Genomic DNA, 71,868 nt, shown 5'->3' with positions numbered 1-71,868 from the left:
AACTGCTGCCTTATAGGCTAAAGGCCATCCCCCAAGAAAACAAAAAAAAAGGTAGGAGACCAAGGCCACAGGAGTGCAGAAAGTCCCTCACCCCTTTAGAAAGAGACCAGTGCAGCTGGTGTAGAAAATAAGAATAAGAATTTCGTCTTAAAGCAAAAGTAACAGTTCCAGAAGTGTAAAAGGGAAAGAAATTAGTTATCTTTTCCCTTTCAAAAGTTTTATCTGTCTGACTAAAGTTTAATGGTTTAATTTATGAGATTTTGAAGAGCTTTAATGTTAACTAGCATATAAAACAAAGAATTAGGTTTCTCGCTGTTCAAATCACAAAACTTTCATTGATTACTGAGTTAAAGAGTTAATCTCTTCTTTGTGTAATTTGCTTCAAAGACAAACGTTCTGTCTGTCACTGGAATAAGATTCCTGCATCTTGGCTCTGGAAGTTGTGCACCTTTTTTTCTTCCAACCGTTAGATGGTAACAGAGGAATTTGCCATTTCAAGGGAGGCAGGAAGAAAGTAAATACCCCGAGAAACAGCCTCAGGCCGGAATGACAGCTGAGACTAGAAGACAAAATCTGAATTTGTGTCCACCATCTTTTAGCTTTAAAAAATCAGTTGCATAAGCGGAAACGGAGCAGGCCCACTCTGACCGCTATTTATCCAAAAATCAACCGGGGTCTTTTTGACCGCTAATTCCCCATGAGCCAACAGTGAGTACAGAATTTGGCTGTATTAATAGAGATAGGAATTCAGATCTAGGGAGGCGATGCTGGGGCAGTTGGTGGCAGTGCTCTGGCCCCAGCTGGAACCCCAAACTCAGAACTGGGAACCACATACTGAGGAATGTTGACTTAGTGGGGTGTATACAGTGGGGGCTGAAGAAGATACGAGAAGAAGAGGCCAGAACTGGGAGGAAGAAGAGGCCAGAACTGGGAGGAAGAAGAGGCCAGAACTGGGAGGTGGGTAGGGGTAGCCAGGGTAGGAAAGGGTGGGGGAGAATAGCATGGCTGTCTACAACATACGAGGGGCTCCATGCGTCAAGGAAAGCGAATGCTCTGAGGGTCCCTGGTGGCCGTGAGGGGAGTTAACCAGGGTAAGGAAAGGAAAAAGCTTCCTCTCCGTCTGGGGGTCTTCTGGCCTGGCTTGCTGGGAGGGCATTTCGGGTCCCTCTCCCACTCTGGGAGGACCCCCAGCTCTGAGGATGTATGATTCCAGTCTGTAGATTGGCCCCCCGAGGAGGAAAGTGAGAGCTGCAGCGCTGACTTCGGATCGAGTGAGCGCCTGGGAAGCTGGCTGAAGAACCCTTTTGCAGATCTGTGATATGAATGCCCCAGCTTAGGCATTAAGCTGCCAAGGTAGTTTCTAAAACAACTTTACTACCTGTGAGATGTTTTCTTTAAAAATAGTGATAATAATAATAAAAACGTTAGGAGCAGGAAGATGTGTTTCATGGACCTGGATCAACGGGAACTTAATTCGGGGGCGAGGTGTTTGATTATTTAGTTCACCCCAAAGTTGCAAAGTGTTTTGATTTGAAGAGAAGAACGTAGAGAAAGAGGAGGCCATTCCCTTCTGAAAAACTATTTGAAGGTTTTTCCCAGTAAAATAATTATTTTAATTGATTTAAAGAAAGCCCAGTCAAGGGAACTTCAGGTTTATCCACGACTGGGCTTTAAGATGTCTACCTTCCTAAATCACATTGATTCAGGGTAGGGCTACACACTCGATTACTGTAATTGCCGTCAGTAAGTTGTACACCTGTAAAAAGTTGAACTGGCAGAAGTTGTGTTATGGATGTATTTACAACAATGACAAAAACAAGAAGAAGAAGAAAGAGGAGCTGCTGAGGCTGCTTATGTACAGCCAAAAACCTCAGGGAATTTGGTTTCTTGGTTTGGAGGTTTAGGGTCATGTTTTCATGGGACATCCTAGTTAATTGGCCTAATAGCATATTTAGTGCTCTGTTGTTCCTCCTAGTTCACTGCATACTGCCCGGGGCCTTAAAAGCTTGCAAGCAGCCATCCAAGGCACAACAATTGGTCTCCACTCACCTGGAGCAACAGAGGAAGAAGGAGAGTCAGGAATAGGAGGAGGATATGGAATGTGTGGCTAATTGCCTCCATTTTCTGCCTCCTTTGCTGGGACACCAGAAGGACTGGATGATGCCTGGCTACCATTACTGAAGAGTTTGATCAAAGATTCTGCAGAAGAATCCTGATCCAAAGGGGGAAGATGCAGAACAGCATTTCAAATTCTCAGGGACTCTAGACTTTCTGGAGCCATGGAGGCTGGATGAACCCTGAAACTATTGCCCTGAGATAATCTTTAAATGTTGAACAAAAAATGTCCCCTGAGTCTCCTAAAAGCGAAGAGTAGTTCAGCATAAATAGTAAAAAAGGGCCTGCCTTGACCATTATGCTTGTATAAGAACTATCTATATGGAATCAAGTTGACAACAGCAAGTTGAAAGATTAGATAGGAACCTTAGGGTGCAGTGAGGTAAAGTTAATAAGGGAGGAACAACTCAGAAAAGGAGGGTGAGAATGGTTGCACAACTTGAAGAATATAATCAGTGTCACTAAATGGTACATGTAGAAAGTGTTGGATTAGTTTATCCTTTGCAGTGTGTACTCTCAACAACAAATTTGGAAGGAAAAAAGTCTAGCTTCCTGTTAAATATAAGAGGAAGGGATTCAACGCCGGTGCTAAAGATTTCAGAAGCCTGAATAAAACAAAAGATCCCCCCTTATGAGACCAATCTTGAAGTTGGTTCAATTTTAAAACCATGACTATGTGCCAAGCCATATGCTAGGCACTGGGAATAACACCATAAAGCCTCCCTGTCTCGGAGTTTACATGCTAGGGGTCGTGCTAGCAAATAAATAAGAAAATAAAAGATTATACGGAGGGCTATAAAGGAAACAAATGGGTGTTGGTTACAGTATTTCAAGAGAAGCCTTTAACATGCTGACTTTAACATCCTTCTCCTCCCTTGTAGGCAAAGGTGGACCTCTGAAAAGTGGGGTTGTTACTTTTTCTGTATTAATGGCCTTGTTGAGTCAAAGTGGGTTGGGCAAGTTTTTCCATGTCAATGTAAAGTGCTGTGCACTCGGATTCAGTCCCTCACTCTCAGACCAAACTGCCCACTCCCTAAGGCCTTCCTACAGGAAGTTTGGCATCCTCACTGGCTAGTGGTAGCCCCTACCTGATAGAGTGGTGAGTTAATAACCAAATATGGAACAAAGAGAATACGGAGGGTTGAGGAAACAGCAGCCTTTTAGAGTAAAATAGCTTTAATGTGTGTTCCCTCCCTTCCTGGCCGCACTAAATAGCGTTCATTTTGCAGGTCAGGTGCTTTTCTTGAAAGCAGTTCCGCCACAGAGTGGAAGAATGTCTCGATTTCAGTTTGGAGGAAGAAGAGGTCTGGCTGCCAGAAACTGACTAGCACTTTTGACAGTGCAGAGAGGCTGGTGAAGCTCTCTGTCCCTGAGGCTGGAGGCTGAGGGCAGGGAGGGGGGACAGAAAGAGCCCTAACCCTCCCCTGCTTTGAGGGGAAGGGTGAGGGAGGGGACGTGAAATCCTGCCAGCTCTGCAGGAGAAGGGAAGCCTGGGCCACGGTGATTCTAGGAAAAGGGCTCGCCATAGTGGCTTGGGCCTGGTCTCTGACGCACCTCAGTAAAGGTGGTGCGTAAACAAAGGTGTCATCATAAATAAAGGGTGGGGCGCGCGGTGGGTAACCGTGCGCGTGCGTCTCAGTCGGTCATAACGGTTCGGCTCCGGCTAAGAGCGCGGCGCCCCGTACCCTCCGCGTGTCATGTCCCGGTTGCGCTTCTGGGACCCACGGGTCCTCCTCATGCTGCAACTACTGTGGCTGCTGGTCCAGGCGCCACCTGTTCCAAGGTGGGCCCGGAACCTGGTCCGGCTGAATTCTGACCCCCCAGGGCTGACCGAACCCCGGTCTTTGCCCTCCCCTGATTTCCCACCCGAATCGCCAGTCCAGCAAGGGGCCCCAACACGGCTTCCAGAGGCCCCTAAGGTAGAAGAGCGTTTTCCTAGACCGCAGGAGATCCCAGTTCAGACCCCAGAGGCACCTGACGAGAATGAACCTTCTCTAGCCCAGCAGGAGGCCCAGACTCAGCCTCTAACGCCACCTAATGCGGTTATACCTCAGACTTCAGGGCCTCATGAGGTGAGTCTTCGACCTCCAGGTCAGAATCAAACTCATAATTCAACCTTGTCCAATATCACAATTCAACCAGTGGATATGGAGCTTACCTTAACCCCAGAGCGTATGAAGAAGGTTCAATCATGTCCACCTCAGCAGGAGGCCCCAGCACAGCCTCCAAAGCCTCCCCAGGAGGTTAAACCTTCTTCAAGCCAGCAGGAGGCCCCAGCTCAGCCTCCAACGCCTCCCCAGGAGGTCGAAGCTTCTCCAGCACAGCAGGAGGCTCCAGCTCCACCTCCAGAGCTACCTGAGGAGGTTGAAATTGAGCCTTCTCCAGTCCAGCAGGAGGCTCCAGCTCAGCTTCCAAAGCCCTCTGAGGAGGTTGAAGCTTCTCCGGGCCTGCAGGAAGGCCCAGCTCACCCTCCAAAGCCTCTAGAGGAAGTTAAACCTTCTCCAGTCCAGGGAGAAGCCCCAGTTCAGCCTCCAAAGCCCTCTGAGGAGGTCGAACCTTCTCTAGGTCAGCAGGATGCCCCAGTGCAGCCTTCGAATGCTACCGAAGAAGTTGAAGCTTCTCCCACCCAGGAGGAGGCCCCAGCTCTGCCTCCACAGAGCCCAGAGGAGGTTGCCTCTTCTTCAGTCCAGCAGGAAGTCCCAGCGCAGCTTCCAATGCTTCCACAGGAGGTTAAACCTTCTCCAACCCAGCAGCAGACCCCAGCTCAGACTCCAGAGACCCCCGAGGAAGTTGAACCTTCCCCAGTCCAGCAGGAAGCCCCAGCACTACCTCCAAAGCCTCTAGAGGAAGGTGGAACTTCTCCAGTCCAGCAGGAGTCCCCAGCTCTGCCTCCAGAGCCATCTGACGAGGTTGAGCCTTCTCCAATGCAGCAGGAAGCCATAGCCCAGTCTCTGAAGCCTCCCCAGGAGGTTAAACCTTCAATACATGAGGAGACCCCAGGTCTGCCACCAGAGCAACCTGAGGAGTTTGAGGCTTCTCCAGTGCAGCAGGAAGCTCCAGCTCAGCCTCCAAAGCCCTCTGAGGGAGTCCAACCTCCTCCAGCCCAGCAGGAAATCCCAGCACAGCCTCCAAAGCCCTCTGAGGAGGTTGAAGCTCCTCCAGTCCAGCAGGAGGCTCCAGCTCACACTGCAAAGCCTTCCCATGAGGTTGAACCTTCTCCAGGCCCTCAGGAGGCTCCTGCTCAGCCTCCAAAGCCCTCCGAAGGAGTCAAACCTCCTCCAAACCAGCAGGAAGTCGCAGCTCAGCCTCCAAAGCCCTCTGAGGAGTTTGAAGCTCCTCCAGTCCAGCAGGAGGCTCCAGCTCAGCTTCCCAAGCCCTCTGAGGAGGTTGAAGCTCCTCCAGTCCAGCAGGAGGCTCCAGCTCAGCTTCCCAAGCCCTCTGAGGAGGTTGAAGCTCCTCCAGTCCAGCAGGAAGCTCCAGCTCACCTTCCAAAGCCTCCCCAGGAGGCTGAACCTTATCCAGGCCATCAGGAGGCTGCAGCTCAGCCTCCAAAGCCCTCTGAGGAAGTTGAACTTTCTCCAGTCCAGGAGGAAGCCTCAGCACGGCCTCCAAGGCCCTCTGAGGAAGTTCAACCTCCTCCAGTCCAGCAGGAGGCTCCAGCTCAGCCTCCAAAGCCCTCTGAGGGAGTCAAACCTCCTCCAACGCAGCAGGAAGCCGCAGCTCAGCCTTCAAAGCCCCCTGAGGAGGTTGAACCTTACCCAGTTCAGCAGGAGGCCCCAGCTCAGCCTCCAAAGCCCCCTGAGGAGGTTGAACCTTACCCAGGTCAGCCGGCGGCCCCAGTTCAGTCTCCAAAGCCCTCTGAGGAGGTTGAACCTCCTCCAGTACAGCAGGAAGCTCCAGCTCACCTTCCAAAGCCTCCCCACGAGATTGAGCCTTCTCCAGGCCATCAGGAGGCTCCAGCTCAGCCTCCAAAGCCCTCTGAGGAAGTTGAACTTTCTCCAGTCCAGGAGGAAGCCTCAGCACGGCCTCCAAGGCCCTCTGAGGAAGTTGAACCCCCTCCACTCCAGCAGGAGTCTCCAGCTCACCCTGCAAAGCCTTCCCATGAGGTTGAACCTTCTCCAGGCTATCAGGAGGCTCCTGCTCAGCCTCCAAAGCCCTCTGAGGGAGTCGAACCTCCTCCAACCCAGCAGGAAGCTGCAGCTCAGCCTCCACAGCCCTCTGAGGAAGTTCAACCTCCTCCAGTCCAGCAGGAGGCTCCAGCTCAGCCTCCAAAGCCCTCTGAGGGAGTCAAACCTCCTCCAACCCAGCAGGAAGCCGCAGCTCAGCCTCCAAAGCCTCCCCATGAGGTTGAACCTTCTCCAGGCCATCAGGAGTCTCCAGCTCAGCCTCCAAAGCCCTCTGAGGGAGTTCAACCTCCTCCAACCCAGCAGGAAGCTGCAGCACAGCCTCCAAATCCCTCTGAGGAGGTTGAACCTTACCCAGTTCAGCAGGAGGCTCCAGCTCAGCCTCCAAATCCCTCTGAGGAGGATGAACCTTACCCAGTTCAGCAGGAAGCTCCAGCACACCTTCCAAAGCCTCCCCATGACATTGAACCTTCTCCAGGCCATCAGAACGCTGCCCCTCAGCCTCCAAAGCCCTCTGAGGGAGTCAAACCTCCTCCAACCCAGCAGGAAGCCGCAGCTCAGCCTCCAAAGCCTCCCCATGAGGTTAAACCTTCTCCAGGCCATCAGGAGGCTCCTGCTCAGCCTCCAAAGCCCTCTGAGGGAGTCGAACCTCCTCTAACCGAGCAGGAAGCCCCAGCTCAGCCTCCAAAGCCCTCTGAGGAAGTGGAACCTTGTCCAGTTCAGCCGGAGGCTCCAGCTCAGCCTCCAAAGCCCTCTGAGGAGATCGAACCTCCTCCAGTTCATCAGCAAGCTCCAGCTCACCTTCCAAAGCCTCCCCATGAGGTCGAACCTTCTCCAGGCCATCAGGAGTCTCCAGCTCAGCCTCCAAAGCCCTCTGAAGAAGTTGAACTTTCTCCAGTCCAGGAGGAAGCCCCAGTACAGCCTCTGAAGCCCTCTGAGGAAGCTGAACCCCCTCCAGTTCAGCAGGAGGCTCCAGCTCACCCTCCAAAGCTTTCCCATGAGGCTGAACCTTCTCCAGGCCATCAGGAGGCTCCTGCTCAGCCTCCAAAGCCCCCTGAGGGAGTCGAACCTCCTCCAGCCCAGCAGGAAGCTGCAGCACAGCCTCCAAAGCCCTCTGAGGAGGTTGAACCTTACCCAGTTCAGCAGGAAGCTCCAGCTCAGCCTCCAAAGCCCTCTGAGGAGGTTGAACCTCACCCAGTTCAGCCGGAGGCCCCAGCTCAGCCTCCAAAGCCCTCTGAGGAGGTTGGACCTCCTCCAGTTCAGCAGGAAGCTCCAGCTCACCTTCCAAAGCCTCCCCACGAGGTTGAGCCTTCTCCAGGCCATCAGGAGGCTCCAGCTCAGCCTCCAAAGCCCTCTGAGGAAGTTGAACTTTCTCCAGTCCAGGAGGAAGCCCCAGTACAGCCTCCGAAACACTCTGAGGAAGTTGAGCCTCCTCCACTCCAGCAGGAGGCTCCAGCTCAGCCTCCAAATCGTCCCCAAGAGGTCAAACCTCCAACTGAGCAAGAGGCCCCAGTTCCACCTCCAGAGCTCCCTGAGGAGGGTGAACCGTCTCCAGTGCAGCAGGAAGTCCTAGCACAGCCTCCAAAGCCCTCTGAGGGTATTGAGCCTTCTCCAAACCAGCAGGAATTTCCAGCTGAGCCTCCAAGGCCCCTTGAAGAAATTCAACCTCCAACAGAACAGGAGGCCCCAGCTCCACCTCCAGAGCTCCCTGAGGAGGGCGAACCTTCTCCAGTGCAGCAGGAAGCCCCAGCACAGCCCCCAAAACCTCACCAAGAGGTTAAACCTCCAACTGACCAGGAGGCTCCAGCTCCCCTTCCAGAGCTCCCTGAAGAGGTGGAACCTTCTCCACTCCAGCAGGAGGCCCCAGCTAAACCTCCAGAGCCTCCTACGGAGGTTATAACTCAAACTACCACAAATCATGAAGTTCCACCACCAGGTCAGAATCAACCTTACCTTTCAAACTTACCCAATGCTACAGTTAAACCTGCTGATCTGCAGCTTACCTTAACTCCGGAACCCACTAAGGAGGTTCAGTCATGCCCAACCCAGCAAGAGGTCCCAGCTCAGCCTCCGGAGACTCCTGAAAAGGTGCAACCTTCCTCAGTTCAACCTCCTGAGGAGGTCAAACCTTCTTCAAGCCAGCAGGAATACACAACTAAGCCTCCAAAACCCACTGAGGAGGTTAATCTTTCTCCAGTCCAACTAGAGGTCCCAGCTCAGCCTTCAGAGCCCCCAAATGAGGTTTTAACCCTACCCTCTTTGCATGATGGAGTGACAATTCAGCCTCTAGGTCATCCTCAAGCTCACCATTCAGTCTTGCCTAATGTATCAGCTAAACCTGTGGTTGAGCATTATCCAACACAACGGGATGCCCCAGTTCAGCCTCCAGAGTCCCCTGAGGAAGTTGGACCCTTTTCAACCAAGGAGCAAATCCTAGCTCTGCCTCCAGATCCACCTAAGGAGATTGAGCTTTCTTCCGTTCAGCAGGAGTACCCAGTTCAACTTCAAGATCCTCCTGACGGTTCTCAATCTTCACCAGTCGAGCAGGAGGACCTGCCACAGCCCCCAGAGCCCAATAAGAAGGGTGAAACTTCTGCAACACACCAGGAGGACCTAACTCAGCCTCCAGAGCTCCTTGAGGAGGTTGAACATTCACCCATTCGACTGGATGACCCAACACAGCTCCCAGACCTGGTTAAAGAGGCTGAGCCTTCTCCAACCCAGCAGGAAGACCCATCTCTACGTCCAGAGCCCTCTGAGGAGGTTGAACCTTCTCCGGTCCTGCAAGAGGGCCTAGCTCAACCTCCAGAGTTCCCTACAGAGGTTGTAACTCAACCAGCAGGGCATCATGAGATGACAGTTTCACCTCCAGGTCAAGGTGAAACTCAGCACCCACCTTTGGCCAAAGTCACAGTTAAATCTCTGTATCTGGAGCTTCCCATAATTACAGAAACCACTACAGAGGTTCAACCATCTCCAGACCAGCAGGAGGCCACAACTCAATCTCCAGAGGACCTTGTTGAGGTTGAACCTTCTCCAAGCCAACTGGTGGCCCCAACTCAAACTCCGGAGCCTCCTACAGAGGATGTACCTTCTCCAGACCAGCAAGAGGTCTCATCACAGTCTCCAGAGTCCACTGAGGAGGTTGAACCATCTCCGGCCCTGCAGGAGGCCCCACCTCAGCCTCCAGAATCTTCTACGGAGGTTGGACCTTCTCCAGTCCAGCAGAAAGACTCAACAGAGCCTGTAGATGTCACTGAAGAGGTCCAACTTCCTTCAGGCCAGCAGGAAGCCCCAACTCAATCTCCTGAGCAACTTGAGGAATTTGAACCTCCTTCAAACATACAGGAGAACCCAGCTGAGACTTCACAGCCCCCTACAGAGGTTGAAACTCAACATACAGGGCATCATGAGGTGACAGTTTCACCCACGGGTCAGAGTGAAGCTCAGCATCTAACGTTGCCCCATATCACAGGAAAACCTCTGAGTCTGGAGCTTACTATATCTTCACAACCCCCTACAGAGACTGGACCTTTTTCAACCCAAGTAGAGGCTTCATCCCAGCCTCCAAAGCCCCCTGAAAAGGCTGAACCATCTTCAGTCCAGCAGAAACCCCCAGTTCAGCTTCCAGAGCCCTTTGAGGGGAAAGAACCTTTTTCACCCCAGCAGGAGGCACCAGCTCAGTCCCCTGAGCCCCCTGAGGTAGTACAATCATCTCTGTTCCAGCAAGTGACCCCACCTCCACCTCCAGAGCCTCCTACACAGGTGGAAACTTCCCCAAACCAGCAGGGGGCCCCATTTCAGACTCCGGAGCCGCCCAAGGAGGTTGAACCTTCTCCATTCCAGCAGGAAGCCCCAGTTCAGTCTCCCGAGCCCCCTATGCCACCAGAACTTTCTCCATCCCAGCAGGAGGCCCCAGCTCTTAGTCCAGAGCCCCCGAAGGAAGTAGAATCCTCTCTGGTCCAGCAGGAGACTCCACCTCAGCCTCTGCAGTCTACTACACAGGTGGAAATGTCCCCAAACCAGCAAGGAGTCCCATTTCAGAGTCCAGAGCCCCCTGAGAAGGTTGAGCCTTCTCCAGCCCAGCAGGAGGCTCCAGCTCAGTCTCCTGAGCCTCCTATGCAAGTAGAACCTTCTCCAATCCCTCAAGAGGCCTCATCTCAGCCTCCAGAGCCCTCTGAGGAAGTTGAACCTTCTCCAGCCCATCAGGGGAACCCAACTCAGTCTCTTGAGCCCCCTGTGCAGGTAGAACCTTCTCCAATCCAGCACGAGGCCCCATCTCAGCCCCCAGAGCCCTCTGAGGAAGTCCAACCTTCTCCATCCCAGCAGGAGGCTCCTGCTCCACCTCAAGAACCTCCTACAAATGTACAACCATCTTCAGTGCAGCAGGACATCCCAGCTGCACCTTCAGAAGTACCGAAGGACATAGGGTCTTCTCCAGTCCAGGAGGAGGCCCCAGCTCTACCTCCAGAGCCCTTTGAGTCTACGCAACCATTTTCAGTCCAGCATACAGCCTCTTCCCGACCTCCGGAACCCCCTAAAGAGGTTGAACCTTCTCCAAGCCAACAGGAAGCCCCAGCCTCACCTCCAGAGCCTCCTAAGGAAGTGGAGCCTCCTCCATCCCTGCAGGAGGTTCCGCCTCAGACATCTGAGCCTTCTAAGGAGGCTGAACCTTCTCCAACTCAGCAGGAGGCCCCAGTTCATCCTTCGGAAGCCCCTAAGGAGGTAGAACATTCTCCAGTCCATCAGGGAGCTCCAGCACACTCTTCAGAACCTCCTAAGGTGGAGGACTCTTCGACAACCCAACAGGTGACCCCAGCTCAACCTCTGGAGCCTCCTAAGGAGGGTGCAGCTCAACTTCCAGTGCTTCATGAAGTGACAGTTTCCCCAACAGGTCAATATCAAGCTCAGCATTTAAACTTACCCAAGATTACAGCTCAGCCTTTGGACCTGGAGCTTACCATAACTCCAGAACACACTATGAAGGCTGAACATTCTACAACCCCACAGAGGACTACGACTTCTCCTCCAATTTGTCCTGAGGTGACCATTCCACATCCAGACCAGTTTCAGGCTCAGCATCCAAATCTGCCTGAAAGTACAGTTCAACCTTTGGACCTGGAGCTTATCGTAACACCAGGACCCACTATACAGGTTGAACATTCTACACCCCTGCAGAAGACTACAGCTTCTTCTCCAAAGTGCCCTGAGGTGACACTTCTACATCCGGACCGGGTACAGGCTCAGAAGGCACACCTGACTGAAGTCACAGTTCAAACACTGGACCTGGAAGTTACTATAACTCCAGAGCCTAATATGGAGGTTGAACCTTCTCCAATTAAACAGGAGACGCCAACTCAGCCCCCAGAGCCTCCTAAGGAGGTTGTGGCTCAACCTCTAGTGAATCATGAAGTGACAACTCTATCGTCAGGACAGGACCAAGCTCAGCATTCCAACTTGCCCAAGGTCACAGTTAAACCTGTAGACCTGGAGCTGACCGTATCTCCAGAACCCACTACGGAGGCTGAATATTCTACAACCCTGCAGAAGACCACAGTTCCTCCTACAAAGCAAGTCACCATTCAAACTTTGGACTTGGAGCTTTCCATATCACCAGAACCCAAAACTCTAACCAAGCAGGGGACTCCAACTCGGCCTCCAGAGCCTCCTAAGGGGGTTGTAGCTCAACATCCAGCACATCATGAGGCGACAGTTTCACCTCCTGGTCAGGATCAAGCTCAGCATTCAAACTTACCCAACGTCACATTTCAACCTGTGGACCTGGAGCTTACCATAACCCCAGAACCCACTATGGAGGCTGAATATTCTACCGTCCTGCAGAATAATACAACTTCTTCTCCAGAGCGTCCCGAGGTGACATTACCACCTCCAGACCAGGTTCAGGCTCAGCATCCAAACCTGACTGAAGTTACAGATCAAACTTTGGACCTGGAACTTACAGTAATGCCTGAATTCACTTCAAAGACTGAACATTCTACAGCCCTGCAGAAGGCCACACCTCTTCCAAAGCAAATCACGGTTCAGCCTTTGAATTTGGAGCCTACTGTATCTCCAGAACCCATTCCAGAAGTCCAACATACTACAGCCCTGCAGGAGACCACACCTCCTCCAAAGCGAGTTACAGTTAAACCTTTGGACCTAGAGCTTACTGTATCCCCAGAACCCACTGTGGAGGTCACACATTCTACAGCCCTGCAGAAGACGACACCTCCTCCAAAGCGAGTTACAGTTAAACCTTTGGACCTAGAGCTTACTGTATCCCCAGAACCCACTGTGGAGGTCACACATTCTACAGCCCTGCAGAAGACCACACCTCCTCCAAAGCGAGTTACAGTTAAACCTTTGGACCTAGAGCTTACTGTATCCCCAGAACCCCCTGTGGAGGTCACACATTCTACAGCCCTGCAGAAGACCACACCTCCTCCAAAGCGAGTTACAGTTAAACCTTTGGACCTAGAGCTTACTGTATCCCCAGAACCCCCTGTGGAGGTCACACATTCTACAGCCCTGCAGAAGGCCACATCTCCTCCAAAGGGAGTTACAGTTAAACCTTTGGATCTAGAACTTACTGTGTCCCCAGAACCCACTGTGGAGGTCACACATTCTACAGCCCTGCAGAAGACCACACCTCCTCCAAAGCGAGTTACAGTTAAACCTTTGGACCTAGAGCTTGCAGTAACTCAGCAGCCAGGGTCATCCGAGGCAGTTGTTTTTCCCCCAGCGACTCAGCAATTACTGGTGCCTTCTGTAATTTCTGTAAGTTACACCCCTGAAAGGGTTCAGAAAGCTCTAACAGAGCAACAGGAACAGAAGGCCATCACACATCACCCCCTAGAAAGGACAGAAATGGCTCTAAATGAGGTACAGGAACAGAATGCTGTTATACATTACACCCCAAAAAGGGCACCAATGCCTTTCACTGTGCAGTGGGAACAGAACGCCACCAACGGAATGAGCATATGCGAGCTCTGTGTCTGCCAAGACGAAACGCTGTCCTGTACCGGCCTCCGCCCAGAGAAGAGGCTCCACAGAGTGCCTGTGCCAGAGCCCAACGAGTACAATGGCACCTTCACGGTCTTGTAAGCATTGCCTTCCTCATTTGTCCTCTGCACTCCGCTTAACATGACAGCCTTTTCCTTCAGGCCTTCCTGGGCTCCCTCATCTTCCCAAGCCATGTTGAACGACTTTGGTTTTGACCTTTTCTTTGTCAACTTTTCCTTATCCTCGTTCTTCTCCTTACTATTGTGCCCGCTTCCCCAGGCTTTTGCTTGTGATTGCCCTTATTATTTTTCCTTACCAATTCTTCTTTAGTCCCATCATTTCATGCCTCAACCTCTGCTCTATTCCCAGTTTTGCTCTACCCTCTTTGTAGGATTGTGTTCCTTTTTCCATCCTGTTGGTAATGATACAACAAAGCGGTTAAAGAGAGAGCTTCTGGAGCCAAAATGCCTGGGTTTGAACCCAGCTCTGTGACTCAGTTTCCTCATCTGTAAAATTACTATCCCATAGGATTATTGTGAAATTTCAATAAGTTCATACATGTTAAGCATTTATATCAGCACCTAGCATATATAACTGTTACCTATTATTATTTTATCCTTCAGGTCCAGACTTGATCTTTGTCCCTGGCTTTTCCATATATAAAAACACGTGTTATATGCCCAATCCAGGGCTAGGCAGTGTAGGAGCCACAGAATCTAAGACATTAGCTTGGGAAGATAACAATGATAGATGGGAGAAAAAGAGTGTACGTGAAAAGGGAAGTGGTGCATAACTATGTACTACAAGAGATGCAGACCACAGGTGCCATAATTCACCAGAATCCGTAACCACCTGCCTGTGGAGGACAGAGAAAGCTGCATGGGCAAGATAAAACTTTAGCTGAAAGAGTGACCGAAACCAAAACCTGCTGCCGTTGAGTCAATTCTGACTCGTAGAGACCCTATAGGACAAAGTAGAACTGCCCTATAGGATTTCCAAGGAGTGGCTGGTGGATTCGAACTGCTGACCTTTTGGTTAGCATGCAAACTCTTAACGACTGCGCCACCAGGGCTCCAAAGAGTGACTAGGATTTGCTAAATAGAGAAAAATAGGGAATACAGCCTAGGCAAAGGCACGGATGCAGGAATGGTCAGGACTTAGTAGACCAGCCTGGCTACAAAGAATTGGGCTAGGAAGCAATGCAAGATGAGATTGTGAAAAACCTTGACTATCAGCTATTTTTTTTTTATCGGGTATAGAGGTTTGGAAGTTACACTGTGAGATATGGAGAGCCACTTTAAGTTTTCAAGCAAGCGGGATAAATGATTAAAACAGGAAAATTATTTTAGAATCCATATGTAGGGCCGCCTGGAGAAGAAAGCTTGATTCAGGGAGACCAAATAGAAAGGTCTATGGGCTGAATGAGAGCATTTGTGATAAGAATGGAAGGAGAATCCTGGGAGCACTTCAAAAAAAGGACAGGATCTGATGATGGACTAGAGAGTTGGGGAAGCAGCGTACAGGAAAGAGAAAAACTCAAATACGCCTCCAAAGTTTCTGCCCTGCATGATTAGCAAACTGATGGTGGTAGAACACACAGATGGAGATCCACCAGTCAGGAAGGAGAGCCAGTCTGGGGAAGACGAGTTCAGTTTCTGGCATCTTTTGTTGGTGAGCATAAAGCAATCAGGAAGTTTCTGGTGGAGTGGAAATGTCCACCAGGCAGATGGGTGGGCAACTTAACTGTTTTGACTTAATTTCAAATATCACCTATTTGACTTTATAAACTGAGTAGGTAAGCTGTTGCTGAGGGAAAAGGACAGAGTTAAAGGAAAGAGTCAAAGTTATTTACAGAGTTAGTGGTTGAAACCGCACCTCGGGAATTTAACAACTTATTTGAAATGCATGTCGTTCGTGGATACATTTCCACAGTATAATAATTTTTAAAAGTGTCACAGAAGAATATGGCATAAAATGTGAAAGTCCCCTCCCCTTCCCCTTCCCTCCCTCCTCCCTGAGTATATGTCCTTCCTTCCAGTCTCTTCCCTTTGCGTTTACATACATATACGTGTTTACATACATATTCCTGTTTTTTCTAACGAGGTAGGACTGTACTTCTTGCTCAGCAGTGATCCGCAGGTTTTCATTAAGCAGTATGCCTGAGAGATCTTTCCACTCCAGTCCATTGGTCCTTCTAGTTTCTAATGGCCTTTATCCTTCCACCACCTGGAGAGGTTTCAACAGCAGGCCCTCCGCCCAAGCTGTGGCATTGCCGGGCACGCATTATCTGTGTACATATTTGCTGATAAGGATAAAGGAGGAGAATTGGGCAGATAGGAAGTTCAGGTTCTGAGCAGTTGGCCTTATCATTTGTGCCACTGCCCCCCACGGTCTGTCTGTCTGAATTGAACCAGTTTGGCAGCTGACAGCCATGGAAGTTAGAAAGCTGAAGTTCTGCATCTGAATATTTCCCGTAAGGTTGCCATGATTCTTTAGAGTTATTCTGTTCATTCCTATTCCTATGTATTCAAAGATATGAACTGTGTTTCTTCACAGAAATTTCCAAGGAAACTCTATTTCTTATATTGAGGAAAATATTTGGAAGGCATACCGCTGGACTGAGAAACTGTGAGTATATCCTCTCCAAATACGAATACAGAAAGCTAAGTGCATTGTAAGATCCTTCTTGGTCCAGAATTTTGACGTCAATACCTCCGAGAAAAGATATTTTCCTCTCTCCATATCCGAAACTGACTTCTATTGATTACCTCTATGGTGATTTTTAAAATTAAATTGGGTGGATTCTCTTTAAAACAAGTAAGATGCAATTTAAATTTACCTTTCATGTGATAAATAATACACGATCCTATTCTCATCGCATAAAACTGAATTAACAGGTATCATGAAAACCCTCCTTGTTCCCTAACCCCCTACCCCTGAGTGACCACTTCTCTGAGTTCTGTGTACATCTTTCTGGATCATATGCCACGCATTTGCCTACAGCCATATTGACATAAAGCAGAATAGGTTTATTGTGTGTGTGTTTTCTTTGCATAGACTTTTTTTTTTTTTTAAGGGCTAGGAAGTTTATTGGAGCACTTTTGAGGGAGGGGTTGGTTTTGTTTTTTTGAGAGTACAAAGGAACTTTATCTTATACGTATAAAAATACAATCTGAGGACTTCACAGTCCTGTGGATGGAATCCCATGGATGAAGTCGGGAAGCCCTATAGCTTTTCCGGTCACTGAGATAAAAAAATTCCTCTGATCACTTTCAGTCCCAAGAACAGTGCTAGTTCCAGTCCAGTGTCTCAGTCACATAAGTCTATACTCTCAAAGAATTGAAAACTTCTCCCTTCCCCCAGCCTGAGCCTTTCTTTAACCTAGACGCGTACAATGTGAAGAGGGGTCCTGGCTGGCTTCTTCTCTGTTTCCTTGTCCTATATCTCTCATTCTCCATCCCTCCATTCAGCTGGCTGCCTTTGGCTTCTTAGAAGTTGGTGAGGAGACTGGTGGAGACGAAGGGGCTGATGTCCTCTGGTAGTGGTGCCCTCTGGGTGTTGCATCTCCCATGAGGGATTCCTCGCTTCCTGGGTTTCTCAAAAATAGCACAACTGGAGTTGTCCAGCTGTCACTCCCTTGCCCTGGTGGTGATTCTTCTCCAGCTGGCTTCTCATGAAGACCCCTCAGCTTCCACATACAATTGTATGATGCCAGCTTCTTTCTGCTGAGGCTGTCCTTACCTCCAGGAGGAACCAATAACAATGGCGCCCTTTTTAAAGGTCCAACAGTGGAGTCCATTTCTGGCCCATAGAACACGAGGAGATTTGTCAACATTTTTATAAAATTATTTTATCATAGCATAAGTATATGTTAATTGTATAACTCATTCAGCTTGTAGAAAATGGCATAGAATCTAATCGGCAAAGCTAGTCCTCAGTGTCAAACACATCAGCCAAATGAGATTTGCTTTCTTTTAGGAAAAAGTCCAATTTCATTTTTTTTAAAACAGACTTTTTTCTTTTTGGAGCAGTTTTAGGTTTACAGAGAAATGGCACAGAAAGTACAGCATTCCCAAACAGCCGCTACCCCCTGCTCATTGTTTCTCCTACTAACACCTTGTATGCCTGTGATACACTTGTTACAATTGAGGAATCCCTATTGATGCATCACTGTTAACTAAAGTCCACATTTTACATTAGGGTTCACTCTTCCTGTTGTGCAGTCTTGTAGTTTCCACAAATGCCTAATGCCCTCTGTGCATCATTATAGTATCACACAGAATAGTTTCATTGCCATAAAAATGCCCTGTGGTCCACCTGTTCATCCTCTCACCCTCCCCCTGAACCTCGGAACCATGGATCTTTTTATTATCTCTCTAGTTTTTCTTTTCTAGAACGTCATAAAGTTGAAATCATACAGCATGTAGCTTTTTCAGACTGGCTGCTTCCTTCACCTAGCAGTGTGCGGTTAGGGTTCCTCCATGTCTTTTCATAGCTTGCTAGCTCATTTCATCACTGAATAATACCCCATTGTATGGATGCACCACAGGTTTGTTTATTAATTCATCTATTGGAGGACATCTTGGTTGCTTTCAAGTTTTAGCAATGATTAATAAAGCTGCTATAAACATTCTTGTGCAGTTTTTTCTGTGGACATAAGCTTTTCAATTTATTTGGGTAAATACCCAGAAGCATGGTAGCTGGGTTGTACGACAGGCCCGTGTTTAGCTTTCTAAGAAACTGCAGGCTGTCTTCCAAAGGGGACATATCATTTTGCACTCCCACCAGCAATGACTGAGAGTTCCTGTTGCTCCATATGCTCGCCAGCATTTGGTGTTATCAGTGTTTTAGATTTTGGCTATTCTAACATGTGTGTAGTGGCATCTGATTGTTTTAATTTGCAATTCCTTGATGATAATATGATGATGAGCTTTGGCCAGCTGTATAACCACTTTGGTGGGGTATCTGTTCCGATCTTATGCTGGATTGTTTGTTTTCTTATTGTTGAGTGTTAAGTGTTCTTTGTATGTTTTGGATACAAGTCCTTTATCAGATATGTGTTTTGCAAATACTTTCTTCCACTCTGTGGCTTGACTTTTCACTCTCCTAGAGTGTCTTTTCAGAAGCAAAGCTAGATAACTGGGAGCTCCTAAAAATCAAACACCTAGGCTCATCCATTTGACTTTACCATATGAGTAAAAAGATTACCTACAGACCGGGAACAAGTTTTTAGCTATGATGTTTCCGATCAGTGTCTGATCTCTAAAATCTACATGATACTATAAAAACTCAACTACAAAAAGACAAATAACCCAATTAAAAAATTGGCAAAGCATATGAATAGGCACTTCACTAAAGAAGACATTTGGGTAGCTAACAGATATATGAGGAAATGCTCATGATCATTAGGCAGTACAGAAAATCAAATCAAAACTACAATGAGATTCCAGGTCACTCCAACAAGGCTGGCAATAATCCAAGAAACCAAAAATGATAAAAGTTAGAGAGGTTGTGGAGAGAGCGGAACACTTATACACTGCTGGTGGGAATGTAAAATAGAACAACCAGTTTGGAAATTGTTTTGGCGCTTCCTTAAAGAGCTAGAAATACAACTGCCATATATTCCAGCAATCCCACTCCCTGGAATATATTCTACAGAAATAAGAGCCTTTACAGAGCCAGATACATGCACAGTCATGTTCATTGCAGCACAGTTTCCAATAGCAAAAAGATGGAAGCAACCAAGGTGCCCATCAATGGATGAATGGATAAATAAATTATGGTATATTCACACAATGGAATACAACAAATTGATAAAGAACAATGATGAATCCATGAAACATTTCATAACAGGGAGGAATCTGGAAGGCATGCTGAATGAAATTAGTCTGTTACAAAAGGACAAATATTGTAGCAGACCACTATTATAAAAACTCAAAAAATAGTTTAAACAAAGAAGAAAATATTCTTTGATGGTTACGAGGGTAGAGAGGGAGGAAGGAAGAGAGGTTTTCAAAAATTAGATAGTAGATAAGAACTATTTTAGGTGAAGGAAAAGACAACACAGAATACAGGAGAGGTCAGCACAACTGGACTAAAACAAAAGCAACGAAGTTTCCTGAATAAACTGAATGCTTCGAAGGCCAGCATAGTAGACGTGGGTGTTTGGGGACTATAGTTTCAGGGGACTTCTAAGTCAATTGGCATAATAAAACCTATCAAGAAAACATTCTACATCCCACTTTGAAAAGTGGCATCTGGGGTCTGAAACGGTAGCAAGCAGCCATCTAAGATGCATCAGTTGGTCTTAACCGAACTGGAGCAAAGGGGAATGAAGAACACCAAAGACACAAGGTAATTATGAGCCCAAGAGACGGAGAGGGCCACATAAACCAGAGACTACATGAGCCTGAGACCAGAAGAACTAGATGGTACCTGGCTACAACCGATGACCGCCCCAATAGGGAACACAAGAAAGAACCCCTGAGGGAGCAGGAGAGCAGTGGGATGCAGACCTCAAATTCTCCGAAAAAGACCAGACTTAATGGTCTGACTGAGACTAGAAGGACCCCCGAGATCATGGTCCCCAGGCCTTCTGTTAGCCCAAGACAGGAACCATCCCCAAATTCAACTCTTCAGACAGGGATTGGACTGCACTATGGCTTAGAAAATGATACTGCTGAGGAGTGAGCTTCTTGGATCAAGTAGACACAGGAGGTTATGTGGGCAGGTCCTGCCTGGAGGGGAGATGAGAAGGCAGAGGGGGTCAGAAGCTGGCCAAATGGACACGATAATAGAGAGTGGAGGGAAGGAATGTGCTGCCTCATTAGGGGGAGAGCAACTAGAAGTAAACAGCAAGGTGTTTATACATTTTTGTATGAGAGACTGACTTGATTTGTAAACTTTCACTTGAAGCACAATAAAAATTAAAAAAAAATGTCTTTTGTAGAGCGGAAGTTTTTAATTTTAATGAAGTCCAACTTGTCAATTGTTTCTTTTATCAATCATACTTTTGATGCTGTATCTAAAAAGCTATCTCCAAACCCAAATCACCTAGATTTTTTCCTGTGTTATCTTCTAGAAGTTGTAACATTTTGCATCTTATATTTAGGCCTGTGGTTCATTTTGAGTTAATTTTTGGGAAAGTCGTAGGCTGTGTCATATTCATGCTTTTGCATGTGGATGTTCAGCTGTCCCAGTACCATTTGTTAAAAAGACTATCCTTTCACTGTTGAGTTGCCTCTGCTCCTTTTGTCAAAGATCAGTTGACTAAATTTGCGTGGGTCAATTTATGGACCCTATTCTGTTTCACTGATCTATTTTCCTATTCCTTCGTTAATATCCCACTTTCTTGATCACTATAACTTTAGAGTAACTCTTGAAGTAGGATAATGCCAGTCCTCCAACTCTATTTTTCATTATTTGTTGGCCATTTCTTGGTCTTCTGCCTTGGTAAATCAGTTTGTCAATATCCACAAAATAGCTTGCTGAGATTTTGATTGGTATTGCATTGAATCTGTAGATGAAGTTGAGAAGAATTGCAACCTTAATAATACTAAGTCTTCCTATCTGTAAATGCCCTGGTGGCACAAAGGTAAAGAACTCAACTGCTAACCAAAAGGTCAGCGGTTGAAATCCATGAGCTGCTCCTTGGGAGCCCTATGGGGCAGTTCTACTCTGTCCTATAGAGTTGCTGTGAGTAGGAATCAACTCGACAGCAATGGGTTGGGTTTGGCTTTGTTGTCCATGAGTGTGGAATATTCCTCCATTTATTTCGAAATTGCATTTCTTTCACCAGAGTCTTGTAGTTGTCCTTGTATAGATCTTGTATAAATTTTGTTAGATTTGTACCCAATCATGTCATTTCTTTTAGTGTTAATGTAAATGGTATGCTTTTACTTTAAAATTCCAGTTCTTTATTGCTGATATATAGGGAAATAATTGACTTTTGTATATTAACTTTGTACCCTGCAACCCTGCTATAATCACTTATTAGTTCCAAGTGTTTTGTTTTCAATTCTTTGGGATTTCCTAGATAGACAATCATATCATCTGTGGATGAAGACAGTTTTATTTCTTCCTTCTCAATCTGTATACCTTTTATTTCCTTTTCTTTACATTAGCTAGAACTTACAATACAATGTTCATAGGGGTGGTGAGAGGGGACATCCTTGTCTTGTTCCTGATTTTAGGAGTAAGCATCTCGTTTCTCCCTACTAAGTATTATGTTAGCTGTAGGGTTTTTGTAGATGTTCTTTATTCAGTTTAAAAGTTCTCTTCTATTGGTAGTTTGCTGAGAGTCTTTATCATGGATGGGTGCTGGATCTTGTCAAATGATTTTTTTGCATCTATTAATATGATCATATGATTTTTCTTTAGCCTGTTGATATGATGAGTTATATTAATCGATTTCCAAATGTTGAACTGACCTTGCATACCTAGGATAAACCCCACTAGCTCATGGTGTATAGTTCTTTTTCTACATTGTTGGATTCAATTTGTTAATATTTTGCTGAGGATCTTTGCATCTATGTTCATGAGAGATATTGGTGTGTAATTTTCCTTCCTAGTAATGTCTTTGGTTTTGGTATTAGGGCAATACTGGCCTCATAGAATGAGTTAAGAAGTGTTGCTTCCTCTTCTATTTTTTGGAAGAGTTTTAGAAGGATTGGTGTTAATTATTCTTTAAATATTTATAGAATTCACCAGTGAAACCATCTGGGCCTGGTGCTTTCTGTTTTGGAAGGTTATTAGTTGTTGATTAATTTTCTTTAATGGATATAGGACTGCTCAGACTGTCTATTTCTCTTTGTATGAGTGTTGGTAGCTTGTGTCTTTCGAGAGACTGCTTCATTTCATCTAAGTTGTCAAATTTATGGGCATAGAGTTGTTCACAGTATTCCTTTATGATTCTTTTAATGTCCATAGGGAGTTCTGAGGGCACAGTAGTGAAGAGCTCAGCTGCTAACTAAAAGGTCAGCAGTTCAAATCCACCAGCCACTCCTTGAAAACACTATGGGGTAGTTCTGCTCTGTCTGTAGAGTTGCTGTGAATTGGACTCGACTCAACAGCAATGCATTTGGTTTTGTTTTTGGTTTTAATGTTCATGGGATCTGTTGTGATGGCCCCTCTTTCATTTCTAATATTAATAATTTGTGTCTTCTTTGTTTTTTTCTTGGCTAGTCTGCCTAGAGGCTTATCAATTTTGCTGATGTTTTCAAAGAACCAGCTTACAGTTTCATTGATTTTCCCTATGCTTATTGGTTTCTGCTCTGATTTTTATTATTTCTTTTCTTCTGCTTACTTTGGATTTTTTTTTTTTCTTTTCTAATGTATGCATTCAATGCTATACATTTTCCTCTAAGCACTGCTGTCTTAGTTATCTAGGGCTCCTATAACAGAAATAGCATACCGGAATGGAAATTCATTCTGTCACAATCTAGGAGGCTAGAAGTCTGAATTAAGAGCGCCAGCTCCCAAGGAATGCTTTCTCTGTTTGTTGGTTCTGTGAGACGGTCCTTTTCATCAACCTTTCCCTGGATGAGGAGCTTCGCAACACAGGAACTCTGGGGCCAAATGATGTGCTCTGCTTCTGGTGTTTCTTTCTTTGCGGCATTCTTGGAGGGATGAGGTCCCCCGTCTCTCTGTTCACTTCTCTCTTTTACATCTCAAAAGATATTGACTCAATATACAACCTAATCCTATAGATTGTGTCCTGCCTCATTAACAGAACTGCCTCTAACCCTGCCTCATTTACATTGTAGAGGTTAGGATTTCTAACACATAGGTAATCACATCAGATCACAAAATGGAAGACGACCACACAACACTGGGAATCATGGCCTAGCCAAGTTGACACGCATTTTGTGGGAACACAATTCAATCTAAAACAACTGTTTTCACTGCATGTCACAATGTTTAGAAAATTTTATTTATTTTTGTTGTCGTTGTTGAGAATATACACAGCAAAACATACACCAGTTCAACAGTTTATAGACGCTCCATTTAGTGACAATGATTACATTTTGAGTTCTACAGCCATTCTCACCCTCCTTTTCTGAATTATTCCTCCCTCATTAACATAAGTTCACTGCTCCTTAAAGTTCCTATCTACTCTTTCAAGTTGCTGTTCTCAAATTGATCCCGTATAGGTAGTTCTTAAAGAGCAGAATGCTCAAAGCATACATTTTTTATTAGTTAAGCTAAACTATTGTTTTGTTTTAAGGAGACTTCAGGGACATTTCTGACTTAAGGTTTAAAGATTATCTCAGAGCAATATTTTCAGGGGTTCCTCCAAACTTCATGGGTCCAGGAAGTCTGGAAGCCATAACAATTTGAAATTCTGTTCTGCATTTTCTCCCTTTTGATCAGGATTCTTCTATGGAATCTTTGATCAAAATATTCAGTAATGTTAGCCAAGCACCATTTAATTCCAGTTGTTTGGCAATGGAAGCAGTTGTTAATGGAGGCAATTAGCCACACATTCCATTTCCTCCTTCTTTTCCTGACTCTCCTTCTTCTTCTGTTGCTCCAGGTAAATAGGGTCCAATTGCTGTGCCTTGGATGGCTGCTTGCAAGCTTTTAAGACACCAGATTCTACACAATGAACCAGGAGGTAGAACAGAAGCACTAAACATGTTATTAGGCCAATTAGATGGAATGTCCTATGAAACCATGATCCTAAGCCACCAAATCCCATGAGGTTTTTGGCTGTGCATAAGCAGCCTCAGTAGCTACTCTTTTTTTTTAACCATTGTAAATATATCTATTACACAACTTTTGTCAATTCAACTTTTTCCAGGTGCTCAACTTCTTGACACCAATTACAATAACTGACTGTGCAACCCTACCCTTAACCAATGGGATATTTCCATCACCATTAACTTCCCTTTTCCCCATCCCTCCCAGTCCTGTTGTTGTTGTTAGGTGTCGTCAAGTCAGTTCTGACTCATAGTGACCCTCTGTACAACAGAACGAAACACTGCTCATTCCTGTACCATCCTCACAATCATTGTTAAGCTTGAGCCTATTGTTGTAGCCACTGTGTCAATCCATCTCATTGAGGATCTTCCCCTTTTTCACTGACCCTGTACTTTACCAAGCATGATGTCCTTCTCCAGGGACTGATCCCTCCTGATAACATGTCCAAAGTATGTGAGATGCAGTCTCGCCATCCTGGCAGTCCATAGTATACTTCGTATTCTTTGACAACACCACAATTCAAAGGCATCAATTCTTCTCTAGTCTTCCTTATTCACCGTCCGGCTTTCACATATATACGAGGAGATTGAGAATACCATGGCTTGGGTCAGGTTCACCTTAGTGTTGAAGGGGACATCTTTGCTTTTTAACACTTTAAAGAGCTCTTTTGCAGCAGATTTGCCTAATGCAATGCGTCTTTTGATTTTTTGACTTCTGCTTCCATGGGTATCGATTGTGGATCCAAGTAAAATGAAATCCTTGACGACTTCAATCTTTTTCCATTGATCATGATGTTGCTTATTGGTCCAGTTGTGAGCATTTTTGTTTTCTATATGATGAGGTGTAATCCATACTGAAGGCTATGGTCTTTGATCTTCATCAGTTAGTGCTTCAAGTCCTCTTCATTTTCAGCAAGCAAGGTTTTGTCAGCTGTATAACACAGGTTTTTAATGAGTCTTCTTCCACTCCTGATGCCACATTCTTCTTTATATACTGCAGCTCCTGGGATTATTTTGCTCAGCATATAGACTGAATAGTTATGGTGAAGGATTACAACTCTGATGCACACCTCTCCTGACTTTAAATTACTCATTTTTTTTAATGTCTAGCTTTTTTTTTATGCTGTCTGCTTACATTACTCATCTCGGATGTCATCCACTTTTTCCACTGGAGCCGTTAGCATATTAATCATAGTTATTTTAAATTTCCAGGTTGATAAGCCCAAATATCAGCTATATCTGAATGTGGCTCTGATGTTTGTCCTGCTTCTTCACACTGTGTTTTTTGCTTTTTAGCATGCTTTGTAATTTTTGCTGAAAGCTAGATATGATGTATCAGGTAAAAGGAATGGAGATTCTTTTAGCTGCAATTTCCTGTAAAACCCTGTTGATGTTCATGTGGTGGTAAGGTGTGAGGGAAGAGGAAGTGTTCTCTAATTCTATGATTAGGTCTCAGTCTTTTAGTGAGCCAGTGCCTCTGGGTTGTGACCTTCATGAGTGCTTCTCGGCTTTTTTCCTTCAGCCTTTAGTTGAACCAAGAGGACTAGAGAGGGGGCTATGGTTGGGTATTTTCCTTTTCCCATTTCAAAGGCTAGAAGGCAACTGGAGTTGCTAATCCCTTTCTCCCACATGGAAAAGGCTAGAGGGAGTTGGAGTTGAGTATTTCCCTTCATCTATTTTGATTAACCAGTACCAGTTGTCCTGAAGTCACTTCTGACTCATGGTGATCCCGTGTGTGTCGGGGTAGAGCTGTGCTCCGCAAGTTGTTTTCCAGTGGCCGATTCTATGTTTTGAAGTAGATGACCACGCCTTTCTTTTATGATGCCTCTGGGTGGACTAGAACCGCCAACATTTTAGTTAGTTTTAAGCTTTTACACCACCCAGGGACTCCCCACTTTGGTTCGGCTCTGATAGAACCCACATTGATTAGTCTGTGGTAAAGTAATAGCCCTTGAAGGCAGGTTGTTGTTAAGGAGACCAGAGCCGTATTTCATCATGGCAGCTTTTCCCCTCTTTTTTTGGAATCATGAGGGCATTTTCCTGAGATTCACAGTGAGAACCTGGTAGGGCTTCTGGAATTAAAACTCCCTAAAAACGTGCCCCCCTCTCTCCCTAAGGCTGGGCCTCCAGGAGTTGTCTATCTTTCGAGTTTGTCTACACGAGTCTCCAGCAATTAGTCAATTACTCTTGAACTATTTCTACCTGATGCTGGGTTCAGCAGAAACTAGGACCCAGCATCGGGTAGAAAGTGATTCTCTGTATCAGCCTGTCTTTCTCTCCAGTTCTCTCTGCTGATCTTAGAAACTTTTCAGAGCTCAGCAGTCACATGTGGCTAGTGGCTCCCTTATTGGACTTCCAGCAGTAAGGCATTAAAATGAACGAACCTCAGCTACATGCAACAACATAATGAATTTTACAAACATAGCGCTGAGTGAAAGAAACAAAATAGAAATATGTGTAATGATTCCATTTAAAGTTCAAGAAGAAGTAAAATGAAACCATGTGGTTTGTGGTTGACATGTATCAGGTACAACCGTATTTCAAAAGCAAGGAAATTATTATCATCAAAGTCAGGACAGTGGTTACCTGTAGGGGTCAGAGGGAGGGTTGTGATTGGACAGGGACACACTGGGGGCTACTGGGATGCTGACAGTGTTCTTTCCTGACATGGATGGTGTTATATGGTGTTTGCTTTATAATCATTAAACTGAACATTTATGTTTTATGTACTTTATGCACATTTCAGTTCTCAAAAAAATGAATGGGAAAGGGTCAAATGGCTTCACTTGCAGCCCTGACATAGCTCCATGTGGGGCTTTCATAATGAGGTTTGGGAAGAGGGGCAGCGAAATGGCAGTTCTGCCAATATTGGTGCCACCCAGAGTTGAATTCTAACAGGGACTTTGTGATCTAGAGAGGAAGCATTAAATATATGACTTGGTGGGAAGAGTGGATGGGGGTGTGGGGTGGGAGTAGAGGAGGGAGAAGCAGGGAGAGGGACACAAAGGAAGACAGGAGAAGAAAGGTTTGAATGAAAACAAAAGAGGTCACATCCCTAAACTAAATAGAAATTAGAGTATTTAGGTGGACCATTACCTGGCTCCTCCCACATAGAATAGTCCTTGGTAGCAAATAGTTGTAGTTAATTTGCATTAAAATAAAAAAATTATTATTCTTATTATTTTAGATCCACAAATAACCTTTTAATTTTCCAGAATTCTCAGTGAAAATTCTTTGACCGAATTACGTAAGGATTCATTTGAAGGCCTGCTATCCCTCCAGTATTTGTAAGTTAGTCAGTTAATCATATTTATTTCTGAGTTTTAGTTATATGTAAAATAAATAAGGAGCTTGGGTAAGAAAATCTTTACATTTTTCTTCCAGCAATATTATTCTGCAATTCTGTAAGTCTGTAGGGTCCCAGCCCATCTCCATCATTAAATGTCTCTTGTCCATTTCCAGCTTTTATTATAGAGTCAAAAGACAGAAAAAAATCTTTAGTTACAGAGGAAAAGTGGCAATAAGGTCTGAGTAACTACAGACACCCATATAAACTTTGTTTTAGAAGTGTGCATATACTATCTGTTTATATTTAGTCTATAGCCTGTGGTCTGTTTTTATAGAGCCCATGAGCTAAGAATGATTTTTGCATTTTTAAAGGATTTTGAAGAAAAAAAAAACCTATGAGACAGAGGTTGTATGTTGCCAGCAAAGCCTAAATTATTTCCTATCTGGTCTTACAGAAAACATTCAAAAAAGTTGGTTTAATAGAATAAGAGGAATTAAGATTAACCTCTGTTTGTTGCCTAAAGGACAAGAAAATATAGAATACCTACATTAATTTGAAGGCCATTAACCCAAAATTTTTTGATAATTGAATTAAGTCAGCATTTAAATATTAAATATGTAACTAAACAGTTGAATTATGTAAACAATACTTTAAATAACATAGTTAGCTACCAAGGACTGCTGTTAAGGATTTCAAGGTAGGAATTATTTTACCATATTACAAATAAGTGTTTCAAATGATGGTTAATTAGTATAGCTAGAAATGTTTACACTAAGTAAACATATCAGAAATGCCCCTAACCCTTTACTAAATACAAACTAGAAATCTCTCCAGCCCTTCTGCCAAGGAGGGAATAATTGCATGGTATTTATATCTGTTTAGAGATAATGAGATACTATGTCCTTTGCTATAAAAGCTTGATTTTTATCCTTTGTCCATGGAGCCTAGAGTTGTATGCATCATGAATCCTTATTAAGCTATTTTGATGGTGCTCTTTAGCAAATGGATTCTTCTTACAAGTTTAGAAGGCTTAAGAGAATTGGGGATGAAAAGCCTGACATGACACTAAAAGTAGTCCTTTAAGTTATCAAACCTTTAGGCCTTAGTGGGACAACCAGTTTTGCATCGATCTTCTTGGGCACCTCTGGTATCTGGGCTCCCAAACCATATAAACACAATTTGGAGAAAAACAAATGAGTTAACTGCTCAATGGAGCAGGCCCTTCCTTACTTCTACTTTGAAACACTTTGTAAGCTAGTTACTTCCTGTTAGTGTATGTATTCTCATCCATTTAAAAAATGTGAATCAGTATAAAAGTTAAAAACATTATGTCAAGCACTGTGCCTAGGGTTGGTAATACAAAGATGTGTAAGACAACATTCCTAACCTTCTAGAAAGTCTTGATGTGGCAGGGGAAGCAAAGGCATAAACTCAAACCATACCACAATAGGCTCTAAGCGGAGGGCTTAGTGCTGCAGAGGCACAGAAGAGCCATGAAGTAATAAAAGTAAACGTCTTTCTAAATAGTCATTTTCCTTTCTCACTCCTTAACTATTCATTCGTTTGGTAAATAATTGAGTTTGCTTTATGTCCATCTATCAGCTTTAAACATTGTAGGCAATACAGATAAGCAAGACCTAGTCCATGCTTTCAAGGAGAAAATGGGATGCTTAGATAACTATTAAAAAAAAAAGAAAGAAAGAAATAGATGTGGGCACTGAGAGGCATAAATTATTTCTGGAGCGCAGAGAAGGGAGCGAAGACTTCCAACTGGATCAGGGAAGGTGTTTTTAGAGAAATGTCATTTGAACAGGACCTTGAAGGGCCATTGGGTATCATCAGACAGACATGTTGGGAAGATTATTCTATGATTGCAAAAGGAGGGTGGGAAAAAGGCAAAAGATAGGAAGTGGAATGTGGGTTTGAAGAACGTCATGAGTACCTTTGGGTGAAAGTGGGGAGAGCATGAGTTTGGAGCCAGATCTTCCAGGCTTTGCATGCCAAACTAAGGAGTCGTCATGGGGAAACATATTATCACAGCAATGCTGTAGGACAAATGGTTCTCAAACTTTAGTGTGCATAACAATTAGGGCTTGTTAAAGCACAGATCCTGGGCTTTACCCCCATAATTACTGACTCAGTGGTCTAGAGTAGGGCCAAGAATTTGCTTCTTCAATAAGTTCCCAGACAATGCTGGTCTTTCAGAACCACTGCTGCAGAGTTAATCTGTGTGCAGGATGGATTAGAAAGGGAGAGACTAGAGCTGAAACACCAGTCAGAAGATACTTATACCCACCCAGTAAAAAGTGGGGGACTAATGTGGGCTAAAGGGAAATAAGAAGGTTAACTACAGTCAGGAATGGGAGTTTTCACATGAAAATCCACTTCTATGTTGTTTTTTTCCTGAGTCACCACTTTACAACTGCAGGAATTGCATTCATGGAACATTAAAAAAAAAAAAAAAAAAACCCACAAGTCCTTTCCATCGAGTTGATCCTGACTCATAGCAACCCTACACGACAGAGCAGAACTGCCCGTTAGGGTTTCCAAGGAGTGGCTGTTGGATTCAAGCTGCGGATCTTTTGGTTAACAACCATAGGTTGCTGTAGTTCTTAACCACTGGGCAACCCAGGCTCCCATGGAACATGAAGGCAATAGAAAACCAAACAAATGTTTCTATTAATATGATAAAACCATTATTCTAAATCAGTTCAAAATTCTGTATTTATTAGAGGAATAACTCCCTTTCAAATCATTTCAAATTATGTTATTTCTTCTGGTATTGAGCTGCCTAGAAAAAGAGAACTAAGCCAGGAAGGTCTAAATGTGAGAATATTCTTTTTAATATTATAAATTATATTATATATTATATATATAATTATACATTATAATAATAATAAGGAGTAAAACTTTAAGCTCACAGAATCTAATCAATTGTCCTACTCTCAGGAAAGAAAAAAGAAAAAAAAAAGAGTACCTCCAAAATCTATTGAGATCCGTGGTTGTATGTTTTATTAATGAAGGTGAGACTCTTAGGAGAGGTGAGGGCAGAGTTATGGGCCCTGGAAGGTTTAGATAACAATTACTAAGGTTTAGAGTTTAGATAACAGCTTATTCAATATTATTCTGAACTCTGCCATTTATTCTGACTAATTTAATATCGAATAGCTAATTGAGGCAATATTTTTCTTTTATTTTTCCTAGAGATTTATCCTGCAATAAAATACAGTCTATTGAAAGACGTACATTTGAACCACTACCTTTTTTAAAGTTTATGTAAGTTACAAATAAGACTTAATTCTATTTAGATTCTTTATAAAACCTAATTGTAAATCTTTTTGCTGTTCATTTTGAAGTCTTAAACTTGTGTTAGTGATAATCTACTAAAGTTATGTAGCAAATCCTTTCCACTGTGGCAAAGATTAGCGTGAGAATTATCACACAGGTAAGAGGGAATCATTCTAGAGCAGTGGTTCTCAACTAGGGGAGTTTTGCAACGAGGGGACATTTGGCAATGTCTAGAAGCATTTTTGGTTATGACAACTGTGAGTGTGCTACTGGCATCCTAGTGGGAAGATGCCAGGAATGCTGCTAAATACCCTACAATGCACAGAACAGCCCTCACAACAACAAGTTTGTTGTTAATATTTGTGAATTCCCGTTGAGATGGCCATGATTCATGGCGACCCCATGTACAACAGAACAAAGTGTTGCCTGGCCCCATGCTATCTTCATAATTGTTGCAAGAAAAGTTTACCTAGCCCAAAATGTCACTAGTGCTAAGGTTGAGAAACCCTGTTCTAGAGAAGAAAAGATCACTTAATCTAGGTATTTATTATTTACTGTTTTGTACCTAAGATGTGTAAATAGGAAAGAATAAATCATAAGCAAAGATCTTCCATAATGAGATTGCCTTAGTGTCTGGAGGGAGTGTTGCAGTCAGTTTTCATCACATATAAATTAGAATCATTGCCAAAGAAGGGGTGTTCTGAAAGAATACCTTTATTTATTTATTTATTCTCTCTTGTTTGTGTCTGTTTGTAGAAACCTTGGCTGCAATTTAATCACAGAACTTGGCTTTGGAACGTTTCAGGCCTGGCATGGAATGCAGTTTTTACAGACATTGTAAGTGGGATAGAAGATGGACACATGGGAAGAGATTATGTGTGAAAACATCGAACTGTATCAGTTAGCTGGGTGTATGAGCAAGTAGAAATTCTGAAACATGTATGTCTTAAGATCGATTTTTTCAAATGAGGAAACTAAGGCACAAAGAGGCCAAGAGAGTTGTCTAACTCATATGTGGCACGTTCTGCTTGCCCTAGTACTGACCTTTGGCGCGGGCACTAAATGCACCGAGCAAGTAGCACGCAAACTAGCCCTGTCGTGGGGATCCCAGTGCTGCTGCTCGGGTGTGTGGATGGTCCTAGGAATTCCGCTTTGGAATTTAACTTGGATTCCAGCTCACATGTAAGGTTCCTCCCTGCTTAAATGTGTGCAATGTGTAGCCACACAGCACAAGGCAGAGCACAGAGTCCTCCAGAGAGCCAAGGGCCGGGGTGCTTTCTCAGCCATCAGCTTCTGTCAGACTGTACAGTAAAAGGAATCCCGGGAAACGTGTCAGAGTGCACTTCTCTCCCTAGGCACCCAGAACATTATTTTTCAAACAGTATATATCCTTTTCAAAAAGCTAGGAATTATCTATGCATAGGGGGAACCTTTGAGGCATGAAGAAAAATGGTGTTTGTTAAGGAGTAGTGTGAAAAGTGTTAATAAGGAAAATTCATTGCTCTTTTTTTTTTTTAGCCTGATTCCAAATGCCTTCTTTCCTGACTACTCTTCAAACAAGAAGTGTGGGTTTTATTCTCTCTCAGCTAGAAAATTCTGTGATTTCTCTTTGACACCAGGCAGTGGTAGTGGGTATGCTCACCAGCCTCAAGGGAATTTTGGACGAAAGATGGAGCTTGTCCTCTAAACCTGAGTTTGGAAAAGACTGTCTGATGGCTCAGCAATCCATGTCACACAGTTCATGTCAGGTGTGCCTGGAGCCTGATTAACATCCCGCAGATGCCAACCTGTAGCCACCTGCCCTGCTGTTAACTTGCTGAAGCTGAACTTGGGGAAAGAAAACTCGAGAGTCCCTTTTTCTTTTGTTGGCACCGGAGACTCTCATGAAGAGTCTGTGATAAGAGACCAGAGAGCTGGGTGGTTAGCTCCCACACCAAGAAACTTTGGTAGCTTCAATAACAAGGTCACAATGTCCCTGGTTAGAATTCAGTTTTCACTGTAATTATGTAGGCAACATAGGGGAAAAGTGGATATCACACTTTAATTAATGAGATCAATGAAAACCGTTCACTGACCATGGTGTGTCAGGCACAATAGGACAGGACTTTGTCCCCAAGAGACTGTCAGAATGGAAGAAGGAAGTGGAGGTTGATGAGAAAACATAGAAGGGCCACACTAGGATCCCTGCACAGGGTAACAAGGTAGGGGGATGACAAAGGAGGGAAAAGGGAACCCCCTAAAACCAAACTCATTGCCGTCAAGTTGATTCCAACACACAGCATGTAGGACAGAGTAGAACTGCCCCATAGGGTGTCCAAAGTTATAATCTTTTCATAAGCAGACTGCCACATCTTTCTCCAGTGGAGTGGCTGGTGGGCTTGCACCGCGCATTTTTTGGTTAGCAGCCAAGTGCTTAACCACTGTGTCAACAGAGGGCTCCAGACAAAGGGTAGGGGATAAGAAAAAATTCGTAGAAAAAGTGGATGGAGGAGAGACCAACTTTCTTATCTCAAATTTCTGTGTTCATCTTAAACAACAGAGAAGGGTATTTACTAAATAGTAATGAAAGAATTAGAGCTCGCTAGTATTGGAAATGAATGAATAAACATGTGATCTGAATAGAGGTATACCCCTAAAAAGGAGCCGTGGCGGCACAGAGGTAAAGTGCTCAGGTGCTAACTGAAAGGTCGGCTGTTCAAACCCACCAGCCACTCCAAGGGAGAAAGACTTAGCAGCCTACTTCCAGGAAGACTACAGCCTTGGAAACCCCACGGAGCATTTCTGCTCTGCCCTATAGGGTCACTATGAGTTGGAATCAACTCAACAGCAACGGGTATACTCCTAAAACTAACTCACAGGCATGTTGAAAAGCTTGGCACACTTGCTACAATGTGTGGTTGGAAGCTGGGCTCCTCCTTTGTTTTGGGTCAAATTTTTCTAATAGGTAATTTGCCACAGATGAAATATAAGGTTTATTGCATCTGTTTCCAAAGGCAAATTGCCAAGAAAAATGCCACTTCTAAAAAGCTAGGCAATTTTATAAGCTGTGTGGCACAGCACAGCACTGGAGCGTTTACAAGTTGGAACAGTGTTTTTCCTGCATTAAAAAAGCTTTTTTAAAAAGGTCCCAGCGGAGGTGGGTTTATCATGAATTGAACAAAGCTTAAGCCTCAGGGCCCCTTACTTGCATAGCACCCTTCCAAGGTCCTAGGAGGAGCCCTAGGGATTTTTATATTTATAATTTTGCACGTTTTTATTAGAGTGAATTTCCAAATTAGACAAGCTTCAGGCTGAACAAAACCTAGGTTCCACCTAATTATAGCCCAGTAAATCTCCTGAAAAGGAGCCCTGGTGCCTCAGTGGTTAAATGTGTGGCTGCTAACGGAAAGGACAGCGGTTCAAACCCACCAGCGCTCTGCGGGAGGAAGATGTGGCGGTCTGCGTCTGTAAAGATGACAGCCTTGGAAACCCTATGGGGCAGTTCTGCTCTGTCTTGTAGGGTGACTGTGAGTTGGAATCAACTCGACAGCAGCAGTAGCAACAGCAGCAGCAGCAGGTCTCCTGAGCGAAGCCTCTATGTTGTTACAAACCCCAGCTGAACACCTTAGAAGTGTAAAGAGTCAGTCTTCTCTGAATCTGAAATCCACCTCAAAGACGTGCCAAGACCTCATTAGTTAAGCAGCGCTCTTTGAATAGTAGCAGTAATCATATCTCTTTCAGATGAAATCAGGGATGAAATATAGTGTGGAAAGCAAGCAGGGGTGGATAATCCTAAATGTTAAGTCTACCTTTTATTTCTGACTTTAAAGTGTTTCTCCTTTATTCACCTACACAGGTCCAGACTGGTGGCTAATTAAAAAAAATTCTTTTAGTCGAGTTTATTGGTTCCAACCATACAAGCTCCATGATTTTAAAAATGGATGGATTCTATAACATAGAGAGGCTATACCTTAGTCAAATAGAGCAGGTTCACATGCTGACTTGTCTGCGATACATCAAAGTTGTGCCAAGAATGTAAGCACCAAGAGAGAATGAGATGAAAATCCAAGCCTAATTCCTATTGAATTATTTGCCCCACTACTGACAATATCAATGAGGTAGGTGAGGCCACGCTTTGAAGGCCAGTTGAGCTTCATCACAGAGATGCCCTACCGCTCCCCCAGTCAACTAGCATCGTTTCCCTTTAGATAGAGGTAGACACACAAAATATAAGACACTTCAGGATGTTGTCATCACTTTTTGGTGTGTACTGGAAACCTGACAGCTTCTTCTTAGAAAGGCATGAACATTAAAGATGAAAAGAAACAGCTTGGGTCTGTTCTTTGGAGTAATTTAGGGTAGCTGTTTAATTTGTAATGCTTCAAAAGTGTTTAGACCGTCACAACCAGCATGTATTAAAAAAAAAAAAAATGTATTTTTCCATCTTCATCTTATTCTTCCCACCCAAGCTATCTTCTTTTCTCTCTGAAGCTTAGTAATTCTTCTTCTGCCCCATGACATTTCTTTAAAATCTGTATTTGTTAGGTACTTCTTATTATGTTCCACATACTACACTAAGTAGTTTTACTTATTATACCAAGTAAGATGGCATGCATAATGGTCTTACCATCATGCCATCATGCCTGGCACATAGTAAATGCTCAATGCATGTTAGCACATGATGTATCTCATTTTCGTTTTCTCAGTAAGCCTTCTGATATAGATATTATTATCCCCATTTTGCAGCTGAGGAAATTGAAACTCAGAGATGTTGGGTAGCTTGCCTGGGTACACACTGTTAGTAAGTGGGCTGAGCCACTTAAGAGATTCACAGCAATTCTCTATGCAGCTCTCGACTCCTTGTAATGTGAGTGTATGAGGGCAGTTTGACTTTTTGTGCATTGTGTCTTGAAGTTGCTTTCTTACTTGGATAGGACCGTTAGAGCAGAGAGCTTCATTTTCCTGTGAAAACCCCATGGAGCCCCTCGCCATGCCATCCCTGGGTAGTCCTAGGATTTCTGCTCACTGGCCAGTGCAGATATGACATCGTTACCTCTGAGCACCTACTCTGTGCCCAGCCCATGCTAGGTGCTTTACACATGTGCTTTCATTTAATCTTCAAACTACCTTGTGTGAGAAATGGTGCTACATAAGGCTCAGAGAAGTGAATTACTCAAGTCACTTCACCAGAAGGTGGCAGAGTCAGAATTCAAACCCAGCTCTGCCTGATTCCAGGGCCCTTGCTTCTTCCACTGTTCCTCTCTGCTTCTTTGTACACCCAGTCAGAGAGTCTTCTTCCAGGCTTTTCTCCAAACTTCGATTCAAGGATAGGCTAACCATTTCAGGTTCTTTAGGCTTTGCCCCTGAGAAAGTTTCTGTGTTGTTGTCAGAGGTCTTGTATTGAGGAGCTTCACGTGGGCAGTCATGTTCTCATGGCTCATGGATCTATCTATGTGATGAGTAAAGGAAAGGGGTCACTCCATCCCCAAGTACTTTCAGACATATCGGAACAAGGTCTAGGTCACTCTGCTTATTTTTTTGATTACCTTCCTCCAAGGAACCAGTTTTCTCCTGCCTGCCTTGAAATTCTAGAATAATTTGGGATTTTGTCCTATTTTAAATTTATTTTCACTGCCTGCTTTGGACATTTTTTCAGCTAAAGCTGGTAGGATTTCAGGACACTCAGGACAGTGATGACAGGCTTCAGTCCTCAATTCTTCTCTGTGTCTTCAGTTAATAGAAAGGACACATAGCTCATTTGTCTGGACCTGTGTAGAAGAATTGGGAGAAAAAAAAATATAAGAGGTAAGAAATGTTCCCTTATGTTGTGAGCCACCTTTCATCTGTCCCATTGTTCTATAGCATAGGCTTATGCAAAATATTTGTATTTTCTACCAAAGACACAAGGGAACAATTAGTCCAAATAACTAATGGACCACAAGTAGTACAGCCTCCACCAGACAGAGTCCAGCACCTCTATATGGTGCCTGGTTTCCACCATCAACTGCTCTAACAGGGATCACGATAGAGGGTTCCAGACAGGGCTGGGGAAAAATGTGGAACAAAATTCTAACTCACACACACACACATAAAAAACAGACTTACCAGTCTGATAGAGACTGAAGAAATCCCAAGGGTATGGCTCCTGCACACCATTTTAGCTAAGTAACTAAGTCAGTCCTCAGGTTCACCCTTCAGCCAAAGATTAGACAGGCCCGTAAAGCAAAATGAGACTAAATGGGCACACCAGCCCAGGGGCAAGGACGAGAAGGCAAGAGGGGAAAGGAAAGCTGGTAATAGGGAACGCAGGGTTGAGAAGAAGAGAGTGTTCATATGTCATGGAGTTGATAAACAATGTCACAAAACAACATGTGTATTAATTGTTTAATGAGAAGCTAGTTTGTTCCGTAACCCTTCATCTAAAGTATAAAAATAAATTTTAAAAAATTAAAAGAAAATCCTTTCCGTCAAGTTTATAAATATACACATATTTATATACAAAATCTTTCATATATAATTATTAAATATCAACAGTAAATTTTATTGGAAATACATTTCCTAAAAAATATTTTTTTATTCTTCTAATAAGATACACTTTAAAAATAATTTAGAACAGTATTTCTTGAACTTTGACTTTGGTACAGACTATGAGCTAATAAAAATATTGCCACGTTTTTCTCCCATAAAGATAAGCCAAAGAACGTCAAATAGGCAATAGACTAGGAGTCAGGAGTTCTCGTCTCTGAACTCTTTAACTAGCTAGCTGTGGGACCCTAAACCTATTCTCCAAACCTACTGCACCTTAGTTCATCTCTAAAATGAAGGGATTGAACCAGAAATGGAAATGATCTCTAGTGCATTGTCCACTGTAATTCTGTAAAAGCTTTAGCATCATTTAGTTTGTCCAAAAGACTTGCAGAGTCCCCCAAACTTCAGCTGGTAAGTCATTTCTCTCAACCAACCACAAGCTTGGTGAAGGAAAGAATGCTGTAAGACAGGAGCGGTAAGTAGGACAATAGAGAGTGTCCCCATATTTTGATTTCATTAGGGACAAATTTGAGGATCCTAATGTCACTTGGAGAAGGGCTGTTTAGTTAAGAGGAAACACTAAGCTGATGGCTGTGAGGTCATGGATGATCTGTTAGGAAAGATCAGAGGCTGAGTGGGACCACAGTAGTAGGTTAGGGACAGAGTGGGAGGGAAAAGTAGAACAAAATTCAGACTCATAAATAAGACCAGACTTACTGGTCTGATAGAGACCGGTGGATCCTCTGAGAATTTGGCCCTTAGACACTCTTCAAACTTGGAACTGAAATCACTCCCGGAGATCACATTACAGCCAAACAGTAGACAGGCCTATAAAATAAACAATAACACCAGTGAGGAATGTACACCTCAGAACAATCAGCTACATGAGACCTAAAGGGCAGCATTTGCCCAAAAGCAAAGTTCAGAAGGATGGTAGGTGCAGGAAAGCTGGGCGAATGGACATGGGGAACCCAGGAAGAAGGGAGAGAGTGCTGACACATTCAGGGGTTTGCAACCAATGTCATGAAACAAGCTGTGTAGAAACTGTTGAATGAGAAACTAATTTGCTCTGTAAATTCTCACCTAAATGAAAATAATGTGTTCAAAAAAAAAGGAAGGAAAGACCGCATGTTTGGAGAACTGAGGTAATTTGGGAGGAAGAATACAAAACTTTGGTACACTGTGTTGGCTGTATATTGCTTTGGGAACCCTGGTGATACAGCGGTTGAGACGTCGGCTGCTAACCTGAAGGTTGGCGGTTCAAACCCACCAGCTGCTCCTCGGGACAAAGAAGTGACAGTCTGCTTCTGTAAAGAAGCAGAAGATCAAATACAGCCTTGGAAACCCTATTGGGCATTTCTGCTGTGTTCTGTAGGGTTGCTATGAGTCAGAATCTCCTCCCAGACAATGGTTTTTTAATATATATTCTCTAATTGTCATTCTTAATGGCTGGGGGAAAAGTAGGCAGGGAGAGATCCAAAGCTGGGTGGGCTCACTTGCACAGAGCCCATCAGTGAACTTAAAGGTTTTAAAAAGACAGGGAAAGGAGCCCTTGTTTGGGGAACCATGCTCAACCAGACATGTGACACATTCTTTCCCTTTATAACATCTTCCTGAATATTAACTACTGTTTTAAATCAAACTCATTAATACTACTAAAATAAATCTGGAAGAATGCACTAGCCTAGAAAGAATAGGGGCGATCACAAGGCAAGAACAAGCTACGTGGCTCCCAGACACACCACTTACTAACTCTGACTTTGGGTGAGGAAGAGTCTTCACCCCCTTTTCTCCATCTACCAACACACCTGATCTCTGGACACTGGCACTCTGTGTACTGCAAGATGGTTCTTTTTTTCAAGGAGATATAATTTGCCTACCATAAAATTCACCATTTTAAAGTGTACAGTTCAGGGGTATGTTGACGAAATTGGGTAACCATCACTACTATCTAATTCTGGAATACTTCATCACCCCCAAAAAGAAATCCCATATCTTCCCTCCAACCTCTGGCAACCACTGTTCTACTTTCTTTTCTGTCTCTATACATTTGCCTGTTGTGGACATTTTGTATAAATGGAATCATAAAATATATGGCATTTTATGTCCAGCTTCTCTCAGTATAATAGGACAAAGTAGAACCGCCCTATGGAGTTTCCCAAGAGTGGCTGGTGGATTCAAACTGCAAACCTTTTGCTTAGCAGCTGAGCTCTTAACCACCGTGCCACCAGGGCTCCGTGTATCAGTACTTCTTTCCTTTTGATGGCCAAATGACGTTCTACTGTATGGATATGCCAATGTGTGAGGATTCCATTTTCTCTACATCTTTGCCGACCCTTGTTATCTTCTTTTTTTTAATAACTTTATTTCATTTTTTGTTGTTGTTGATATTATCTGTCTTTAAAGCCATCCTAGGAAATGGGAAGCGGTACCTCATTGGCATTTTCTTGATGAGTAAATGATATTGAGCAACTTTTCATCTGCTTATCGGCCATTTATATATCTCTTTGGAGAAATGTCTATTCAAATCCTTTTCCCATATTTCAGTTGTGTTATTTGTCTTTTTATTGTTGAGTTGTAAAAGTTCTTTATATATTGTGGATATAAAAACAAACACACCAAACCAGTTGCCTTCAACCGTAGGGTTTTCAAGGACCAGCTGTGGGATTCAAACTGCTGACCTTTTAGTTAGCAGCTGAGCTCCTAACCATTGTGGCACCAGGGCTCCGTACTGTGGATAAAAAAAAAAAAAAAAAAAAACGGATACTAGACCCTTATTCCCTGGATGATGCCAATGGTTAATGCGCTTGGCTACAAACTAAAAGTCTGGAGGTTCAAGTCCACCCAGAGGCACTTGGGAAGAAAGGCCTGATGATCTCTGTCTGAAAAATCAGCTATGGAAGACCCTTTGGAGCCCAGTTCTACCCTGACATACATCAACGTAGACGAATGAAATATTTAGTCATGAGAGACAATTAGGGAAGAGAAATAAGAAGAGAAAGTGTAGTTCTCATGAGGCTCTCCCAGATGAGGAGATGAAATTTGAAAAGGTTTATACCTATGTTTAAGGCTCTCAAAATTAAGGATAAAAATAACCGCTGTTTTCAACCTCATTTTCTTTATACAGATTAAACACAGGGTTTGGAGTCAGACAGGACTGAGTTCAAACCCTAGATCTGCTTCTTATTAGCTTGGTGACCTAGGACAAATTAGATAATCGCTCTGTGCCTCAGTTTCCTCATCTGTAAAATGGGGTAACGAAAATGTCGACCATATAAGGTTATTGTGAGTTTCCAGTGTGAAATGCTGGTCATAATACCTGCAAGTTCAGTTGGTAATACGTGTAATAATTATTATTCCATAATGTTCTGCAAAAGTACCCTAATGACTCTTGAACAGAGTTAACCTAAAGGCAGTTTCTTTTCTTTCTTTTTTTTAAGGATTGAGAAAAAATTCAATTCTAGCATTTTGGAATAAAAATTTGTGTAAAAATGAATCTATTCATTTTATTGATGTGTAAGCAAAATGTTATTTATTTATTCAACATATTTACTAACCACCTGGTAAACATCAGGCACTATGCCAGGTACAGGGATGACACCAATGGCAGGTTGTGGTCCCTGCCCTCAAGAAGCTGGCAGTCCAGGAGACTGACATGTAAAGGTGATGCCATCAGTGGAACAAGGGCTGTGACACAAGAATGCACCTGGAGTGTGTGACAGAACTGTGGCTTCCCCAAGTTCCTCTTCTTAGATTTACCCTCTTCTCCTTTGGTACCAAGGCCAAAGTATTGGTCCTTTTTTTTAAATTGGGTGAATTAAGCCATGGAATTGTTTGAAGTTCTGAACACTGAAATGAAAGCACCTTGAATTATGGAGGACACTGGAAATAGTATTTCCTACGGAGCAAAGGCTTCCTCCCAGCATGGTCACTTCCAGGCTTTTCTGGCCGAATGAGGTTACAGGTTTCTTCCTGAAGTTCTTTGGTGTATTTTTTCTTTGTTATCCACCTTTCTTTTCTCGCTCTCTCTCTTTCTTTTCTCCACTTATCTTCTAATTCCCAAAGGAAGAGTGCTTTATGGAGTCTAAAGGTGATTTATAGCTTAAGGCAGAACATGATTTTTGGGTTTTTTTTACCTACAATTCCCATACCAAAAAAAAGAGTATAAACGTTCATGGAAGTCACTGAAAATGCAGATAATTTTAACTCCATTGCATTTTTCCAGAGTTCTCAATCGTAATCCTCTGACAGCCATCGAAGACTCGTATCTTTTTAAATTGCCAGCATTAAAATATTTGTAAGTATTGCAACAATCTCATGGGTTATGAGATGATTTTGATTCTTCATTTTTACTTTCATCAAAGATTAAGTATTTTGCATTTAGGCTAAAAAGACATAATTTTCATTTGGTTATTGAAAAAAGTTATTGACAAAGAAAAGGATTAAGAAAGGATGTATACTGGGCAGGAGAGCAACAGGGGAAAGAGCAGTGGTGAAGAACACCTATGGATATGGTATATGCAGATAAATGTAGAACTATCATTTTTTCAAAAAAGCAAAGAGATTAAGGTGTACATTATAAAAAGAACAAGGAATCAGGACAGGTTAATACAATCAGGGAATGAGAAGTAGGATAACGGTAAAAGACTACAGGTTCTACTGTTCTGTGCTAACATCATCCATTTGATGATGTAAATAAACTTGAATTTCTTCCAGAAGAGCTTTCTGGAACTATCTTCTATGGCAAATAAACTTGAGCTAGCTTGTTTTACAGAGAAGCCAAAATTGAAGTAATTACCTGTCCTTCAGTATCTTTTTCAGTACAGAATTTTTGACTTTGGGTTCATATCATGAATATTTGGTCTTTCTCCTTCAGAGACATGGGAACAACACAAGTGTCACTTACAACAGTTGAGAACATCCTCATAAAGACACTCCAGTTGGAAAAACTGTAAGTCATGTTTTTTTCTTAAATTCTCACTTCAGTTTTTTTTTTTTTAGGTTTATTTTATCATTTTAAAGTCAGTTCATTGAGGTCTAATTACATGTTATGAAATTCACCATTTTTAAGACTACACTTCAAGGAGTTTTGACAAATATATACAGTTACGTAACCACCACCACAATCAAGGTTAGAATATTTCTGTCACCCCAAGAAGGCCCCCTGTGCCCCTTTGCCATCATTCCCTTCCTGCTGCCACCAGCCCCTGGCAACCACCTATCTTGTTCCTATCACTGTTGTTTTCCTTTCTGCAAAACGTCTTATAAATGTATTCATATAGTATGGAACCTTTAATGTTTGGCTTCTTTCACTTAGTGTAATCCTTCTGAAATTTGTGGTGTTGCATCTTTCAGTAGTTCATTCCTTTGTTTTTGCTGAGTAGTATTCCAGTAGTGCGGATGTATCACAGTTTGTTTATCCATTCATCAGTTGACGGACAGCTGGATTGTTTCCACCTTTGGCTATTGTGAACAAAGCTGCTGAAAACACTCACAGGTCTTTGCGCAAACACAGGATTTCATTTCTTCGAGGTAAATACCTAGGAGAGCGATAGCTATATCACATGCTAAGGGCATATTTAGCTGTATAGGAAACTGCTAAACTGTTTTCCAAAGTGGCTGACCATTTTGCTTTCCCACCTGCAGTGGATGAGAGTTGCTATTGCTCCGTATTTCACCTGGTATGTATATTTCGGACTTTGAAAAAGTTTTCACCTTTTCTGTACATTTGCAAATAAAAAGTTTTTTACAAATAAGATCAAAAAAAAGTAAAGGCAGCTCAGTACAAATGTACCAACACTGTCTATTAATACCTGCACACTAGTAGTTGTGTAAAGTATCTCAGTGTGGTTTGAATTTGTATTTCTCTAATAGTTGATGATGTTAAGTGTCTATGTTCCTATTTGCTGTTTGTATCTTCTTTAATGAAGTGCTCACATCTGTTGGAATTTTGTACTGGATATTTTTCTTATAGTATTGGGTTGTAAAAGTGCTTTATATCTTCTGGATGATATATCCCCTCTCTCGAATGTGTGTTTTGTCAATATTTTCTCCCAGCCTGTGGCTGCTTTTCATTCTCTTGAAAGTGTCTTTTGAAGAGCAGAAGTTTTTAATTTTGATGGAGTCTAATTTAGCAATTTTTTTTTTTTTTGATGTATGGCTTGTGCTTCTTTCATGTCTTATCTAAGAAATGTTTGTATAACTCAAAGTCACAAAGATTTTCTCCTGTGCTTTTTTTCCCAGAAGTTCTATAGTTGTGTAGCTCTTCCAGTTAGGTCTATGATCCATTTTCAGTTAATTTTCATATATGCTATGAGGTAAGGGTCAAGTTTATTCATTATTATTTTTTGCTTTGATAAGTATTTTTGTAGGGCCCTGCTATGACAGCTTATTACACAGTTTACTGAAGCTTATTTGTACCATCCCCCTCCAATAAAAAAAAAGTTGCAATAGAGCAGGCTAAATAGAAATCTGCTGTTATGCTGAAGCTAGTTAAGGGGACTGCGTGAGATGAGTACAGAAACAGGCCCTGCAGGTCACCTCCTTGACTCGTCTTACCACATCAGATCCTACGGGTCAGTGCTCTGGCCTCATCTTCCTCAACTACCTGCAGCATCTGCCACAGTTGATCCCTTGCTTGTCAGCGAGATGCCATCCTCTCCATATATTCAAAGTTTCCATCTGCAAACCAGCTTTCTCACTTAGTTTATACAAGGTAGGAGGGTTCAGTCTTCTCTTTTCGTGACCATCAGTAGATGAGGAAAATGCTGTCATTCTCTTTAGCCATGTGCCACCAAGGCTGTGAAAAGATTAGAGCAACTGCCATCCTTGAGTTCATTGTTGGAATTCCTTAGTAGTTTAGGTTGGGAGGAGATACTTTCGAAGACAACCACAGATCGCTGTCAACCAATTCTAATCCCTCTCCCCTTTATTCTAGGCATACCAGACCCACAGCCATCCTTATCCTTCTGTTGGGCACCTCTATCCTCCTGTTTATTTACCATATTCAAAAGCAGCAGTTGACCAACTGGTCCCCATCTAAGCAGCCAAGCCATATGCCCCAAGAACTCCTTCATGGAACTGGACAGCAGGTCTAACTGCTTCCATGTACTACTGCTCCCCTTGCTACGGGGCCGGAAGGCCTGGATGGTAACTGGCTACCATTACGGAACATTTTGATCAAGGAATCTGTAGGGGAATCATGATCAAAAGGGGAAAAAAATTGGAACAGAATTTTAAATTCTTACAGAATGCAAACCTGACCTCTTGAGACTGGAAGAACCCCAGAATCTATCACTCTCAGAAAATCTTCAACCCATGACCCAAAATTATTCCCTGAAGTTATCTTTAAACTAAACAACGGTTTAGCTACATCAGTAAAGAATGTTCACCATGAGTATAGCACTGTTTTAAAGAATTATCTGTATGTGATCAAATTGACAACAGTAACTATAAAGCATAGATAAGAAGTATAGGGGGTGGTCAATCTAAGTCCATGGTGGTGAAACAGTATGGGTAGAGATAGTGAAAATGGTGATGCACTTGAGGAATGTAACCAGTGTTATTGAATTGTACATGTACAAATTGTTGAATGGATATATGTTCTGCTATATAGATTTTCACCAAGATTATGAAAAAAAAAAGAACTCCTTCTTACACAGCCCTGTGGCCTTGGCCTGCTTCTGCCTACTTAAGTAACCCCATTCACATTAGTTTAATTCTCCTTATTTCCATTTACAGGATCTTACCTAGCCATATGGCATGCTGCCTGTGCCAGTTTAAAAGTACCATTGAGGTTGTCTGCAAGACAGTCAAGCTGCGTTGTGACAGTGGATGTCTGATAAACAGCACACATTGCAGTGAGTCTGAAATGCTTCATGATAAATTTTAGACTAGCAATGTAAATGCTTTATTTTTATTCCTTCATTCATTCAGAGTCCCAGTGTAACTAGCTGTAAGAACTACTCTGTTGCTGAAAGTCAGATTCTCAGTTTAGTCAGTCAGTTAATAATGCTACTGACCCACATGCGTAAAGGAACAAGAGAAAGGAAAGCAAATGGGACGGGAATGACCTTAGTGGGCCGCATGCTCTGTACCCTGCTCTGTGCTTGGGCGTTACCCCAAAATGGTAACTTATTCAGATAGTGTATTGTGGCTTGTAAACTGATTTCACATGGGTTATGTCTCAAGTACTCCCTGCCTTAGGACACGTAAGATTCGTTTTTGTTTTCTTTCTGCATTTGCAATTTCATAAAAGAGTACAAGCAATAATGCTTTATAAAAGTTGTATTTGAAGTCTCAGAGTTTCTGGTCCTATAACCAGAAGCTGCTACCCGGATCTCATAATGGATGAGAGGGCACTTCCATTCTTAGACTGTCCAACTCTAAACTTGCTCTGAATCTCAAGGTTTTCTATTCCCAAAACAAAAAAGCAGGTGATTTGAAGTGTTTTTTTCTGTGTATTAGTTTATTGGCACTGAATTCCTGAGTTCCAAAATGTGATCACCTTCACACCCAGAAAGCCTGAATATGGGCCGCTACCCATGACCTGGAACAAATAATAAACAATAACACTTTGCTGTTATTGTTAGGTGCTGTTGAGTCGGTTCTGACTCCCAGCAACTCTATGTACAAGGGAACAAAACACTGCCCAGTCCTACACCATCCCCATAATTATTGCAGTGTCGGAGCCCCTTGTTGCATTCATTGTGTCAGTCCATCTCATTGAGGGTCTTCCTCTTTTTCCCTGACCCTCTACTTTACCAAGTATGATGTCTTTGTTCAGAGACTGGTCCCTGGTGGTAACATATCCAAAGTATATGAGATGAAGTCTCGCAATTCTCCCTTCTAAGGATCATTCTGCCTATACTTCTTCCAAGACAGATATGTTGGTTCTTCTGGCGGTCCATGGTACGTTCAATATTCTTCAGCGACACCATAATTCAAAGGTGTTGATTCTTCTTCAGTCTTCCTTATTCATTGTCCAGCTTTTGCATGCATATGAGGTGATTGAAAATACTGTGGTTTGGATCAGGTGCACCTTAGTCCTCAAGGTGAAAATTCACTCTTGAACACTTCATAGAGGTCTTTTGCAGCAGATTTTCCCAGTGAAATGCATCATTTGATTTCTTAACTGCTGCTTTCATGGGCGTTGATTGGGGATCCAAGTAAAAAGAAGTCCTTGACAATTTCAATCTTTTTTCCATTTATCATGATGTTGCTTATTGGTCCAGTTGTGAGGATTTTTCTTTTCTTTTTTTTTTTTATGTTGAGGTGTAATCCATACTGAAGGCTGTGGTCTTTGATCTTCATCAGTAAGTGCTTTAAATCCTCTTCACTTTAGCAAACAAAGTTGTATCATCTCCATGTCGCAGATTGTTAATAAGTCTTCCACCAATCCTGATGCTGCGTTCTTCTTCATATAGTTCAGCTTCTCTGATTATTTGCTCAGCATACAGATCAGATAAGTATGGTGAAAGGATACAACCCTGACACACACCTTTCCTGAGTATAAACCATGCAGTATCCCTTTGTTCTATTCGAACAACTGCATCTTGGTCTATGTCTAGGTTCTGCATGAGCACAATTAAGTGCTGTCAGTTGGTCATACTGTGGTGTTGCTGTGATGCTAAAAGTCATGTCACCAGTATTTCAAATACGAACAGGGTCACCTATTGTGGACAGGTTTCAGTAGAGCTTCCAGACCAAGACAAACTGGAAAGAAGGACCTGGCGATCTACTTCTGGAAAAATTTGCCAGTGAAAAACCTTATGAAGACCAGCAAAACATTGTCTGACATAGTGCTGAAAGAGGGCCTCCTCAGGTTGGAAGGCATTCAAAATATGACTGGTGAAGAGCTGCCTCCTTAGAGTAGCGTCAACCTTAATGATAAGAAGGGAATAAAGCTTTCAGGACCTTCATTTCCTGATGTGCACGACTCAAAATGAGAAGAAACAGCAGCAACCACCCATTAATAATCAGAATGTGGAATGCACAAAGTATGAATCAAAGAAAATTTAAAGTCGTCAAAAATGAAATGGAAGGCTTAAAGATTACTATCGTAGGCATTGGTAACCTGAAGTGGACTGGTATTGGTCATTTTGAATTGGACAATCATATGGTCTACTATGCCAGGAATGACAAATTGAAGAGGAACAGTGTCACATTCATCGTCAAAAAGAACATTTCAAGATGTATCCTGAAATATAACGCTGACAGTAATACGATAACATCCATATGTCTGCAAGGAATGCCAGTTACTATGACTCTTACTCAAATTTAGGCTCCAAGCGCTAATCCCAAAGATGAGTATTTTTACTAACTTCTGCAGTCTGAAATTGGTCACACATAAAATCAAGTTGCATTGATAATTACTGGTGATTGGAATGCGAAAGTTGGAAACAAAGAATAAGGACCAGGAACTGGAAAATACGGCCTTAGTGATAGAAACGAAGGCGGACATCACATGGTAGAATTTCACAAGACCAACAACTTATTCATTGGAAATACCTTTTTTCAACAATGTAAATGGTGACTATACATGTGGACCTTGCCACATGGAATACACAGGAGTCAAATCAACTACACCTGTGGAGAGAGACCATGGGTAAGCTCAGTATCAGCAGACAGTACAAGGCCAGGGGCCAACTGTGGAACAGACCATCAATTGCTTATAGGTAAGTCCAAATCGAAGCTGAAGAAAATTAAAACAAGTACAAACTTGAGTACATTCCACCTGAATTTAGAGACCATCTCAAGAATAGATTCGACGCATTGAAAACTAATAACCGAAGACCAGACAAGTTGTGGGATGGCATCAAGGACATCGCACATGAGAAACCAAAGAGATCATTAAAAAAACAGAAAAGAAAAATAATACTTTGCTACTTATATAAAAACAATATTGCTTGTTTTTCAAAATATTTCTATTATTCCCTTTCTCCCCAGAGATGGGCAGAAGAGGCACAGTTAATCTTTTACAAATGAAGAAAAACAAGGTTAGAGGTGTTAGTGCTATAGCTTGGTGGCTAGGTGTCCTGTCCCCAGTTCTGAGCTCTCCACAAGCCCATACTCCTCCTTTCCCACAATCTTCTGGTCCTTCTTTGACTCTCACTACCACCAAAAATACTTTTAATTCTTGTGGAAAAGAAACACAAGTGCACAATGGTACATTTGACCTTCATACAGTCAGAAGCTTTGGGTGGTTCCTCAAGTAAAGTATTAGAGATGAAATACAATGAAAGTAGTCATCTGACAAAAGTTGCTTTTTTTCTTTTAGCATGTAGGACTTCACGTCACGTTTATCCAGAAATTGCTGTTATCCCATCCATTTATTACACTTCACAGCTAAGCATGCAGCATGCCATGGTGCCCGGCTACCCTTACTGAACATTTTAATCAAAGATTCAGTAGAAGATTCCTGATCAAAAGGGAAAAAGTGCAGAACAGAATTTCAAATTCTATTGGATTCCAGACTTTCTGGAGCCATTAAGGCTGGCTGAACCCCTGAAACTATTGCCCTGAGATTATCTTTAAACCTTAAACCAAAAAAAATATCCTGAAGTCTTCTTGAAACCAAACAATGGCTTAGCTTAACTGGTAAAGAATATCTGCCTTGAGCATGTGCTCTTTTAAGAACTATCTATATGGGATCAAATTGACAACAGCAACTTGCAAGATTAGATAGGAAATTTAGGAGGCAGTGCGTTTATGTTAGTGGGAGAGAAACAATTCAGAAAAGGAGGGTGACAATGGTTGCACAACTTGAAGAATGTAATCAGTGTCACTGAATTGCTCATGTAGAAATTGTTGAATTGGTGTTTGTTCTGCTGTGTGTATTCCCAACAACAATAACAACAAAATAAAATAAAGTTTTTAAGTGTCTTAGCAGACCCAAGGGGAGAAAAATTTCTTAACCTATTATACCCCAGATCTCTGCCCAATTTCAAAAAAGAACCAGGTGGACATAGTGGACACATTCTGTATAGAGCCTTCTGTTATGGGGACTAGGATATATGGCAGGAGGGACCCAGGGAAGGAGTTGGGCAGGTGGGTGGAGAAGGACATGTCTAGATGAGGAGCTGTGAGCAGTGGGATTTGGAGGCTCAACTTTAACACCTGTGCCCTTGTTCCCCTCAGAGGTCTGTCTTTCAAGGTAGTCACCTGTGATGCCAACAAGAATGTGAACACATGGAAAAGGTGGAGAGAGGAAGCTTTGCCCTCTCTCTCTGCATCTGAGGCAGGACAGTTTGTGGCATATGAATATGAGGAGAAATTACAGATGGATCTCCCTGAGTGGGGGAATCTTTGTCTTCCAGCCTTGGGTTTATTAAGTCTGGACAGTTGACCTTTGGGGACCAAAAGAATATTCCTAAATATAACTGTTACAAGGCAAGGCTTCCCAGCATGGGACTAAGACCTGCCTAGGTTCTTGCCATCTTCTGACCAAGAAAAAACGAGGAGAGGCTCAGAGGTTCCACACGAAGAAAGGTTTATTAGGGACAGACAGAAAGTAAAAGGCTCGGGAGGGAGAGAGGGAGAGGGGTTTGCACCTACGTTAGCCTCCAGTCTCTCAGTGAACAAAAGATTTTTTAGGGCTTATAAAAGTTTTTAGATGGGAAAAAGGCATTATCTTTACTCATTAGATGGGAGGATATTTCTAAGGAGAAGGAGAGGGATTATGAAAAACAAGTGCACGCACAGTTAGAATTCAGTCAAGATGGACTTCCTGGCAGAGGTTGCTGGAACCAAGATGGAGTCTGTCACAAGGCTGCCAGGATGTTGAACAGGACTTATTATGGGATGTTGTGCATGCGTGATGCCTCTGGATCTTGCTTTAAGCCCTGGCGAGGGGTCCCTGTTTATGTTTGTCACATGTGGTAGGTCATTCATATGCCACGTTGATCTATTTGGGTTACCTGGTGAGGCCTTAAAAAACAACTCAGAAGGATTATCATTAATTTATAGCTGGTCAAGCACAAAGGGCCTTGAAAAATAACCCCTTAACTTGTCTAAGCACCTAGTTTATTAATCACGAGTAGTTTTCCGGTGCCAGCATCAAAAGTTATATAGTGGTCTGCACTTAGGTTTAGATTCAGAGGCTATTTAATTATACCTGGTCAAGCACACAGGACCTTGCAATGTAGCCCTCCTTTAATTCAGCCAGCCCAATCTCTTCTGTGTCTCATAATCTGTTGCTGTCGAGTCGATTCCAACTCGTAGTGACTCTATAGGACAGGGTAGAATTGCCCCACAGGGTTTTCAAGGCTGCAAATCTTTACAGAAGCAAACTGCCACATCTTTCTGCCGTGGAGAGGCTGGTAGATTTGAACTACCAACCTTTTGGTTAGCAGCTGAGCTCTTAAAGACTGTGTCACCAGAGCTCCATAATCTAAATATAGTTACTATGTTTCACTATGGAATGTTCTCACTAGGTAGCCACTTGGTGAAGAGGACCAGGGTGGACAGAGTGGACACATTCATAGTGGAACATTGTTGTCACTAGTCATAAACTTCAGTTTGAGTTTATTTTTCTCCTCTCTAAATGGCACTCAAATCTTTGTTGACTTCTCATTTGTTTGACTGGGGTGTATGGCTATGAACTGACAAAAAGCTGTCCCATCCGTCTTTCATTATCAATCATAGTCTTTCTGTTTTGGCAGGTGAAGAACCATCTCTGGGGGCTGCAGAAGGAACATTTATGAAGGCATTACAAGCCCGGAAGAAGAACACCAGCACTGAGCTCACTATTGAGCCAGAAGCTGCATCCTCAGACAGAAGTAGTGTCAACTTGTCAACTGTCCTGAATGAGCCTCTAGGCTTTAATGATGAAAGTGATGTTATTAGTGCACTAAATTATGTATTGCCTTATTTCTCGGAGGGAAATCTAGAACACATAGAAATGACATTATTACCATTCATTAAACTGCTTTTTTCCAAGGTACAAGATAGAGAAAAGGCCCTGAGTGATTTGCAGAACAACACAGGGAATCCCCCTCTTAAGCCTAAAAACAACAATGCAACTTACAGAAGTAAATTGAGGAAGCTCTATTTTCTGGAGAATTTGTTAGATGCAGAAATTCAAGAAAAAATTGATGAGGTTAAAAAGAAGGAAAAAGCTGCCATGCTTACGTATCCCAACTTTTTAGATGCCATATTTAAACGCCAAATCTTTCAAAAGAAATTGGAAACTGCTCAACCCTGGGAAAACCACCTGGCAAACATCCACAGAACAGGTGTCGGGAAAAGGCCGCAAAGGGTGAGCAGAGACTTCAAGAGGCCAAGGGGCATAAAGAAAAGGCACTTCAAAGGAATGGATTATCTGAACATCAAGAGGAAACAAGGGGCCAAGCCATTTATGGAGAACACGCCCAAAGCAAGAAGGCCCCTAAGGCCACTCTCAAAGAAGGTGGACCGACTTCTCGAGGTGCGGAGGCAAAGGAAGGTAGGGGGAGTCTCCTTCAACACAGAGCCTTCATCCAGCAAGGAGCATAAGGCAGCAGTCTCTTCTTCCCTGAAACAATACTCCATGGGCAGGCCTTCTACCTCTCCTCCTTCAAAAGCCCCACCTGAGGTTAGAATCCTTTCAAAAGACTTGTCCTACACCTTTTTTGTCTTAGAAGAGGCAAATGCTAGAGTTAAAAATATAAAAGAGACTCCTAAATCAGTATCACATTCCAGAAAAAATTACATCTACCATAAATCTCGCTCTCGTTTGGTTCACAGGAGACCAAAGGCCAAAACGAGTCGAAGGTTCAGAAAGGTCCGTAAACTGATGCTTAGAAATAGACCTCCTTCCTCTGCAGTGAGGAGCCTCATAAATTCCCCTCCTCGAGAGGCTTTTTCATCTTCAGGAGAACTGAGTTCTCCAGAAAATCCTTTTCAAGAATGGTTTCCTTTTTCAGGGCCATCTGCAAAAAACATTACTGTACACAATGCTACTATGCTAGGTGAGACTACCCCTGAAATCACTGCCCATAAGGATCCTTCCACTGCAGATTCTGTTGTGACTGCAGACAACTTCATGGCATCTGTTAAACAAACAAATGAAACACAATGGGAATACCAGAACATGGGCCCTGACTTACCCTCCAAGCCCCATGGCTCCTCTCTCCCATTGCTCTCATCCCCAGGGGATCAATTTGAAACTCAGCTAAACCAGCAGCTACAGTCCCTCATCCCCAACAAGGATGTGAGGAGGCTCATTGCTCATGTTATGCGGACACTGAAACTGGACTGCTCAGAGCCCCAGGTACAACTGGCCTGTGCCAAGCTCCTCTCCAGAACAGGCCTCCTAATGAAGCTTCTCAGTGAGCAGCAAGAAGTTAAGGTGTCCAAGGCAGACTGGGATACAGACCAATGGAAAACCGAGAACTACATCAACGAGAGCACCGAAGTCCACAGTGAGCAAAAAGAGCAGGAGTCAAGTGAGGTGAGGAAACTCCAGAAACATGAGGCCCAGGCTTTTCCATCAGAGTTCAGGACATGCCTTTAGAGTATCAAAGCTCCTACTCCGTATCTCATCTTGGCCAAGTAACTTGGGCCAAGAAAATCATCTCCCACTCTTCCTACTGTAGAGGAGAAAGAAGACTTAATACACAAATTGTACAAGAAGAGTGCCTAATAGTAAGATTATTCGATTTCGTATGTTCTTTATGAACCTATAAGCTAGATTCACCTGGAAGAATTGGGTTTTGAAACTGAATAGTTAGCTTTTATCCTTTTCTTCTCTTTGTTCTCCAGAAAAATTTTTTTTCCTTCCTATTTTTTAGCTCACAAAAGAAGTTCCAGGATATGGATATAACCACAAACTCATCTTGGCGATATCTGTGACTGTGGTAGTGATGATTTTAATTTTCTGCCTTATTGAGGTAAGGACAACAATTATTTCAAGTTTCCAGAATATATTTTGTCTTTATAATAAACTCAAAAGCCACAAACTGAAAATTAAAGCCACTTTCCCACCTGCTGCTACTTGATACTCCTCTTCAGTCACTAGGACTGGGATGTGCTTGGTTCTTTTATTACAAAGAGTATTCCAGGGACTTTGAAAGGAGCCCTACTCCCAGGAGATCTTGGTGGAGTTGAAACCAAAATAGCAAGCCATTAGACTATTTTGAGAAGCTAAATTTAAGAAGGCCAGAGTTGACATGATTGGAAAATTTCTTCAACCCAAAACTGTGGCAGTGATTGGATGTAGGTACCAGTCACTTTCATTCAATCCCCGATTTCTTTCCCTGTTGGTTCAAATGATGAGAAAAAGAAAATGTCCACTCTTAGGGAGTGATCAATCAACCTTGGGAGAAAGGACCAACAAAAGGATAAAAGGGTTACCTTGTAGATTCCTCAGATTTACTCAGCATCTTTTTTCTCCAGAGAGTAAACTAAAAAAAAATAAAAGAACTCTCACCATCGAGTAGATTCCGAATCATAGAGACTGTATAGGCATTGTCTAAATAGGCTCAGTTAAAATGTTGCAGTAAGCAGTTTGGTTCTTCTTGCTCTTTGTTCAATTATATAATGGTTTATTAATTTCCTGGCAGACAGCTGCTAGCATATTTAACAAGCTGACAACTTAACCGTACCCTGCCAATTCACTCTAATTTCCCCATTCACCTTTTCTACTGTTGGAGCAGCCTTACGTTCCAGCCCCTCACCCTACCCCAGCCGCACGTGTTCATTCCTACTTTTGTCTGTGCCTTTACCCCTTGAAAATTCCCTTAATTCACTCTGTCTGTTGAAGTCCTATGAATCTGTCGAATGCCAACACAAGTCCATCTTTCTTCACAAAGCCTTCCCTGAACTCTTCAGTCCTGCAGGCTCTGGTTCATTTGTGAGATGTGTTGCCATTCCTTGGGGGCCAAAGAGAGACATTTGCCTTCTCCAGAGAAGTTAAAATTATGGTAAACAATTTTTAAAAAGATGGCCCCTCAGGAGGGAAATTTTAAGATCAACACATAATGGAGCAGAGCAGAGATATGTAAAGACCAGATGGCTTCCTGATCTATCTGAAGAAAAATAGGTTTGTTAGCAGGAGGGTTGGTCAGTTCCTTGTAGAAAAGGCAAGGAACAGGTCAACCTGGGCAGTGCCCATCCTAACATTGCACAAAAGTAGGGATGGAGCCTGGGGCAGCAGATGTGAAGTGTCAGGGCCACGAGCAGGACTGTGCTTGAGGGAGAGATGGATGGATGAGGCTCCCTCAGATCTTTCCATGAAACCCTGGATTCAGTTGGTTCCTTATGTTCTATTCTGTTCTCACCAAGTAGCCTTCTGATTGTTCTTTAGTGCACACACAGGCCTGTCTCCTCAGAGACACAAATCCCTAATCCTGTAGGCACAGAAGTCCTGTCTGTGGAACAGATGTCTTTCTCACTGTCAAGTCATAATTTGGCATTCTGATTTTTGGTCAGTCCTGAAATATTGATAGGGTGAGATTGCCCCAAAAGGAAGAAGCTGGTTCTCTTTTGGTGGCGACAGAGTCTGATTTCTAAGCCAGGGAGGCTGGGGACCAGCATGGGGTCAGTTTGCCAAGACATCTGGGAAGACAGTCATTGGCCATTGCCCAGACAGTTCCCTCTGCTTCTCCAAGCAGCCTGTGGGTTTTTCCTTTTTAGACATTTCTGTAAATGCTGTGCTGCTTTTAATTCCTATGTTCAGTTTAGCCTTACATTTGTATTCATTTCTGTGTTCTCCTTGTATCCTCTCCCCACTTAGATCATAAGATTTATGAGGACTGAAACCATGGAGTGTTTTACAAATAGTAGACAATAATGGTGCTCAAGGGAAGAAAGATAAGGAGTTATAACAATTCCACAATGAGAAATAATACAACCTAATACTTATTTTGAAATGGCAGACAGAGCCCAGTAATAGACAGACCCATGTATTCTTAACACTTTCGAAATGTCAACTTTTAAAGTTCCAGTCAGTGGGGGGAAGTGCGTGCATGGTGGTAGAATAGTGGCCTAACTATTGGGGGAAGGGGGGATAACGGCAGGTCCATATTTCTCACTTTAAAGAGACATAAACCAAAACCCAGTGCCATTGAGTCAATTCCGAGTCATGGCGACCCCATATTTCAGTAAATGTAAAAAAAGAAACCATAAAAGTATTAGAAGGAAATAGAAGCCATATTTTTATTGTCTTGTGGTGGGAAAGAGCTTTCTAAGCCTGATACCACAGGCAGAAAGCTTTGATACATTTGACTACCGTTAGCAAATTTAGGGAGTCCCGGGGTGGTGCTGGACTATTAACCAAAAGGTTGGCAGGTCACACCCACCCAGGGGTGCCTTGGTAGTAAGGCCTGGTGATCTGCTTCTGAAAGATCACAGCCTTGAAAACCCTATGGAGCAGTTCTGTTCTGCACACATGGAGTCGTCATGAGTGGGAATCAACTTGAAGGCATCTAACAACAAAACAACAAATTTAGCGTTGATTTAAATGTGAAGCATTGGACTACATATATGTCTGACACAGAACTCTTGGAGAAAGATATTATGATCCCTCCTCTACAGATGAAGAAGACCAAATTAAGGCCCCAGGGGCAAAACCAAAAGCAGAACTGATAGTCGCCTGACTACAAAGTCTGTTCTGTTTTGCCTCCTTGAAGACAAAAACAAGTGCCAGCTATTTGAAGCCTAGGGATACAATGGAAAGCGTTGAAAGGATTGATATGTTGGATATAAGAGGAGCTTTTATAAATAAACGAGACGAAGACAAAGAATCCAGGGGAAAAGGGGGCAAGGGCTGGGAAGAGCAGGAGGTGCTTGCACTCTTGGAATCACGTCTGTCACCCTGTCCTCATGGCGTATGGGGTGTGTTTCTTGTTAAGGAGGCTTTTGCCACCTCACGGTACAAAGATAACCCAAACCCGGTGCTGTCAAGTCGATTCCGGGTCATAGCAACCCTATAGGACAGAGTAGAACTGCCCCATAGAGCTTCCAACGAGTGCCCGGAGGATTCAAACTGCTGACCTTTGGTTACCATCCACAGCACTTAACCACTATGCCTCCTGGGTTTCTGGGTATAAAGATTAAAAAAAAAAAAAAATTTTTTTATTTTTATAGTGTCCTGTATTTTCTTCTATTACTTTTATAACGTTGTGTTATATGTTATATGTTCTAGTCCACGTGGAATTTATTTTGTTTGCTTGGTTTTGCTATGGTTGAGGTAGAGAATCTTTTTTCTCCCTATGTGAATCTCCAATTGTTTTACAATCTCCTATTGAATGGTTCCTTTTCCCATGCTGATCCAAAATACTGCCTTTGTCTGGACTCTGTGCTGTCCCACTGATTCACTTCTATTTTCCTGTACTGGTATCGCCTAGTTAATTCTAATTGCTGTACAACATAATTTGATATTTGGTAGGGCAAGCTCCTGCTCTTTGATCTTTTTCATCCTTTTCAAGCTGTCGTTGCATATTTTCTCTACCAAATGTCGCCTGGTCAGTTTTGTAAAAAAAAAAAAAAGCTATGTTGGCATTAGAATGGAATTGCATTGAATTTGTAAATTAATTTGAGGAGAACTGGCGTCTTTACAATGTTGAGACTTCCTTTCTAAGAACGTGGTATCTCATTCCACATAATCAGTTCTTCTTAATGTCCTTCAGAAGAATTTTAGTGTTTTCTTCACAGAGGTCCCTTTCACATCTTTTGTTTATTCCTAGGTACTTTATACATTTTTATTGCTATTGTGGATGAAATCCTTCTTCCATTACATTTTCTAGTTGGTTATTAGTGGTACATAGGAAAACTATTGAGGTTTTTGTGATTTTGTATCTAGCCACCTCACTAAATCCTAACATTACCTGTACCTTTTTTTTTTTTTTTATTGCTATCGAGTCGATTCCGACTCATAGTGACCCTATAGTACAGAGTAGAACTGCTCCATAGGGTTTCCAAGGCTGTAAATCTTTGTGGAAGTTTACTGCCACATCTTTCTCCTGCGGAGTGGCTGGTGGGTTTGAATGACCAACCTTTCATTTAGCAGCCCAGCGCTTAAGCACTGTACCATCGGGGCTCCTTCTGATTTCTCATATTACTTTCAAAATTTTTAGTTGATCTTTTGTGCTTTTTAGGCTGCCCATCTGTTATGGATTGAATTGTGTCCCCCCAAAATGTGTATCAATATGGCTAGGCCATGATTCCCAGTACTGTGTGATTGCCCAGCATTTTGTCATCTGATGTGATTTTCCTATGTGCTGTAAAACCTACCTCTATGATGTTAATGAGGTGGGATTAGAGGCAGTTATGTTAATGAAGGAGGATTCAAATCTACAAGATTAGATTGTATTTTAAGTCAATTTCTTTTGAGATATGAAAGAGAGAAGTGAGGAGGTAGACAGGGAAGCCTCATACCACCAAGAAACAAGAGCCAGGAGAATAACCCATCCTTTGGACCCAGGGTCTCTGCACTGAGAAGCTCCTAGACCAGGGAAGATTGAGGACAAGGACATTGCCTCAGAGCTGACAGAGAAAGAGAGCCTTACTGGGAAGTGGCACCCTGAATTTGGACTTCTATCCTCCTAGACTGTGAGATAATAAAATTCTCTTTGTTAAAACCATCCATTTGTGGTATTTCTCTTACAGTGGCACTAGATAACTAAGACACCATTATTGCACGTGCAAGTAATGATAGTTTTGTTTCTATCTTCCACTACTTACATCCCATTCATTTTTCTTATTGCCTTGATTAGTACCTTCAACAATGTTGAATAGCAGCAGTGGAAACAGGCATCCTTATTCCTAACTTTAAAGCAATGCTCTTGTCTAAGTTTATGGTACATACTTTTATTAAGTTAAAGATATTTCCTTCTTTTCCTACTTTTACGAGTTTTTATTAGGAATTATTTGTTGAGTGTTACCTAAAACCATCGATAAAATACATGAAAAATATATGCAAGATCCTAAACTAGGTACTGTGGAAGAGTAAAGGGGGTGAATGAGGATAGAATCCTTGTGCTCAAAAAGATCATCATCCAGCAGTGGAGGTGAGGGTCAAAATAAATAAAAGGAAGGAATAAAGGTTTGAAGATACCGGTCATTGTGGTGGATAACCACGATCATGCTTTCTTCCAAAACAGATTTATGCTCACCGAGCAACATCAGAGGAAGACAAAGAAGGATCCTCACGGTAAATATTAGTCTAGCAATTTTGTTTTAATGTTTACTATGGTTCAAATAGCTATAACAAAACATTCATAGACTGACAATTTTTAAAAGAGAATTTTAGAACTAGAAGAGAACATAAAAGGAAGAGAACATAGAGGGCCTCTATTTCACTCCCCTCAGTGTTCAGTGAGGAAACTACCAAAGGCAGGAAGAACATACTCACCTTATACTTTGGCTCCAGCAAAATTAACTCCCAGGCCAAGCTGAGCTTGATGGGACTAGCACAGAGGCACCTGCTGTTGCCAGTCCTTTCAGGGGAAGAGCTAGGCTATACCTGTTTCTTCCTGCTGTTGGTGGACATAAAGCTGGGCCAAAGGCCTTCCCTGGAGGCTCTAGGGAAAGGGTAGGGAAGGCCAAATGGTCTTCGGTAAGAAGGCTGTTCTCCTTCCAGGCTGATGGAAGGTAGAGTATATGTGTTTTTCCTCCAAAGTGGCAGGAAAACGTCACTTCTCATCCTGACAGTTGTTAAGCCCCTGCTCTGGATTCCCCTTATCCAAACCTCATAGAATTTTAACTCTAAAGAGTTTCAGACAGTAGCTTGTCTCAGAGAGGGAGAAAGGAAAATATTTTGCTCCATGGTGTCACCACTAGGGGGTGTCAGAAAGAGGATGACTCCTTCCCATGTGGGTACTTCTCCACTGATGACATTGTGCTTGGACTGTGAGCTACACTTTATGTCATGACTCAGTCCATGCAAACTTCATAGAAGTGGCTGCTGATAGAGGCATAAATAGTTTCTAAGCACACTTGGGGTCCCTAGGTGGTGCACTGGGTTACCGCGTGCAGTTCCTACCTGAAAGGTTGGAGGTTTGAGTCCACCTGGAGGCCTCAGAAAAAAGGCCTGGCTATCTACTTCCGAAAAGTCAGCCAGTGAAAACCAATGAAACACAGTTTTACTCTGACACACATGAGGTCATCATGAGTTGGAGTTGACCTGATGACAACATTTTGTTTTTTTAAACTTAATACCCACTATGTACTCTGATATTTTCAATTCTATTCAGGTTTTTTTTAATGCTATTCATGACCTTTAACTTGACTTCACAATCAGTAACCACCTACAGTGACCACTCACTAATCAGTGACCAACCACATAGAGTGTGAAAATCAGTGAGCTAAATAACGTGGCTAGTTAGACTCAGGCATTTATTTGGTGTGATTCGACTTACAGAATAAAGCAGCTAGAAAAACAGAAGCACCTTCTCCTCCACTTACCCCCACTCCCCAGAGAATGAAGCACGAGTCCAAATCTGAAGGGGACTGATGTAAATGTTTCTGGACAGGGCTGCTCACTATGGTTGTGCAGTTGGTTCACTGCACAAAGGTACTTGGCAAAGGAGGTAAGTGGGGCTGAAAATTCTGCCTAGCCTCCATACCAAGCCATGTACAGAGGTCTCCCCAGAGACATCGTGGGGCCCTGTGGACAGACACGGAGAGCCCCTCGAAGTCGAGTATGCATGGAGTTGTTCTCAAACCCCAAGTCTGTAGTGATTTTGCTAGTTGTGATTATGGGTGGAGGTAAACTTTGAGTCCTGCTGAAACGAGAGATAGGTGTTAAGAGGACATGGAAAATGACATGGATCACTAATTGTCTTGTGTGCGTGTTTCCCACCAAGGGGCTTTTTCCGAGGTCTGCTGCACAGGAGATGCCCGTCGGGAAGTGAAAGTCAGGTACATTTGGGGAAGATCCAGTGCTGTGGTGGGAGAAAGCAGGAGAGATTCAGAGTTAATAGTCCCTTTCTCTTTTCTAGGAGGGCTTTTTCTGGAGAAGGCAGCCACTTTGGCTCAGGGATATGTACAGGCCTCTCAGTGACACGCGCAAGAGAAACATGGCACAGAAGCTACACGACAAGGATTCTTTTGATGAGGATGAGGTTTTTAACAAAGATGCCAGGTAAATGATTGGGGACAATTTAAACTTCTTATGTAAAATGAGGAGCTATCAAAAGGGCAGAAACGTAGAATAGAATTTCAAATTCTCATGAACTCCATACTTTCTGGAGCCATGGAGGCTAGATAACCCCCTAAAACTATTACCCTGAGATAATCTTTAAACCTTCAACTAAATATATCACCTAAAGCCTTCTTAAAACCAAACAGTACTTTAGCTTAACTAGTAAAGAATGACTTCCTTGAGCGTTGTGCTCTTTTTTTTTTTTCAGAGCTTCTTTTTTATTTTATGAACTTTTATTGAGCTTCAAGTGAACGTTTACAAATCAAGTCAGACTGTCACATATAAGTTTATATACACCTTACTCCGTACTCCCACTTGCTCTCCCCCTAATGAGTCAGCCCTTTCAGTCTCTCCTTTCGTGACAATTTTGCCAGCTTCCAACTCTCTCTATCCTCCCATCCCCCCTCCAGACAGGAGATGCCAACACAGTCTCAAGTGTCCACCTGATATTATTAGCTCACTCTTCATCAGCATCTCTCTCCCACCCACTGTCCAGTCCCTTTCATGTCTGATGAGTTGTCTTCAGGAATGGTTCCTGTCCTGGACCAACAGAAGGTTTGGGGACCATGACCGCCAGGATTCCTCTAGTCTCAGTCAGACCATTAAGTATGGTCTTTTTATGAGAATTTGGGGTCTGTATCCCACTGATCTCCTGCTCCCTCAGGGGTCCTCTGCTGCGCTCCCTGTCAGGGCAGTCATCGATTGTGGCCGGGCACCAACTAGTTCTTCTGGTCTCAGGATGATGTAGGTCTCTGGTTCATGTGGCCCTTTCTGTCTCTTGGGCTCTTAGTTGTCGTGTGGCCTTGGTGTTCTTCATTTTCCTTTGCTCCAGGTGGGTTGAGACCAATTGATGCATCTTAGATGGCCACTTGTTAGCATTTAAGACCCCAGACGCCACATTTCAAAGTGGGATGCAGAATGATTTCATAATAGAATTATTTTGCCAATTGACTTAGAAGTCCCCGCAAACCATGTTCCCCAGACCCCCGCGCTTGCTCCACTGACCTTTGAAGCATTCCTTTTATCCCGGAAACTTCTTTGCTTTTGGTCCAGTCCAAGTGAGCTGACCTTCCATGTATTGAGTGTTGTCTTTCCCTTCACCTAAAGCAGTTCTTATCTACTGATTAATCAATAAAAAACCCCTCTCCCACCCTCCCTCCCTCCCCTCCTCGTAACCACAAAAGTATGTGTTCTTCTCAGGTTTACTATTTCTCAAGATTTTATAATAGTGGTCTTATACAATATTTGTCCTTTTGCCTCTGACTAGTTTCGCTCAGCATAATGCCTTCCAGGTTCCTCCATGTTATGAAATGTTTCAGAGATTCGTCACTGTTCTTTATCGATGCGTAGTATTCCATTGTGTGAATATACCACAATTTGTTTACCCATTCGTCCGTTGATGGACACCTTGGTTGCTTCCAACTTTTTGCTATTGTAAACAGAGCTGCAATAAACATGGGTGTGCGTATATCTGTTTGTATGAAGGCTCTTGTATCTCTAGGGTATATTCCCAGGAGTGGGATTTCTGGGTTGTATGGTAGTTCTATTTCTAACTGTTTAAGATAACGCCAGATAGATTTCCAAAGTGGTTGTACCATTTTACATTCCCACCAGCAGTGTATGAGAGTTCCAATCTCTCCGCAGCCTCTCCAACATTTATTATTTTGTGTTTTTTGGATTAATGCCAGCCTTGCTGGTGTGAGATGGAATCTCATCGTACTTTTAATTTCATTTCTCTAATGGCTAATGATCGGGAGCATTTTCTCATGTATCTGTTGGCTGCCTGGATATCTTCTTTAGTGAAATGTGTGTTCATATCCTTTGCCCACTTCTTGATTGGGTTGTTTGTCTTTTTGTGGTTGAGTTTTGACAGAACCATAGAGATTTTAGAGATCAGGCGCTGGTCTGAGATGTCATAGCTGAAAATTCTTTCCCAGTCTGTAGGTGGTCTTTTTACTCTTTTGGTGAAGTCTTTAGATGAGCATAGGTGTTTGATTTTTAGGAGCTCCCAGTTATCGGGTTTCTCTTCGTCATTTTTGGTAATGTTTTGTATTCAGTTTATGCCTTGTATTAGGGCTCCTAAGGTTGTCCTTGTTTTTTCTTCCATGATCTTTATCGTTTTAGTCTTTATGTTTAGGTCTTTGATCCACTTGGAGTTAGTTTTTGTGCATGGTGTGAGGTATGGGTCCTGTTTCATTTTTTTGCAAATGGATATCCAGTTATGCCAGCACCATTTGTTAAAAAGACTATCTTTTCCCCAATTAACTGACACTGGGCCTTTGTCAAATATCAGCTGCTCATATGTGGATGGATTTATATCTGGGTTCTCAGTTCTGTTCCACCGGTCTATGTGTCTGTTGTTGTACCAGTACCAGGCTGTTTTGACTACTGTGGCTGTATAATAGGTTCTGAAATCAGGTAGAGTGAGGCCTCCCACTTTCTTCTTCTTTTTCAGTAATGCTTTGCTTATCTGAGGCTTCTTTCCCTTCCATATGAAGTTGGTGATTTGTTTCTCTAGCACATTAAAAAATGACATTGGAATTTGGATCGGAAGTGCGTTAAATGTATAGATGGCTTTTGGTAGAATAGACATTTTTACTATGTTAAGTCTTCCTATCCATGAGCAAGGTATGTTTTTCCACTTAAGTATGTCCTTTTGAATTTCTTGTAGTAGAGCTTTGTAGTTTTCTTTGTATAGGTCTTTTACATCCTTGGTAAGATTTATTCCTAAGTATTTTATCTTCCTGGGGGCTACTGTGAATGGTATTGATTTGGTGATTTCCTCTTCGATGTTCTTTTTGTTGATGTAGAGGAATCCAAGTGATTTTTGTATGTTTATCTCATAACCTGAGACTCTGCCAAACTCTTCTATTAGTTTCAGCAGTTTTCTGGAGGATTCCTTAGGGTTTTCTGTGTATAAGATCATGTCATCTGCAAATACAGATAATTTTACTTCCTCCTTGCCAATTCGGATGCCCTTTATTTCTTTGTCTAGCCTAATTGCTCTGGCTAGGGCTTCTAGCACAATGTTGAATAAGAGCGGTGATAAAGGGCATCCTTGTCTGGTTCCCATTCTCAACGGAAATGCTTTCAGGCTCTCTCCATTTGGAGTGATGTTGGCTGTTGGCTTTGCATAGATGCCCTTTATTATGTTGAGGAATTTTCCTTCAATTCCTATTTTGGTGAGAGTTTTTATCGTAAATGGGTGTTGGACTTTGTCAAATGCCTTTTCTGTATCAATTGATAAGATCATGTGGTTTTTGTCTTTTGTTTTATTTATATGGTGGATTACATTAATGGTTTTTCTAATATTAAACCAGCCTTGCATACCTGGTATAAATCCCACTTGGTCGTGGTGAATTATTTTTTTGATATGTGGTTGAATTCTATTGGCTAGAATTTTGTTGAGGATTTTTGCATCTATGTTCATGAGGGATATAGGTCTGTAATTTTCTTTTTTTGTGATGTCTTTACCTGGTTTTGGTATCAGGGAGATGGTGGCTTCATAGAATGAGTTAGGTAGTATTCCGTCATTTTCTATGCTTTGAAATACCTTTAGTAGTAGTGGTGTTAACTCTTCTCTGAAGGTTTGGTAGAACTCTGCAGTATAGCCATCCGGGCCAGGGCTTTTTTTTGTTGGGAGTTTTTTGATTACCGTTTCAATCTCTTTTTTTGTTATGCGTCTGTTTCGTTGTTCTACTTCTGATTGTGTTAGTTTAGGTAGGTAGTGTTTTTCCAGGAATTCATCCATTTCTTCTAGGTTTGCAAATTTGTTAGAGTACAATTTTTCGTAATAATCTGATATGATTCTTTTAATTTCAGTTGGGTCTGTTGTGATGCGGCCCTTCTTGTTTCTTATTTGGGTTATTTGTTTCCTTTCCTGTATTTCTTTAGTCAGTCTAGCCAATGGTTTATCAATTTTGTCAATTTTTTCAAAGAACCAGCTTTTGGCTTTGTTAATTCTTTCAATTGTTTTTCTGTTCTCTAATTCATTTAGTTCAGCTCTAATTTTTAGTATTTGTTTTCTTCTGGTGCCTGGTGGATTCTTTTGTTGCTCACTTTCTATTTGTTCAAGTTGTAGGGACATTTCTCTGATTTTGGCTCTTTCTCCTTCTTGTATGTGTGCATTTATCGATATAATTGGCCTCTGAGCACGCTTTTGCTGTGTCCCAGAGGTTTTGATAGGAAGTATTTTCATTCTCGTTGCATTCTATGAATTTCCTTATTCCCTCCTTAATGTCTTCTATAACCCAGTCTTTTTTCAGGAGGATATTGTTCAGTTTCCAAGTATTTGATTTCTTTTCCCTAATTTTTCTGTTATTGATTTCCACTTTTATGGCCTTGTGGTCTGAGAAGATGCTTTGTAATATTTCGATGTTTTGCATTCTGCAAAGTTTTGTTTTATGACCTAATATGTGGTCTATTCTAGAGAATGTTCCATGTGCGCTAGAAAAAAAAGTATACTTTGCAGCAATTGAGTGGAGAGTTCTGTACAAGTCAATGAGGTCAAGTTGGTTGATTGTTGTAATTAGGTCTTCCATGTCTCTATTGAGCTTCTTACGGGATGTCCTGTCCTTCTCTGAAAGTGGTGTGTTGAAGTCTCCTACTATAATTGTGGAGGTGTCTATCTCACTTTTCAGTTCTGTTAAAATTTGATTTATGTATCTTGCAGCCCTGTCATTGGGTGCATAAATATTTAATACGGTTATATCTTCCTGATCAATTGTCCCTTTTATCATTACGTAGTGTCCTTCTTTATCCTTTGTGGTGGATTTAAGTCTAAAGTCTATTTTGTCAGAAATTAATATTGCTACTCCTCTTCTTTTTTGCTTATTGTTTGCTTGATATATTTTTTTCCATCCTTTGAGTTTTAGTTTGTTTGTGTCTCTAAGTCTAAGGTGTGTCTCTTGTAGGCAGCATATAGACAGATCGTGTTTCTTTATCCAGTCCGAGACTCTCTGTCTCTTTATTGGTGCGTTTAGTCCATTTACATTCAGCGTAATTATAGATAAGTAAGTGTTTAGTGTTGTCATTTTGATGCCTTTTTATGCGTGTTGTTGACAATTTCATTTTTCCACTTACTTTTTTGTGCTGAGATGTTTTTCTTTGTACATTGTGAGATCCTCATTTTCATAGTATTTGACTTTATGTTTGTTGAGTCGTTACATTTTTCTTGGTTTTTATTTTGAGTTATGGAGTTGTTATACCTCTTTGTGGTTACCTTAATATTTACCCCTATTTTTCTAAGTAAAAACCTAACTTGTATTGTCCTATATCGCCTTGTATCCCTCTCCATATGGCAGTTCTATGCCACCTGTATTTAGTCCTCTTCTTGATTATTGTGATCTTTTACATATTGACTTCAATGATTCCCAGTTTTGAGCATTTTTTTTCTTTTAGTTAATCTTAATTTGTTTTTGTGATTTCCTTATTTGAGTTGATATCAGGATGTTCTGTTCTGTGACCTTGTGTTGTGCTGGTATCTGATATTATTGGTTTTCTGACCAAACAATTTCCTTTAGTATTTCTTGTAGCTTTGGTTTGGTTTTTTGTAAATTCTCTAAGCTTGTGTTTATCTGTAAATATCTTAATTTCGCCTTCATATTTCAGAGACAGTTTTGCTGGATATATGATCCTTGGCTGGCAGTTTTTCTCCTTCAGTGCACTGTATATGTCATCCCATTGCCTTCTTGCCTGCATGGTTTCTGCTGAGTAGTCTGAACTTATTCTTATTGATTCTCCCTTGAAGGAGACCTTTCTTTTATCCCTGGCTGCTTTTGAAATTTTCTGTTTATCTTTGGTTTTGGCAAGTTTGATGATAATATGTCTTGGTGTTTTTCTTTTTGGATCAATCTTAAATGGGGTTCGATGAGCATCTTGGATAGATATCCTTTCATCTTTCAGGATGTCAGGGAAGTTTTCTGTCAGCAGATCTTCAACTATTTTCTCTGTGTTTTCTGTCCCCCCTCCCTGTTCTGGGGCTCCAATCACACGCAAGTTATCCTTCTTGATAGAGTCCCACATGATTCTTAGGGTTTCTTCATTTTTTAAAATTCTTTTATCTGATTTTTTTTTTCAGCTATGTTGGTGTTAATTCCCTGGTCCTCCAGATTTCTCAGTCTGCATTCTAATTGCTCGAGTCTGCTCCTCTGACTTCCTATTGCGTTGTCTAATTGAGTAATTTTATTGTTAATATTTTGGATTTCTGCATGCTGTCTCTCTATGGATTCTTGCAACTTATTAATTTTTCCACTATGTTCTTGAATAATCTTTTTGAGTTCTTCAACTGTTTTATCAGTGTGTTCCTTGGCTTTTTCTGAAGTTTGCCTTATTTCATTTCTGAGGTCATCCCTGATGTCTTGAAGCATTCTGTAAATTAGTTTTTTATATTCTGTATCTGATAATTCCAGGATTGTATCTTCATTTCGGAAAGATTTTGATTCTTTTGTTTGGGGGTTTGTAGAAGCTGTCACGGTCTGCTTTTTTATGTGGTTTGATATCGACTGCTGTCTCCGAGCCATCACTAAGATATTGTAGTGTTTTATTCTATATTTGCTCACTGAGTCTTATCTTGTTTTGTTTTCTTTCAATATATGTGGATGGGCTACTAGATTGTGCTGTCTTGTTTGTTGTAGCCCTTGACTTACTTATGACCTATTACCAGCTGGTTTGGGCTGTTGCCAGATATATATGCCTGAGTCTATTCACTATTCTTGAGTAAAATCTGATTTTGGGTCCTCAAGTGTGTGCTGCACCCTAACACCTATCCACCTCGAGAAATAGTGGCGATAGTTGTGTGCACCAGATTCTATTAGCATCTGGGGTTCACACTCCAGGGGGGGAAGGATGCTGACAGGCTTCCCCCAAGTGTCAGTGAGGTAGGTGTGTCTCTATTCCTAAAGCACCTTGGTGGGAGGGCTCTGCAGCTGTACCTTAGGCCCCCAATGCAAGTACCTCTACGGATTGGTAGGTGTCACCCTCCTTAGACCCCTAAGGCAAGAGGCTAGGTGGTCTGGGGGGAGCTTCAGCCCTCAGTTCCCTGTTGTGGGTTAGTTAGGGCTCAGTTGAATAAGCAGAGATATCAGACCTGGGAAACTTGTTTTTCCAGTAAATCCGCTAAAAAAAAATGCAGTCAGATCCCTATCAGAACTGCCCTTGCATTATAACAGCCATCTTGTTCCCTGTAGGGATGAAAGCCCGAGATATGGATCATATATGCTTGGCTGGAGCTGGTTCTGTGTTTTTAGTCCAATTAGGGAAGGATTTTTGGTCCCTGGGTTTTTCGTGGTTGCTTCTCTCAGGCCGGAAGAATGGGTTAGGGAAAGACCAAAAAAAAAAGGGAAAAGTAAAGCCGCGGAGCCGGAGCCATTCTCCCTCTGGCTCAGGAAATTGCAATGTTAATGAAGCTGCCTGACTGGGACGCTGGCTCCAGGCTCCGAAAACAGTCGTTGCTTCACTGTAGTTGTTCGTTCTCTGACTCTGTCACTCAGGTCAACTCTTTGAACCTGTGTTTTTTGTTCAGGGTTCGTAGATTGTCATGTGTGTGATCGATTCACTTGTTTTTCAGAGTCTTTGTTGCAAGAGGGATCCGAGGTAGCGTCTACCTAGTCAGCCATCTTGGCCCCCCTTGCGTTGTGCTCTTTTAAGGTCTACCTGTATGGGTCAAACTGACAACAACAACAGCAAGGGCCCCTAAGCCTTAGGGGGCAATGAGTTTATGTTAAAGGCAGATGAACAACTCAGGAAAGGAGGGTAAGAATGGTTGCACAGCTCGAAGAAGGAAATCAATGTCACTGAATTGTGCATGTAGAAAATGTCGATTTGGTATATGTTTTGCTGTGTATGTTCTCAACAACAACAAAACTGATAAAATTTTTTAAAAAAGAAAAATAATAAAATGAGGAGGTGCTGAATAGTTTAATTGCTCCTTTCAAGAATAAGAGCCATTGGCATTATTCTTCTTATCCCAGGGAGGCCAGAGAAGTCAAAACAGAGAAGGCTGAGCCTACAGAGACTACTACAGAGGCCGGTGAGGAAAGTGAACTGCTTGAAGTCAAGACCACAGTGTGAACCCCATCCTGCCTCAGGCTACGCACAAATTTTATTTTCTGATATTGGCTTCTAGCCATTGCTTGTAAAATACTTGTTTTTTTCATATTAAAATACATAAATTCTATAACCAATTATAGCCATGTGGTAAGGAATTGAAATATAAATATTAAATATTGACATAAAAGCAACAGGGTGTTGATCAAGGCCCATAGGCAAGAAAAGCAGGGCTGAAACTAGAATCCCTCATGGTAGCCATTCCATAAGAGGTCACGTGGACAAAGAAGGACAAATAGGGGCTTCACTCTCCTGTTTCCCCAATATACTCCATCCCAGAGAAATGGAGAACATATCAGCCAAAAGGGGCAAAGATCATTAAGTCAAGTACCCATTTATTCTGGCTCTGTCTTCTCTGTTCTTCATTCAAGCCTGATTTCACCAACACACTTGAGGCCCTGTCCATAGGGAATCATCCATCTCTGGACCCTCTCATAAGTTCTTTGAAGTTGCTAGAATATTTGGATCTCCACTGTGCAGCCAAGTCCTTCTTTTTTCCCAAGGCCTCAAACTCATGCAAAAATGTGTGTCGTATTTTGGTTGGGGATTCTCTGCCCTTACAAGCTGGTGGAAAATTCATATTCTTCTTTATAAACTGTCTCAACCCTTGTTGTTATGGATTGAATTGTGTCCCCCAAAAATGTATGTCAACTTGGCTAGGCTATGATTGCCAGTTTTATGTGATTGTTCACCATTTTGTCATCTGATGTGCTTTTCCTATATGTTGTAAATCCTATCTGTATGATAAGGCAGGATTAGAGGCAGTTACGTCAATGAGGCAAGACTCAATGTACAAGATTAAGTTGTGTCTTAAGTCAATCTCTTTTGAGGCATAAAAGTGAAAAATGAGCAGATAGATGGGGTAACCTCATACCACCAGGAAAGAAGCACCAGGAGCATAGCGTGTCCTTTGGACCCGGGACTCCTGAGTTGAGAAGCTTCTCAATCGGGATGGTTGATAACAATCACCTTCCCCCAGCACCAAAAGAGAAGGAAAGCCGTCCCCTGGAGCTGGCACCCTGAATTCTGACTTCCAACCTCCTAGACTGTGAGAGAATAAATTTCATTAAAGCCATCCATTTCTGTTATAGCACCACTAGATAACTCAGACACTTGGGTAGCTAACAGGAAGGTACAAGAGGATCAGGGTAAAGGAAGAATATGTGGCAGCACTAATTGCCCAAGATAGCCCTCTTCAGGCCTGGGATGGTGCTGATTCAGAAAATATTTTGGGTGGGGGGGGTCACTTCCCTGCTCAGGTGTACTGCCCTAGACCCTCGGGAACCCCACTAAGGGTCAAATGTGTGCTGCTCAGCCCCCCTCCAGCTCAGCCCAGCACCAGACCTACCTGTTTCCTTCCTTATCCACCAGTCTGTGTGATTGCAAGTGATAACACAAGTAAATATTGCAGAAGATGCAAGGGTTCCTGCACACCTTCTGCTCATCCATGTGGGAATCACACACGTTAAAAGCGCAAAGAGGGGATACCTACCCCTATTGAAGTATTTTAGTAAAAGCAAAGAAAAAGTCTTTAATTCCCATTTGTAAGTCAGCGAGAGCTAAACACATAGGTGAGTAAAAGAGATTCTGAATGAGCAAGATTTGCTAATCGACCTCCATGACCACAAATAAATGCTGGCAGCTCAGTAATCTGAGATGAAGAATGATGCCAACCAAGGAACCACAGCACAGAGTCCTCCAAAAGAGCAATGCATTTGGGCAACGGCCTCCTGGCGTATTTTGCTGGTTAGGGTTCCGAGCAAAATGAACAGCCCATCTGTACCTCATTTGGTCTGTCAGTTTGCCAGTGCTGGGCAAGAGACACCTGTTCTCTTGATACTGGCCTGAGTCAGTTACCTGAGGATAAAAAGCAAGCATTTGTCCCTGCATGGTGACATCTGCAAGCCAACAAATATTTACTGTGTTTAAAGCACAAGACAATAATAATAGGAAGCAGCAGCAGCTAGCATTTACACTTGCTTACTTGGTCCCAAGCTCTGGGTTAAACATTTCACAGTCTTATCTCATTTAGTCCAACAATCCCTGGAAGATATTTTGTTATTCCCACTTGACAGATAAAGAAAAAGGGCTCAAAGAATGTAAGCTACCAGCTCAGGTGCCCTAGGGCACACATTCAAAACGGGTGAGTTAGGGTTTCAAGTGTCCATAAGAAAATACAATTTCTCAAAGTATATTCTGCCAACATCTATCCTCAAACATCACTGAGATGCTTATTTAAACAGCGAATTCCTGGACACCTCCCCTCCACACCTGCATGCCTGCCCCACATGAATCCATCTCCAGGATAGAGAGGCTCATTTTAGGAACCATTGAGCTATGACAAGCAGGGCAGGGAGTTAGAGAAAGCAGAGGTTTGGTGGTTTCTTCTGGGCTGGAGGCAGCAGGGAGATGACTGTGGGGACGCAGGGCAGAGCAGTGGGAGGTGACAGGACTGGTGCCTGGTTAAGTCTGTGAGAATGGGAGGCACGACTGAGTCTTACCTGAGACTATGAAAATAGATAACCTTGGTCTACTGCTCACCTCCACAGAGATTAGGGCCTCCTGGAAAGTAGCAGACTCAACCAGCTATGGCTCCCAAGAGCCTGGTGGGAACAGGGGCTGTTGCTGAGGCCTGGACCTGGTAGGAGTGAGATGCTGTTGTTGAGCATCAGTGGAGCCGAGAGAAGCACACATTCAAGAAGAGAAAAAATTCCTGAGGCCTAAAGCAGAAGTGGGAAGTGGTTCAAGCTGAGAGTCTATGTGTTAGAGGGTAGTTTGGTGTCATGCTGTGGAGTGTCTTCACTTGCAGGGCTGAAGGAAATTAAGACTTAAACTGTAATCCTTATGAAGACTTCATGTGGATTAGGGCCATACCCCAAGGTTGGTGGAGCAATAAGATAGGAGAAGCCCAGACCCTGACAAGGTGGCCCCTAAACTAGCCCTGACTTCCTAACCAGATTGTCACAGGAAAGATCGAGAAACTTCCCTCTTATTTAACCCACTATTCTTTGGTTCTCTATTGCAGCAGCTGATCCTATAGCCTAACAAAGGAGTCAGTGTACGTATGGGTTAGCTATTGCCACGATAATACTGTGTAATAAACCATTCCGAAACTCGGTGAGTTGACCTAACAGTTCCCACAGATCTGCAGGTTGGCTGGGGCGCTGTGCTTTGCTTCTGTGCTGGTTCAGCTCTGCTTCTTACTCTAAGGCTGCAGATCAGCTGAGGTGGCTCTGTCCCAGGAGTTTTCATTCTGGGGCTCAGGCTGAAGAGTCAGCAGTGACCCAGGAGGAGCTCTTCTCATGGAGAAGGCAGAGGCATAAAAAGGCCAGTAGAAAATATATGGCCTCTTAAAGCCTAGACTTAGAACTGGTACACTTTCATCTCTGCCCCATTGTATGAGTCAAAACAGGTCACATGGTGTCATGGATTGAATCATGTCCCCCCAAAAATGTGTGTATCAATATGGTTAGGCCATGATTCCCAGTATTGTGTGGTTGTCCTCCATTTTGTGATTGTAATTTTATGTTAAGAGGATTAGGGTGGGATTGTAACATCACCCTTACTCAGGTCACCTCCCTGATCCAAGCAAAGTAAAGGGAGTTTCCTTGGGGT

General features: G+C 42.7%; 1 protein-coding gene across 1 annotated transcript; it reads left to right on the top strand.

The window, feature by feature from the left end:
* Positions 1–12,928: 12,928 nt before the first annotated feature.
* Positions 12,929–60,598, top strand: LOC100673505 (leucine-rich repeat-containing protein 37A2-like). The gene is made up of 14 exons (XM_064271454.1): positions 12,929–13,339; positions 15,798–15,869; positions 27,157–27,228; positions 30,435–30,506; positions 31,275–31,355; positions 41,251–41,322; positions 41,902–41,976; positions 44,766–44,884; positions 50,687–50,989; positions 51,260–52,455; positions 52,796–52,894; positions 58,106–58,155; positions 59,810–59,864; positions 59,945–60,598. The coding sequence occupies exons 1-14, from the start codon at positions 13,107–13,109 to the stop codon at positions 60,089–60,091; spliced, it is 2,646 nt and encodes an 881-aa protein (XP_064127524.1). The 5' UTR covers positions 12,929–13,106; the 3' UTR covers positions 60,092–60,598.
* Positions 60,599–71,868: the final 11,270 nt, after the last annotated feature.

This window comes from Loxodonta africana, chromosome 18 (assembly GCF_030014295.1).
Source record: "Loxodonta africana isolate mLoxAfr1 chromosome 18, mLoxAfr1.hap2, whole genome shotgun sequence".
Taxonomy (NCBI): Eukaryota; Metazoa; Chordata; class Mammalia; order Proboscidea; family Elephantidae; genus Loxodonta; species Loxodonta africana.
The sequence above is the reverse complement of the archived record's forward strand: the minus strand, read 5'-3'. Positions and strand labels throughout refer to the sequence as shown.

Excerpts from the sequence above, each read along its gene's own strand:
- LOC100673505 (XM_064271454.1), top strand. The coding sequence starts at position 13,107 with ATGGCTCTAAATGAGGTACAGGAACAGAATGCTGTTATACATTACACC. Across the intron at positions 15,870-27,156 it reads TACCGCTGGACTGAGAAACT|AATTCTCAGTGAAAATTCTT; the intron begins GTGAGTATATCC and ends TTAATTTTCCAG. Across the intron at positions 41,323-41,901 it reads TTGCCAGCATTAAAATATTT|AGACATGGGAACAACACAAG; the intron begins GTAAGTATTGCA and ends TTTCTCCTTCAG.